Here is a 72,089-nt window from a genome sequence, read left to right on the forward strand (position 1 = left end):
GCACTTTGTATTTGCCATCTTCTTGGTGCTGTTTGAGTGCCATGACTGTACTGAACATCTATAATTAGGGAATTTTATTTTAATAAGATTTTATTTATTTATTAATGAAATACAGAGAGAGAGCGTGCACGAGAGAGAGGCAGAGATAGAGGCAGAGGGAGAAACAGGTTCCCTGTGGGGATCCCAATGCAGGACTCGATCCCAAGACCCTGGGATCACACCCTGAGCCAAAGGCAGATGCTCAACCATTGAGCCACCCAGGTGTCTTGGGAATTTTAAATAACCAGAAAATATTTCTGCTTCCAGCCAATATAGAGGAACAGGGATCAGATTTATCCCCCCACCTGAAACCAAATAGATCAGACAAAATAATTGAAACAGCAAAGGACAGGGATTCCCTAAGACATAGGAAACAAATGAAGTCAGGTCTGTGACTGCTCCAATTAACCACATGGAGAGAGTGTCGAGACTACAGCTCAGAAAAGAGGAACCCAAGCTATAACCGGCAGACTCCCTGAATTGGGGAGACAGAGATGTGAGTTTGGGGAGAGTGACACAGGACAGACTGTTTGAAACAGAACCCCAAAGATCTGCTGAGGCCCTCCTTGAGTATCAAGCTGCCCTTGCACACCTATGAGGAAACTACTCAGAATTGGGGAAAGGACCAACTGAAAGGACTATAGGAAAAAATGCCTCTCACACCCACAGGGATAGGCATAGGGCTGTTCCCAACAACCAGACTGGAAAACATTATCACTGATGGGGTATCAGTAGATTTTTCAGAAGGGATTTACCTCAGTGGTGGGGAAGAATTAGCCTTATGTTAAACAGAGATCTGATCTCAATTAACAAAAGCAAGACCTGAAAGGAGCATACTGTTTTAGTGTGACTTAACTTTATCCCAGAATAATGCTCAAGAATATTTAATATTTATAGAGATATCAAGTATCCAGCAGCCAAAAAGGGAAAATTTACAATGCCTGGCATCTAATCAAAGATTACCAGGTAGGTAAAGAAACAGGGAAAAACAACCATGAATAAGGAAAAAAAAAATCAGTGAATCAAAACCAACCCAGAGTTCACATAAATGTTAGAATAGTAGACAAGGACATTAAAATAAACTTTTAAGGGTTTTCATCTGTTAAGAAAGTCACATTAATTGGCCATATCAATCAGTGGTGCAGATGTGGAAAAACAGAAACTTTCATACACTGCTGGTGAGAATGTAAAATAGTATGTCCATTTTGAAAGAGTTTGTCAGTTTTTGAAAAAGCTGAACACACACTTCCTGTATCATCTAGCCATTCACATCTTCTATTAAAAGAAAGCATATGTCTCTACAAAGACTTGTATACAAATATGCTATATTCATAGCAACTTTATCTATACTTGCAAAAACCTCAAAACAATCCAGATATTCAACAATAGATGAAAGGATAAATAAGTTGTGGTATGTCCATATAATCGGCTACTACTCAGCAAAGAAGAGGAATAAACTATTATATGTATATATAATATTATATATAATAATAAACTATTATATATATAACAAAATGGATGAATCTCAGAATAGTTCTACTGATTGAAAGAAGTAAAATCAAGAAGAAAAGAGTACCTACTTGATGATTCCATGTAGTACATCATACTGTGTGATTTCATTTATTTAAAATTCTGGAAATTACAAACTAATCTATAATGACAGAAATCACATCAGTGGTAGTCTGGGGCAGGGAAAGGATTTTAATAGGGCCCAAGGAAACTTCTAGAGGTAACAAACTTGACTGTTGCTATGGTTTCATGGTTGTATAGATATATCAAAACATGAAGTTATGAATTTTAACTATGTGCATTTTATTATATGTCACGTATGCCTCTATAAAGCCATTAAAAAACTCTAAAACAAAACAAAACAAAACAAAAAAAAAACTCTAAAACAAAAGTAACAAGGCTTGCTTTGTTACTAAGCAAGCCTAAAAGGCTAAAACAAAATAAAGAAGGTGAAAAAATAGTAAGAAAATAATCATTCGGAAAAAAAATCAGTATTTTCAACTGTTTAGCTCTTTATAAATTCGTTCTTATTTTTCTACTTGCGAGTCTTGTCTGGCTCTTAGAAATTCCTTTTTGTTATGTTTTCCATTTATCAGAGTGCCTTAAATGACTGCCAGTGTGCCTGGCCCTCTAGAAAGGCCTCCAGATATGTGGCATTTGCCTTTTATTTATTTTTCTGTTTTTAGATTTCTCATTGATGCTAGGTCATACCTCCTCTCATTTTAGAAATTATCTAGACTTAGCCTAGATCTTTTTTTTTTTTAAAAACACAGACCTGTATTATTGCCAAAAAAGAAAAACCCCATCAGCAAAATATTTATATTATGAGCTTCTAGATTTTGAGGCACTTTCTAATGTTTGAGTATATCTATTATATTGGGTGTATTCAATATATACTCATTATTAAAGTCGTTGATCATATTAATTAGCAGATGGAGGTCAAGAACTCTAAATACATTCCCTTAGGGCAAGAAAGACCAATGGGAAAGCATGTAGAAATATAGATTGGTTTAAGAACGCCTTCAAGGTATGGAGGAAAATAAATATAACAAGTTTTTTTTTAAATATTAAGCCAATAAGAATAATATGAAGCAATGGTTCTCAAACCTGGCCACATATTAAAATAGCAAGGGAAGATTTTTAAAAATATCCATAGCTGAGCTCCAATTTATACTAATAAACTCAGAATCTTTGGGAGTAGGGTCTGTGCTGTAATCTTATAAATTTCCCCAGATAATTCTTGTACTACTAGGGTTTCAAGAACCTTGAGTATAGTTGTATAGATTATAGGCATTGGGCTGGAAAGACTGTTCTCTGCCATTTTCAACCTGAAGCACCATAGGTAAGGAATTATGAAAGTGGTGTCAACTTCGTACATTGGAGTCACTTACAGAGTTTTACAAACTACTGATAGCTAGGTCCCTCCCCCAGCGATTTTGCTTTCAGTGGTCTGAGTACAGGCTGGGCGTGGAGCTAGTAGAAGAAGCTACTCTGTTGATTGTAACGTGTAGCCCAAATGATGAGCCACTTCATGTGGGGCTGTGGGGATGTGGGGAAAGTAGCTTCTGTGCGTCTATGTAATGCTTTAGTGAAATAACGTATGTTAAGCACTTAGTGTTGCTGTTTGGTTTATAGTATGGTAGTCATTGTTTTTGTGTTTTCTGAAATACCTAAACTCTGGAAAAGTGAGATCCATACAAGAGAATGCTGCATGCATGAAAGTTTTGCCAAACTCTGGAAAAGTGGGATCTATCTTTTTAAAAAAGATTTTATTCATTTATTTGAGAGAGAGAGAGAGAGAAAGAGAGCATGAGCAGGGGGAGGGGCAGAGAGAGAGGGAGTAGCCAACTCCCTGCTGAGCAGGAAGCCTGATACTGGCTCCATCCCAGGATCCTGAAATCATGACCTGAGCTGGAGGCAGATGCTTAACCGACTGAGCTACCCAGGTGCCCCAGATCTATTTATCTATATACATTAAAAAAAAACTCTAAACCCATGAAGACTATACGAAGGGATGTTATTTTATATAGAATAGGGCTGAGGCATAATGAGGCTTTGCCAGTTTCAAAAGTAAATTTTATGCCCTTTGAAGAAGAAATTTATCTTATGAGAAATGTATTGGCTTGACATGGTATGAATGCAAGGGTTGAGGAAGATGGTGCTCTTGCTCAGCTTCAGGTGCTAGTCGAAATGGGTTAGTCAATGAAAAAAATCTGATTTTTTTTAAGTTGGGCTTCCTGTTGGTCAGTGATTTTATTTTGGCTGTTAAATACAATGTTTTCCTATTATGAGAGTAAAGTCACTAAGAACTAAAAGACAACCAAAACAGTGCCTCGTAAGTGCCCAAACTTGAACACATAAAGAAAAGGTATTCCCGAGACTCCTTGGGACTTCCTTGGGTTGGCTGCACTACAACACTGTCACAAAATAGCCATGTGTCATTAGTCACGGGCTATTGCTGCCTGTCATTATTTATGTACCTAGACCTTCACTACCACCGTGACAGTCCTGTTCCCTCAACGCCTCCTCCTCAGCCTCTCCAGTGGCCAAGGGGCTATCTTCTCAAGGTATTACTATAATATTGCAACTCTCCTAAGATCCTATGTTACCTTTCAGTCCCATCAAATACATTTTCCATGTTGGAGTGTCAAACTAGAGCTTCCCACTCACTCATTATTTGGTTGCCCTACTTCCCAGGACGGTTGAATCCAGCCTGATACACCTGCTTGTTGCCCTGTGTGTGAGCTCCCTCCTCTCATGCCTGTGAAGGCTCTTCATGTCTTTTGAGCCTCCAGTCTGTTCAGTCATGATGACAAGCATAGTGTTATCATCCCCACATGATGAATGAGAAACTGGAGGATTGAAAATACTAAATAGTTTGCCCAAGGGTACCTAGCCAGTAAGTGGTACCACTTTGGTTTATACCTGGATTTGATTCCAAAGCCCACAGTTTTCTGCTGTTGGTATATCATGCACCGTGACTTAATTTTTTTCTACTCCTATAAAGAATTTATTCTGTGTTACCCTAGTAAATCTCCCTGATTCTGGCCACCATAACAGGTATAGTTGAGATACCCTCCTTTATTCTAGCTTTCTATTTGCCCAAATATATTAGTTAGAACTTGTGGAAATGTCTTTATTTTTCAGGGGGTTGGAGGGTGACTTTTGTGTTATTATCATTCCTTTTTAAGTTTCATTTACTAGACTTCGTCCCAAGGAGAAGGATTGTGCTGTTGCTCTTCTTAGAGTTCCCTAAAGATTTCCTAACAAAAATATGTCTACTACCTTCAGAGCAGTGTGTTCTCAGTAAATATCAGACTCCTTCCAGAATCCAGTCAAATCAGTATAAGTGATCTATTATGGTTTCCATGAATGCGTGGTGTCAGAGTGATGAATGGTCTCTGCCTTCAGGGGGTTTATAATCTGTTGGTAACAAAAAACATGTTGAAAGTAACAGCAATGATAATTTCCCTTAAATTAATTCTTTATTAATTGAATTGTTAAAACTCAATAGGTGTGTGATTTACCTATTATACAAAATATACAGAAAACAGGGGCAGGTGCTTTATTTTCAATTTCTCCAGTGTGAAACCTGAGCTACAAAGTATATCAGTGACTTGCTTCCAGACTTCTGGTGGGAACAGGCTGACTCACTGCTTCTGGCAATCTGTACGGCGAGGCTGATACCTGTGTCCTCAGCCATGTCCCCGTTGTGAGTGAGATCCAGGGGGAAATCACGGAATTTTTATTTTTAGGAAATGTTAATTGAGGATTGATGGACTTCTTGAGAATTTTCCCAAGTTTGATAATTAGGAAAAAAAGAACACATTAATTAGGTAAAATTTATTTATTTATTTATTTATTTATTTATTTATTTATTTATTTATTTTTAAGATTTTATTTTTAAGTAATCTTTACATCCAGTATGGGGCTCAAATTCACAGTTAAGAGTCACGTGCTCTGGGATCCCTGGGTGGCTCAGCAGTTTAGCACCTGCCTTGGGCCCAGGGTGTGATCCTAGAGTCCCAGGATCGAGTCCTACATCGGGCTTCCTGAGTGGAGCTTGCTTCTCCCTCTGCCTGTGTCTCTGCCTCTCTCTCTCTCTCTCTCTCTCTCTCTCTGTGTCTCTCATGAATAAATAAATAAAATATTAAAAAAAGAGTCACATGCTCTATTAACAGAGCCAGCCAACAGAGCCAGCCAGGTGCCCCAAATTAGGTAAAATTTTCAAGGAACTGTAATACCCTGGGCTTATAGTTAGGCAAATGGGTTTTTCTTTGTTAATACCCCAGACCAGCCAGATGGACAAGTGTTTCAGGTTAGTTGTATAATAAGGCATCATAGAGCAGTTCAACAGGTACTTACTGGGGGCCTATGATGTGCTGGATACAGTGATGAACAAGACAGGCAAGATCTCTGATCTCATGAAGCTTGTATTCTAGTGGAGGGGAACAGGGAGAAGGTGGCAATAACCAAGTAAGCCATTAAGTAAAGATGTGATATAAATAAAATAAAATAAAATGATGTGCTAAAGGATGAATAGGGGCAAATGTAGATAGAGAGTCAGGGAAGTTCTCACTTAGAGATGATTTTTTAGCTAAATCTAAGGGGAGAAAGGGACCAGCCATATGAAGATTTCTAGGAAGACTATCCTAGTTATTCAGAACAGTGAGTGAGTGCAAAGGCCTTGTGATAGGAACAAACTTAGTGTGTAAAGAACAGAAAACCAGGGTGGCTGGAGCAGGGTGGGAGAGAGTATCTGAATAAAAGGGAAAGGACCCATCCATGGAGGGAGTGGGAGAATTTTGGCTTTTGCTCTGAGAGAAATAAAGAACAGGGTTTTGAGTAGAGGAGTGTTTTGTTTTGAAAGTAGCTACATCTTGAGAGGATCACTGTTTCCTCTGCTGAGGATAGAGTGTGGAGAGGAAAGAGTAGTAACAAGGGGAACATTTCTGTTCCCCTTCTGAATAACCTGAGCAAGAGAGGTAGATGTGACTATGTGGTAGCTCTGCTAAGAAGTGGTCAGACTCTGGATATGTTCAAGTGATAACTTGATGTGGGAGAAAGAAGTAAAAAAGGGTTCCAGGGTTTCTGGTCTGAACAATTAGAAGTTTGGGATTTGCCATTAACAGAGATAGGGAAGGAAGGTTGCAAGTGGAACAGTTTTTGGGGGAAGAGTGTGGGTTCAGTTTGGGATATGTGAAGGATGAAGTGTGCCAGTGGAGATGGCAAGTAAGCCATTAGATACACAAGTCTGGAGTAGGGGGAGAGGGCTGTCCTGGGAATATACGTTTGAGCATTGATAGCATATTGGTGATATTTCAAGCTATGGGACTGAGTGAATTCTCCAAGGGAGTGTTAGGTCCAGGAGAAGGGATAGGACAGATAAGGAGTGAATCTTCAGGGAGCTTGCTTTTCAGAATATGTTGAAAAAGATCGAACAAGACTTAAGAGTTTCTTTTTTAAAATTGTTTTTAAATTTTTATTTATTTATTTAATTTTATTTTATTTTTTGTATATTTTTATTGGAGTTCGATTTGCCAACATGTAGTAAAACACCCAGTGCTCATCCCGTCAAGTGCCCCCTCAGTGCCTGTCACCCAGTCACCCGATCCCCCCCGCCCATCTCCCCTTCCACTACCCCTTGTCCATTTCCCAGAGTTAGGAGTCTCTCATGTTCTGTCTTGTGGGTCCCTCCTTTCCTCTCGGCTGGTTTGATTTGCTTTCATCCATTTCCTCTTGAATCAATCTCTGGCTTATCATCAGCTGAATGATCATCATCATTCACTGATTCCTGCGACTCCATGAGTATTTAACACCAGGATAAAAATTGATCTTAAGTGACTGGGACCCATCTATGAACTTGGAAAAATCACCTAAACTGAATAAGGTATACATACCACATCTAATGGAGGCAGCACGTCTCTTCTCCTGTGTTTGCTCATGTAACATTTTGAATTAGCAAAATTTAGGAGTAAAGAAGATTCTATCCTAACATGTCTTCTTTGGCTTCAAAGTTGTTTTCTTGGTCTTTTAAGGCATAGAGTCCCTAAAGCCAATTTTTGTTTAGGATTGGAAGATGATAGCCACACCCATGGGGAATTTTTAAATTAAGAGTTTGAATATTTCTATGCATTAACAATTGTGCTTTTGGGGAGCCAATGAAAACATGAGTTATTTCTGTCTTAACTCTCAAATGATAGTGTAAGAACAAATACAAATTAAATTAAGGAGCTTACTTTCTCCTGCTGAAAAATGAGGGAAGAGGTACCCCTCCTCTTTTTCTCTGAGCATTTACTTTAGAAAATGTGTAATTGTACTTACTTTCGCCTCTCTTTCAAGTGTCTATAACACCTTTGGAAGACTAGATTGGCATTTTGTCAGCATTAGGACTTGGAAATGTCTTTCTCCAGGACCTGAGAACCCTCTTTAAAATGTAACCAGTAAGGGAGGTAGTGTCTTACTCTCCCAGTTTATGTGGGAGGGAAGGAGCTGGACTTCTGGTGGGTGTATCCCTCCACCTTGAAAAATTACCTCCTGCTCTCCAGGTATGAGAAGTTTATTTTTCCTCTTGGTGAAGCCAGTTAGCCAACATGGATGATCATCCCAATTACCAGGTAAAGTCAGAATCGTTTATGTGTGACAAATGGTACTATCAAGTACCACTGACTTGAGGACTAGCTATTGTTTATCTTGAGAGTATGTGTGCAATGGGTTGTATCTTCCCAGCTATAGGAAAGGATGAGATTTCTTTCTTTGCAATCTCTTAGCAGACTGCCTGTGATGCCCATCGCATTCTAATTGAATGCTTATTTAACAAGGAAATTGTTTTCTTTGTCTACTGCTTTTGTGGAGAGGATTTCTGGGTTGGGAGAATATTTTGTTTTTAATTATAATTCCCCAATATTAATTTCTAATGGGTAAACCAAATTACTGACCTGCTTTGGTTCTCTAAAATCTCCTTTCAAACATTCATGGCGGTTTGTTTCTGTTGGGTATGTTAAATGACCTCTTGGTCTTAAAAGTAGAGTTGACATTTGAAGATTAGACTCTTTCACTCTTAGAGATAATTCTAATCGCTGTATTCTTGATATAATTAATTTGGGGGTTTTAAAAAAACGGTGTGCCCACATCTAAAGATAATCACTAAGATTTAGAGCCCTATGAAAGTCTGGTTGGTGTAGGTATTAGTTTGCTAGGGCTGCCATAACAAAGTAGTAGGTGGTCTAGATAACAGAAATTCATTTTCTTAGAATTCTGGAGGCTAGAATTTCAAGATCAAGGTGTTGTTGGGGTCAGTTTCTTCTAAGGTCTCTCTCCTTGGCTTACAGATGGCCACCTTCTCCTTGTGATCTCATGTGGCCTTCCCTCTGTGCGTGTCTGTGTCCTAATCTCCTCTTCTTATAAGGACACCAGTCAAATTGGATTAGGGCTCATCCTAATTACCTGATTTTAACTCAGTTACTTCTTTAAAGACTTAATCTCCAAATATAGTCCCATTCTGAGGTACTAGGGTTAGAACTTCAACATATGAGCTTTAGGCAGACACAATTCAAACCATAACAGTATACATATTCAAGTTCCTACTCAAGTATGTGCACAGGTAGTTTGATCAAAGTGCCTGAGAGACCAGAGTGTGACTATTATTTAAAATAATTTTCATAGGATTATCATTCATCATTCTACTTGTCTTAGTCACTAGAACCAATATCTCCACATTTATAGTACATATATAATATTTACATAATTATATATATAATATATATATATATGGAATTAGAATTATATATATATTTCTCAGGGGAGAAAAATCTTTGTCTATATATTCTCTCCCTGAGAAAACAGGAACATTTTTAAATAGCCATTAGTTGTTTCAAAGGAGGGACAAAATGTTTTATGGAAAATGTACCCCAGGCCTGTTATGCAGCTTCAAATTGGTGCAGCACATTACCTCCTTAACATGGCAGAAAAAAACATCTTTATTGTCGGCCCCATCCTAAATCACATGCATGTCAAGTGAGCCCCCAATGGCACTTACGCCCGCTAATTAAAACAGTCCTCTCAATGTTCACTATTGTATGTATGGGGGAAGAGATAGCACATTTTTTGACCTCTTATACTTGCATTCATTAGGAAATCAGTGCTTCCCCCAAGTACATTCTGGCGACCCACAAATTGACTTGCCATCTAGCCCGACCCTTCAAGGAAGGAGGAGAAGAATGAAAAAATGCAAAAAGGTGGCCATATTTTCTCCTCAGACATTATATTTGTCTCCTTCTATTAGATTTATTTTTGGCACACAGAAGAGCACATCCATATGGGGAACATTTTAAAATTGCTTGTGAAGAGCAGGCATATTTCCAAGAGGAAATGTAACCTTGCCTTCATCTGGCGTATCAGATCAATGCGCTGTAAAAGATCATGTTCAGTTACCTCATTTTTTTGAATTAGAATTAATGGCTCATTAGTCTTGATCATATCAATATTATAACACCACTTACATTTGATAGAAAAGGGAAGAAAGCTGATGGAGTGCACTTACTCCCTTTCCCTCTTAGCGAATAGAATACACCGTGTGCCAGCCTCAGGGAAAAACCGGCAAGATGACTGCGGTGGCCCTTTTCAAACAGGCCCCATTTAGGGCAATCATGGAGGCTGTTGTAAGAGGCTCTTGAAAGAAGAGTTAAAAGGTTCTAAAGGTTTTGGTCACTTGGGACATAGAGTAGTGTTTTCTCTCACTTCAGGCAGCAGGCCAGAGTGCGGGAACCAGACACCCTCAGCATTTCTTTGGCCACATGTTGGACCATATGTTGGGAACTGAAAGAGCAGACATTAAGAATCTTCTCTTGAACATCCCTCCTTGTGAGGCATTCCATCTACAGAGGACCATATATTTCTTTCTTTTTTAAAATATATTTTCATTTTTAAAACATTTATTTCAATTCCATTAACATATAGTGTATTATTAGTTTCAGAAGTAGAGGTCAGTCATTTGTCAGTTGTATATACCTAGTGCTCATTGCTTCACCTGCCCTCGTTAATGCCCATCACCCAGTTACCCCATCTCCCAACCCACCTGCCCTCCAGCAATCCTCAATTTGTTTCCTGTGATCAAGAGTCTCTTACGGTTTGTCTGCCTCTCTCATTTTGTCTTGTTTTATTTTTTCCTCTCTTCCCCCTCTGAACCTCTGTTTTATTTCTTAAATTCTACATATATGTGAGATCATATGATAATTGTCTTTCTCTGATGGACTTATCTCACTTAGCATAATATTATCTAGTTCCATCCACGTCATTGCAAATGGCAAGATTTCTTCTTCTTCTTCTTCTTTTTTTTTTTTTTGATGGCTGGGTAGTAATCCATTTTATATATATTTGCCACATCTACATCTTCTTTATCCATTCATATATTGATAGACATCTGGTCTCTTTCCATAGTTTGGCTGTTGTGGACATTGCTGCTATAAACATTGGGATGCAGGTGCCCCTTTGGATCACTACATTTGTATCTTTGGGTAAATATTTCTGCAGGACTTAGAGAGAGAGGCAGGTTGACTCTTTTTTTTTCTTTAAGATTTTATTTATTCATTCATGAGAAACACAGAGAGAAAGGCAGAGACATAGGCAGAGGGAGAAGCAGGCTTCCGTGGGGAGCCTGATGCATGACTCGATCCCAGGACCCTGGGATCATGACCTGAGCCATAGGCAGATGCTCAGCCACTGAGCCACCCAGGAGCCCTGAGGTTGATTCTTTTGAAATAAAAATAAGAAATATTACAAGGCACAAGATGATACTATTGAAGATATGCATCTTTCCCAATCCCTGCATTTGCCAAAATAAACAGTAACTAAATGGGCTTTAAAATTAAAGCAAAGAAAAACAAAGCAAAATAAAACAAAAACTAGCTTTATGAGAGGAAATGCCAGACCAGGAGTCAAGGACTCTGGCTGTATTATTGACTGTCCCTAGCTAACTGTGTGGCTGTAAGTAGTGGGTGGTTTGTTTGTTTGTTTGTTTGCCTGCATGGCATCTATCTCCTTTGGAAATTGTGCTCCATCCCCATCCTTACATGGCTGGGCTATAAACCTTTGGTACATGAGACCTCCCAGGCCATAGTGATTGTCTCAAGAATGAATACGTGACCAATTCAGGGCAGTTAGGTTCTTCTCTGGGATTTTACTTCCCACTGTTGCTATAAATTGAAAGGATAATCCAAACTAATAGTTGCCAGTCTCTACCTTTGCCATATAAAGGACACTCGAGATAGGCAAGATGTGAGAAATGCTCAGAGAGAAGCAGAGCTGGGTGACACATATTTCAATTCCTCAACCTCGTTAGACCTGGAATTGGTCTTTCTTGAAATTCGTTTACGTGGCTAGGAAATTAATCCCCCTCGTTTCGGTTGGGACTTGGCTACTTGGAACCTGGTTATTAAACTTTGTGTATTTAGATTCACCTCTCTGAGCTTCCTTTTCCCATCTGTGAAAGACTCTAATCAATATAGTGGAGTCCTAGTTTTCATTCCATCTCTGAGCTGTGTATGACTCTATCTCTAAATCTCTCGATACAGGGACCCCTGGCTGGCTCAGACAGTAGAACATGCAACTCTTGATTACAGGATCATGAGTTGAAGCCCCGCATTGAGTGTGGAGCCTACTTAAAATAAAAAGAAAAGAAAATATTTTTAAAAAGTCAATCAATCAATCTCTTGACACATCTTACCTAATAATTTGTTGTGATATTTATCCTTCTAGACAGTTAAGTCTCTTAGAAATCTCCAAAATTTCTTTCCAAAATTTCTTCCAATTACTTGGAAGTTACGATGATCACATCTGGGGTTAAATTTATATTAACAACAAATGCAGTGTTTGATAAGAAAATTGGTAGTATAAATAGGATCACAGAGTTCAATTTAAAACCCTTTTAAGAATACAGACAGCTTTTAGAAGGGAAGGAGACATGATGAAAACCTATTCATTAAAGTCCATCTAAGTGTTAAATATAGCTATTGCATCTACTTGAAAGCAATAGAACAATATTTTTCCTAAAAACTTAATAATGAAGACTGGGCAATCCCACCAATGATTTCAATTCTCCACACCAATCAAAAAAATAGACAAAGTTCCATTATGCAGATATCCTTAACAAAATCTCCTGCCCCCACCTCCGTCGGTGGCAGGACTGCATGCTGGTAAAGAAACAGAGTTTAAGTGGAGAGAGGTTTGCCTTGAGAAAATGAATTCAAGAAATTGGGGGTGTTGATAAAGATTCACCAATATGATTTTTAAAAATGAAAGGGCAGTGCGCTGTGTTCATATTTCTTTCACTGTTCCCTGTTTCCAGATTTATTAACCTTCTATTAATAAATAGATCCAGAGGATTGAATTAAGAAGGGACTAATAAATGTTCTTTCCTCTCTTACCCCTTGAAGAAGCTCACCAAATGTTACTAAGCTAGTAGTAACCTACCTTTCTTTCTTTCTTTCTTTCTTTCTTTCTTTCTTTCTTTCTTTCTTTCTTTCTTTCTTTTTCTTTCTTTTCTTTCTTTCTTTTTCTTTCTTTTTTTTTGAATCTAGTGTAATGGAAACATCCTTTCGACAGTTCTGAAAATATGACTTCTCTGCAGAACAGGCACCAAAGTACTGTAAGTAGCACTTAGCATTCATGGCACTGGAAAACGATTAATTACCTCACTTAGCATTCTTTTATGATATTCAAGGTTTGATTATATAACAAGGCTACAAATCGCCAAAGTTGGGGAAATGAGGGCTTTGATGAACAGTAGAGTTTTAGAACTCACAGCTTTTGACTAAAACCCTTGTGGAGTTGCCTGGTGCTTCTCCTGGACTACCAGCTCTCTCTGGGGAGGGGCCTCTCCCTCCCCCCCTCCCTCCTCCCGGGTGCCCGCCTTCCTGCACAGCACGGGGACTCAGTGTTGTGTGCTGCCCTCAGAGTGGTTTCACTGAGGTTTTTGGGAAGAATGGGCCGCACTTCAGTTGCAGAGTCTCTAATGTATCATCAGAGCCAGAGGGAAAGAGATCATCTATTTTCTAAATGAGAAGTGACTTGGGAAATCCCTGGTGGGGGAGTTCATCTCTGACTATTTTGGAAAGTGTTTTCCAGAGCTCATTTCTAAGAGTAGATTGTGCGGTTTGAGAGCTGCTGCTGGAGGAATGGCAGACGCAGCCTCTGAGCAGCGAGTGGATGCTCAGGTGTCAGCCACTTGTGTGGCTCTGAGCAAGAGGACACTAAGTAAAGCAACGTGTTCCACTCCCACCCTCATATCTGGCAGACTTCCTCTGTATAGGCAGAGGATGACTTCAGCCAGCAAAGGCTTGCAAATTCCCTGTGGGGTATGTAGCCTGGTGTGGGCCAGTGGTTATCCAACTTCGGTGTGAATCACCTGGGAGCTTATTTAATTGCCAATTTCTAGCACACCCCCCTCCCTCCCCATCCCCAGAAATACTGATTCAGCAAATCCGGAGCAGAGTTAAAAATCTGATTCCCATTTTGAGGGGTTCACAAGTACCCTTGTATCGCTAACACCACTATTCCAAGTGCTATGGAAATAGTACAGATTCTTCACTGCTGGTCACCCCATCACAACAGGGGGATGAGAGTCCCCATGGCCCGAACGTGTAACACAGATAGATGATGGCAAAACCCCACAGAAGCCCAGACAGAATGATACGGCCCAGGGATTCACAGCCACAGGAGCTTTAGAGTATTTGGGCTAGACTGAGACATGAAGGGGTTTTACAAAGGATTTTAAGAGTGACTTGGGTTTTAAAGAAATTCAAATCTGATCCAGTTATTTCTTTCTTCTCTTTCTTTTCTTTCTTTCTTTCTTTCTTTCTTTCTTTCTTTCTTTCTTTCTCTCTTTCTTTATTTCATCTTTCTTTCTTTTTTTTTCCAGATGTGGTGAGTGGATCTAGAAAAGTTAAATGACTGGCCTGTATTCACTCAGCTAAGACTTTGGAGAGTCCACTCTGGATGGAATGGAAGTGGGTAGCAGACCAGGATCCTATAAAAATGCCATGAGGGGAACATGACTAAATATTAATGCTATGTTTAGATTTAAGTTGACAGAGCAGGGGATGAGACGTCAATAATTTTTGGTGATATGTAGAGAACATTCCATATGGACAGAGGTCTCTGCCAGGATTCTGACCTATACATCTTCATCACTGGCTTAGATGTATGTAGACAGTATTGTATTAGCTGAGAATTATTGAGGATGAATTATGTGCTTTGCTGTTTACATGAATTAACTCACTTAATCTCCTTTTTAAAAGTCTTACAAGGCAGGTAATATTATCCTTAATTTATAGATGGGACCTGAGACACAGAAGGATTAAGAAACTTGCCTGACTTTGCAGAACTAGTCATTAGTGAATGACTAGTGGATGCAAACCATGGCTGGCTCTTCCCTCACCCCCTTTATATCACTGCCATGTAGAGAAGCTCATAAATCTGCCCATGATGGTTCCACACTTGGCAGGGTGACAAATTTTTTATTTTTTTTAAAGATTTTGTTTATTTATTCATGAGAGACACAGAGAGATAGAGAGAGGCAGAGACACGGGCAGAGGGAGAAGCAGGCCCCATGCAGGGAGCCTGATAGGGGACTTGATCGCGGGCCTCCAGGATCATGCCCCGGGCTGAAGGCGGCGCTAAACCGCTGAGCCACCTGGGCTTCCCAAGGGTGACAAATTATTAGATGACAGGATTAGGATTTTGAAAAAGTCCTGCTGGAATGACTGAAACTAATGATGTAACTTAATAGGGATCAATGCAAAATTTCACATTTAAGTTAGAAATCAATTGCACACATATAAGGATGCTAGCAAGACCTGGCTTAACTACAGGTCACTTGAAAAAGACTTAGGGGCTTCAGTGGACTTTGCACTCATGTAAACAAATAATGTGAGTGGCTGCCAAAAAGCTAAGGCAATTTTAACTATAAGTCAAAACAAGGTATGTGAGTCCTACTGTGCCATATATATATTTAAGTGGGCTCCACATCTGGCATGGAGCCCAATATGGGACTTGAACTCACGACCCTGAGATCAAGACCTGAGCTGAGGTCAAGAGTCGAAAGCTTAACCAGCTGAGCCACCCAGGTGTCCCTAGATATATTTGATTATAATTAGAGTGACGTGGAAAATACATTAATTGTTTTTTTTTAAGTTTTTTTTTAAAAAGATTTTATTTATTCATGAGAGACATGGAGAGAGAGGCAGAGACGCAGGCAGAGGGAGAAGCAGGCTCCATGCATGGGACCCGAAGTGGGACTTGATCCCGGGACTCCAGGATCATGCCCTGAGCCGAAGGCAGATGCTCAACTGCTGAGCCACCTAGGTGTCCCAATTAATTGGTATTTTTTAAGGAAACAGAGACCATCAAATTGAGTCCCAAAGTGGAAGTCTTTTGTGTGGCAAAGTGGAAATTTGTGGGTTTGGGGAGCCCAGAATCTGTTCCCCCAAATATGCTCTCTTTTCTTTCTTCCTCTCTCTTGGTAATAGCAAGTGGTTTTCCTTTATGGTACTACCCACCCTCACCCCATTCTTTGTGGTCCTGGTGGAAATGTAAATCATTGAGTCTTTATGTTGCACACGTCTAAGTCCCAACCGGACCCTCTCTATCCTTTAGGGATTTTTATCTCGGATTGAGTGATACATTAGAGAAGGTGGTCGGAGCAGAATCATTCTGACATCAGCATCCACAGGAGACTGTGTGCTTCTCGCCAGGGTGTCCACACGCTGCCCTGGCTCCTGTGTTTTTTGAGGCTGACAGCTCAGTCTCCCTTTGTCCATTTGCGTAGATCATTTCATGATCGGTCAGCTCATTCATCAAATAACATTAACGTCCAGGGCACCAGGCCACAAACACTGATTTCTCCTTAGCTTTCCTTCTCTTCTCATCTTTCTTTTCCTCTTTCATATTTAAGGAAACATTAAGCTCCAAACTTGTGTGCAGGAGTGAATATGAACACAGTAAACAACTCAGCAGGTCTGGTAAAATGGAATTGTGTGTTCGAGCTGTTTCAGAATCAAGAGGTCCCATGTCTGGCACAGACGGGTGATGGATTCAAGGAGAAAAGTGTAACTCAGGTGCCAGCTAAGGAAAGAAATAAACAGTTATCAAGGCAGGCATAGGACTTTGGATGGAAAACAAAAACAAAACCAACAACCTTAACTGAGAAGAAAAAACCAAGAAAAAAAAATAAGGGATCCCTGGGTGGCGCAGCGGTTTGGCGCCTGCCTTTGGCCCAGGGCGCGATCCTGGAGACCCGGGATCGAATCCCACATCGGGCTCCCGGTGCATGGAGCCTGCTTCTCCCTCGGCCTGTGTCTCTGCCTCTCTCTCTCTCTCTCTCTGTGACTATCATAAATAAATAAAAATTGAAGAAAAAAAAAAGAAAAAAAAAAAGAAAAAAAATAAAACTACAAGAAGAGGAAGGGGAAAAGGATGATGCTTATGACAATTCACTGTGTGTGTATGTGTATGGGATGGTTTTTTTGTTTGTTTGTTTACCAAACAGGTTCATGGATTTTCCTTCTTGTTCTTTGTGACCTCTTTACGGAAAGTGTCATTACCCCTGGTTTCTGTGCAAGCCGCCAGAGGTCTGGAAATTGCGACTCACTCAAGGCCCAGAGCTACGTGAGTGACATGGCTAAATCCCAGTCATGTCCACTGACCTCCCGCCATCTCTTCCTCTTACGCCTTCCCTTCCCCATCTTCTTCTTCCCCATCAGTCCTTCTGGCTATAAATCTCTATTACAATTTAAAAAAAACAAACAAAAACAAAAACTCCCAGTTTCCTTTTTTGTCTTTGAGCCTGCACTGTGCCTCCCACTTTCGCATGGATTGCAAAGCTCACCTTTGACTCATGAGACAAACACCCTAAGCCAGGTTAGACTGTGCACATTGTTTTCCTCTCCTGCTCTTCCTTTTCAATCAATGTCTCTTGTACCTGGTTTGCTTATTTGTGTAGATTTACTGGATGAAAAACCTAGAGCATTCGTAAACTACAACCCTTCTCAGTTGCTAAGGGCTCTCTCAACCAACCCAAATGCAGGCGGCTATGTTCTGGCCAGGTCTAGGGTAGCTGGACAAGAAATCAAAATATGATATCATGTTCCCGTGAAGGCTGGAAGAGAGCAAATGTTCTTCAGTATCCATGAGAGATTATTCTGAAAGCAAAAGGCCCAAGAAAAGATACTGTGTTTTGAGTGGAGTTTGTTTTAAGTACCTGATTCCTGCTGTGAACAGTGATATGTGGTTGTTTTATAAATTAGCCACATTTGAATTCTAAATCACTATAGATGCAGCAGAGCCTTTGATATAAGACTAAGCTTATTTTTCAACAAACAAAATAATTGCTCAACATTGGTGAGTTGGTGGGGGGAGGGGAGGGGAGAGTCTGCTTTTTGAGGAACTATACCTGCTTCCCAAATAATATTCTAAATACTGACAGTACAAAATAATGGTATTGATAAGATGAATAAATCTGATCCTGGCTATTTTATGTCAAATTGGTAGAAGAAAAATTTTCATGCAAGTATGCAGAAAAGTAATAAACCTGTTTAAGGAACAAATTTAATGGTTCCTAAGCCTATATATTTCTAATAATTGTTTATACTTTTAATTTAATACTATTATTCCTAGCAGGAAGCTTGTTTTAAGTTGTATAGAGATAGGAATAAAACGAAGAATCAGAATTTTCCAAAAGGCAGTTTCTAAGGGATTTCCACGATGGTCAGCTACAATTCTGTCACATTCACTTGTCTCACAGATTTTTTTTTTTTTTGTAAATTAATTTTGAGTAGACCTTGATCACCCTTCTCTATTGTCCCTCAGGGATGTGGAAGGTGAAAAGGGAGGAGGGATAGGTCTTAGAGAATCTTTCTATAAATTGTGGGGTTTTTTTTTTGTTTGTTTGCTTGTTTGTTTTTACTAAAGGCATCTCCACCAAAATAATTTATGTGCATAAAATTTACATCTAACTTAAAGAGTTAAAATGTCAAGCCTTAACCTGATGGTATTTTCAAAAACCAAATGAGTGTTTGAAAGCAGTCCGTGGAGCATCTGTAGGAATGGTTACAAGGAAAGCGTTAAGAAGTCAAGGTGATCATTTCTGGCTGTTCTGTGGGTGCTGAGAAATTACCATGGGCTTGGCGAGCTGCACCATCACACCTTCCAGTTCCAATTCACTTTTCCCGGCTCTCAGACTAAAAGTCCAGAATTAAGCTTTACCAAGCAAGTTTGAAATCTGTTGGCAAGCCAATGTGGAAAGCTTCTGCTACCCTTGTTTAGGTACTGCCCTTTCTGGGGATATATAAAACCCTCGGTCTCTAGCGTTGCCAAGTCAGCACTTTCCAGGAGCACTTAGAAGCCAGGACATGCCCACCTCTCCATCAATGACAACCGAAGCCCTAACCTGGTAATGGCATAATGGGTAACAAGGTGGGGGCGTGAGAAAGGGTCTCGGGAAATACTTTTCCAGAGCAAGTCGATATGAATGTGAGGTTGTCTTCCAGAGTGAGCGGTAAAGCCCTGTCCCTGGGATTCTGCTATTAATCCTGCGGCCGCCCTCGCGTTCTGCACAGTGATCAAGCACCACCAGTGCATTAGGCTCCTGCAGGAGCCGACTTAGACAGAGTGTCTGCAGGACCAAGCACTCCAAAATGTTCCGCAGGAAACAGCCCTGCGCTGACAGAGAGAGCGGAATGGATGGTCTCCTCCTCAAGTCTCTGTTTCTATTATAAATTAGATGCCTACTTTAAAAATGAGCGAGGTATAAATAATTTAAAACAAATCAAAGGCCTTTATTATCACCGTCATACCCAGGCCTTTGTAGATAGCTCGGCTACCCAGTGCATTTACAGATGCCTGCTCTGCGTTGCTCTCCTCTGTTTCTCCCACAATGACATGGATACTAAGAAAAATAAAAGCAAAACAGACCAAAAAAAAGCAAACATCAGTATGGTATCCAGGCTACTGTCACTTGCAAGTCCTGGTCCCAAGGGAGGCAGAGTTGTTCCTCAGAGTCCACATCTGTGGTCCGATAACATGAGTCCATCTCCCTCTTCTCCCCAAAGGAACTATTGCTTGAAGACCAGAGTGAAAGATCCCAGGACAAAACTACCAGGGATCTGCTGGGAAGGGGAGGAGGGCGGGGGGTGGAAGTGAATGGGTGACGGGCACTGGGTATTCTGTATGTTAGTAAATTGAACACCAATAAATAAAAAAAAAAAAAATAAAAAAAAATAAAAGCAAATATTAATGGTCCATGCTGGTTACTGCTTCCAGCTCAGGGCGACTTCATCTTCCTCCCTCCCTCCCTCCCTCCCTCCCTCCCTCTATCCCTCCCTCCCTTCCTTCCTTCCTTCCTTCCTTCCTTCCTTCCTTCCTTCCTTCCTTCCTTCTTTCCTTCCTTCCTCTCCTTCTCTCTCTCTCTCCCTCCCTCCCTCCCTTTTTCTCTCTTTCAGTTGTTACCAAGGACTGATGACCATAACCTTGACTATCCCATTGTAGATCATATTTTGTTACTTACCCACTTAGCCATGTTTAACTTGTGTTTCTATGTGGCCAAGTTATCGAACCCCTTTGTAAATAGAATGCAAAGATAATCTTTCACAGGGAGAGGTGGAATCCAATGAAAAACTGGCAATGACTGGGGCAAAACGACTGTTTCTAATGTATTGAAATATGTTAGTTGTTTAAGTCAGAAAGTAAGAATGGAAAACTGGAAGTGAGAGTGTATGTGAGCCATGAGACCTTTGTAAAAGCTACTGCCCTGCAAGAAAAGAAAGAAATGAATTAAGGTGGCTAAATTTGAGAGCAGTGGCTCAGGAAAAATACCTTTAGTTCCCAAACCTGGCTGCACATGTCACTTGGTGCCCAGATTAAAAATGTAGGTTTCCTGTATTAGCACTGGGGGATTCTGCATTGGGAAATCTGGGGTGGGGTTCAAGAATAAGGTACCCTGGATACCATTGCTCAAAATGGAATAAAATGTTCCATTTGTAGTTCCCACTTATAGTTTAGCTACTTACCCAGAAATAATGTGAATCGGCCAAGACTGAGGCCTGTAGCTAGCAGGGTATCCGACTGTAATTCCGCTAGTGGTTAAAAGTTGAGATTCATGGCAGGTGTTGTGAATTGTGGTTATATTTTTATTTCTCAAAAAATTTTTTTAAAGAGTATGGAAAAAATGGCATTGTATTTTTTTTTTGTTAAAAAAAAGTTGACTTGGTAGCTGTATTACCAGAATAAGGATCTCCCCACAATCCCCTGACAGCCGCTTTCTCTAACATATGTGTCTGAAGAATCTTACCCTCTTAGACAAGATGAAATCTCAGCCAGAGTGGAAAACAGAATAGATAACATCCATTTAGCATAGTAGATGTCAAACTTTTAAGGATCTTTTTACATTCTCAATAATTAGTGAGGACCCCAAAGAGTTTCTTTTCCTTTTGGGTGGGTTATAGCTATTGATAATTACAATGTTACCAATTAAAGCCAAGAACTTTTATTTATTTTTTTAAAGATTTTATTTATTTATTCATGAGAGACAGAGAGAGACAGAGAGAGAGAGAGAGAGAGAGAGAGGCAAATACATAGGCAGAGGGAGAAGCAAGCTCCATGCAGGGAGTCCAATGTGGGACTTGATCCTGGGTCTCCAGGATCACGCCCGGGGCCAAAGGCAGGCGCTAAACCGCTGAGCCACCCAGGTGTCCCCAAAGCCAAGAACTTTTAAAATATTTTTAATTCATTTAAAAATAGCATGATCAACCCATAACATGTTAGTATAAATAATATTTTTGGGGGAGAAAAACAATTATACTTTCCAAAACAAAAATTTGTGAAGAGTAGTATTTTACATTTTTACAAATCTTTTAAAATATCTGGCTTTGTAAATGACAGTTGGATTTTCTTATCTGCCTCTGCATTCAGTGTGTTGCTGTATGTCCTTTTGGTTGTAGCATATAAAGAAAATACAGCTTGATAGGGATACATATTGGAAAAGAGAGGTCTTTTGTGAGCCCCAGGAATGTGTGTGTCTCAGGGACTTGGTCTCCCTGGGATGTACTTTGAGAACTTCTGTAGAATGATCTCAGCCTCCTTGCCCTGGTGGTGAGCTAGAGCTGTCAGCTTGAAGGCATTCAGCTGTGAGGTCTGTGGTGGCCGGTTCAAATCACAAGAGTCAGATCCAAGAACAAGGCATGAGTCCAGGACGGACTCATGCCAAGAGGAAATCATCAAGAATAAAGTGGTGTGGGTCCTGGAATGAGGTGTGATAGGGGATATTTATGGGGACTCCTCTGTGGAGAAGTCTGGGAGAGCTACTGCATATCCTCTCTGATGCTCTATAATCTGAGGGTAGCTCAGGCCCACTGGTTTAGGCACTAAAAAATCTGGTTAGTTTCTCTGAGGCATTCAGATTCCTCAATAAGCCTAACTTGATGTTTCTGAGGTATCTTTCTGAGGTATTCTGAGGCTGGAGCCTTTTATTCAGTTAAGTAGAGGATTGCCCATAAGATTTATCCAGCTTTCTCTCTAAGCGAATTTCCTCCCTCTTTTGCCTTTTTCAGAAAATTTGTAATCTCTTCTATCTTTGAGCGACTATTTCCCTGCTTCACTCCTCTCTGTAGATTAGCTAATTCTGTAATCCATGGAATAGGTCATAGGTTCAATTCTTTTTTTTTTTTTAAAGATTTTATTTATTTATTCACGAGAGAGAGAGAGAGACAGAGAGAGGCAGAGACACAGGCAGAGAGAGAAGCAGGCTCCATGCAGGGAGCTCGATATGGGACTCAATCCCGGGACTCCAGGATCACGGCCTGGGCCGAAGGCAGGCGCTAAACCGCTGAGCCACCCAGGGATCCCAGGTTCAATTCTTTTATAGGTTGTCTCTTTGTCAGGGACTCTGACTGTGGAATTGATCTAATCTCATCAATTCTGTGACCCTACTCCCTGGTTCCTGCTTCAGCTTCTTGAACCCAGTAATTAACATGGCCAGCTGGTTCAGCTGTGAAGTCTATTAAGGATGGACTTCTGTATGGCGTGAGGCTCCCAGAGCTTTTCTCAACTGAGTTTAAAATCCATTGGCCCATTTCAATATTTTAAGTTTATATTCCACATTAGTTACAAGGTTACAATTGTGGGTGTGCGGGTAAAGACACCTCCCCCAAGTGCCGGCTGGTTGTAAAGGAAATTTGCACATGGGGATCACCCTCTTATTTTGCCGTGAGCCCTGATATCAGAATGTCAGCCACATGGTAGAGCCACAGAAGTGGCCCTTTCACTCCACCTTTCCCTTTCTCTCTCCCTCTCTCTCCACTGATCCCATGCAGAAGGAGATCCTGGGGCCAACTCCAACCTCAGTGTCTGTTTCTAAATCCTTGCCTTCCCCAGCAAAGTCCCCTGTGGATTTTCAAAGACAGAGCAGATCTGGCCAAAGGAGGAGAGATTAAACCTCTGATAGCATTTTCCTCCTCCATCCTGTCCTCTCATCCATGTTCACTGATCATTTCAGCAGGAAAGGAAATGACTGTTTATTGAATGCTCCCTATGTACCAGCCACTTCTAGAAACATTATATATCTCAATAAATCCTTACAAAGCTTTACTTTTGTAGATGGGTATACGAAGATTGTACAAGGTCACCCCGCATTCATGCTTTCCTATCACTTTGTGCCATGCTACCTTCGTCCAGGAATGCCCTGAGTTGGCATTGGCTACATCTGAATCCTCTTCCTCATTTTCTCACTCCATGAAATGAAACTCATTCCTGAGTCCTATCAATTTTACCCTTTTTTAAAATATTTTTTAAAAGATTTTATTTATTCATTCATGAGACACACACACACACACAGAGAGAGAGAGAGAGAGAGAAAGGCAGAGACAGGCAGAGGGAGAAGCAGGCTCCATGCAGGGAGCCCGATGTGGGACTCGATCCTGGGGCTCCAGGATCACACCCTGGGCTGAAGGCAGTGCTAAACCACTAAGCCACAGGGGCTGCCCTCAATTTTATCCTTGTGAAAGTCCTCAGAGCTGTCTCTCTGTCCCATGATTCTGCTCCCAGGCTCTTCTGTGTCAGCTACCTTCTGGTGATGGCCTCCTCACTGGGTCCCCTCTCCTGGAACAGCAGACTCTGGGGTTAGTACCCAAGGGCATAGATGCTGCAGCCTGATTACTTGCATTCAAATCCTGCCACTATGATCTTAGGTTCCTGACTCTATAATCTTAGGCAGTCGATTTAACGTCTCTACGTCTTGGATTCTTTGCATGTAAAATAGCAGCAACAATAATACTCACCTCATAGGATTTTAGGGAGACTAAATGGGTTGATGCATGTAAAGTGTTTCAGACAGTGCCAGGCATGTGCTGAACGAATGTTTGCTGCCAGCTTGCTTTTCCTGCTGCAGAGCTCAGATCAACTTATTCCTCAGCAGCGCAATTCAAAGACTCCCCATTTCCCACCAAATACAGACCAAACTCTTGAGCTTGGCCTTCAGTGCTCTGTTGGATTCCTCCAATCTATTTTCTAAACCCCATTTCCATCAGATTGCCGCATACACCTCTAGCCAACCAGAACTGCTAGACATCTCTGTGTCTCATTCTTGCTTCCATATCTTTATTCTTCTTCACATTGGACTTTCTGTGTACTAGAATTCCATTCAGTTTTCCATACTCAAAACCCAGTGGCCTTGACGGGATGAGCACTGGGTGTTATTCTGTATGTTGGCAAATTGAACACCAATAAAAAATAAATTTATTATTAAAAAAACCAAAACCCAATGGCATCTCAAGAGGGCTTCCCTGATCTTCCCAACAAGAAGTAATCTACTTACCTTGTAAATCCCATAACAATACCTCTCTTTGGGCATTTGACCATGTTTCATTGTCAATCATAGTTATTTATGTCATCATCTACCCAATTAGAAGGTAAGCCTTTCCAGGGTAGGATTATCTTTGCATTTCCCAAAGTGTCTATATGGTGTCTTGCTCATAATGAGAAATCAATCAAAATTCTTCTTTGAATGACTGAGTTTTATCTAATAATAATAGCTGCCATTTATTGAGCTCTTCCTTGGTGCCAAGTACTGTGGGGAGGGTTTTATGTATATCATCTCATTAAATCTTCAGGCCTCTATGTGGTACTAATGATTATTCCTCCCCTTTTTCAGAGGAGGACATCGAGCCACAGATTGATTAAATAATTTGCCTCAGATCCCCATCTGATAAATGATGTAATGTGGACTTAATCCTAGTGCCGGTCGTGTCTCTGTCCATGTTCTCATCTACTGCATTAGAGCGCCTCTCTCGTGGTTGAAGGAAGGCTTTATGGAGCTTGGTCAATGCGCACGCGCACACATACTTTCTGGTACCTAATTGGCCATTGGGCCTGCTGCCATCTCAGCAGTGGCCTCCTGCACACCCATAGCTCTATCTTAGCTGAAGTGCACTTTCTCCTTTCCGGGGAGGGTGAGTTCTAAGAGCACTCACAGGGAGACCTCTCCTGCTGGCTCTGCTCCTAGGGAAAGGCACCGAGCTTCACGAGGTGGACTGGCTACAGTGAAGTCTCCAAAGGATGTGTCAGCATTTATGCTGGGCTGATTAAAACGCAGCCAACAAATCATTCCCTGCCTAATGTGCAATGCACTGTAGCTTATTTGATAGTATATTTATGCACACATCTTCAGAAACAATATTCTTGTAAATCTTGTATCAAACCCTTGGGGAGATATTGGTAGTAAGCAGGAAATCAGCAAACACATTGATCCTACATGCTCTGTGATGTTAGCAGTCATCATGAAATTGAATTTCATCTTAACATATTAAAATCAATATACAGTGTTCAGTTTAATTTAGAATGTAAATACCACCAAGGGTTTTCAAGACAGAGAAAATAATAGTTTCTAACTTGGATATGTATCATTACACAGGCCACTTTCCATTATTTAGAGTAAGTATGACCCCAGAAGAAAAAAATATCTAGCTCCGCCTGTTAGAGTAAATGGGGACTCAGGTTCTTAATTAATCAGAATCTGTAGCTAAGAAGGGGTTCTCATTTTAAACCGACATGGGAAATTTAGCTATTTTTCTCCATAGTTTTATTTTGAAAGAAAATTTTGCCTAAAATTACATTGTTTTTAATTCTCCAAACCACATGACAAAGAGCACTATTTTGTGCAAAACTGCAGTGGGAAACTACCGGCTTTTTGCAACATGTTACAAAACCAAACAAAACCCCACAAAATTCTCTTTGACATCATTAAGGGTGTGGGCCCAAGTGATACTCCTTATTTTGAGATATGGGGTAGGAATTTCAGAGGGTAAGGGCTTCCAAATGCCCTCAGAATCCTGTTTTGCTCTTTCTTTTTCTTTCTTTCTTTCTTTCTTTCTTTCTTTCTTTCTTTCTTTCTTTCTTTCTTCTTTCTTCTTCTTTCTTCTTTCTTTCTTTCTTTCTTTCTTTCTTTCTTCTTCTTCTTCTTTCTTTCTTTCTCTTTCTTTTTCTTTCTTTCTTTTAAGGATTTTATTTATTTACTTGAGAGAAAGAGTGTGCACATATGCAGAGGGAGCAGCAGGAGAGGGAGAAGCAGATTCCCTACTGAGCAGGGAACCCCATGCAGGGCTCCATCCCAGGACCCTGGGATTATGACCCTGAGCTGAAGGCAGATGCTTAACCAACTAAGCTACCTAGGCATCCTGTGCTTTCTCCTCCAATCCTTTCTATTTTCAGGGATAAAATAGAAAATAGTAATTCCTGTGGTTACTATTGTGCATGCTTATTGCATGTATATTGAAGAATGAGGATCTGCTGGGGCCGATGACATTCCCTTCTTGACATGTGTGGTCTTAGTATCTTCCTGGCCCTCTGATGGAGGCATCACATCGTTATTTCTATTTCACAGGTGGGAGTTGGCCATGTAGAGGAGTGAAATTGCTTGTCCAAAGTCACCCAACTTGTAAGTAAAAATCCAAATCTGAACTTGGGTTTGTGGGATGCCAGAACTGGGCCTCTTTTCCGGAATTGGCCTGGAGGAGCCCTGGCCTCTGGAGAGATTACACAGTCTTCAAGTCACCTTCAAGCCTCTCTGCCAGAGAGACTTGGAAAGGAAGCAGGAGAGAAGGCTGTCCTCTGACCTCAGGGTGAGCCTGTGTGTGTGTTTGTGTGTGTGTGTGTGTTTCCCAGAGCACAGGGGGAAGGGAGAGAGGAAACACAGGGCCATTGGCAGCAGCAATTTCATGGCCTAACACAGCCTTTCATTTCCGTTGTTGCTGCGGATGCTCATGGACATGGTAGCTCCTGTAGCGCTCTTGTAAATATACCTGAGAGGCTGAATAGGAAGTCTGCAGTCAGTTGGGTCAGCCTCCAAAGTGCACGGGCCCCATGAGCACATTCATCTTTTCTTTCCTGGGGACTGGCACATGCAATGCCCAAAGGGTAGGGAATCGTCCAGTCCCAGATGCTTATTGCCCAGGCTACCTAAGCACTCTGATTGATTGACAAATAAGTAAATAAATAAATAAATAAATAAATAAATAAATAAATAAAGCAAGGAAGCCAGCCCCTTAGTGGTATTTAAGTAGTCCCACTTTTACCCTTAAAAGAATATGTATTACCCACTGGTTTCTAGATTTCTTGTGGTGATTGAGTAGGGCCGTACTTGTAGGAGCCACTTCTCAGGTTAGGATCACAGGGATGTTGTGAGGTAATGTCTGGAAAGCACTTTGAGCTCCTTTGAGAAAGGTGCTACGTCAATACCGTGTATTATTATTTATTGTCAGCCTGAGAGAAAAGCACAGGCAGGAGATGCCTTTTGTCTCCTTCCCTGGATACAGCAGTGCTGTGGCTGAGGTGGTTTTCAGTTGGCGGAATGTTCCAGCACCTGCAGCCTTTGACTGAAAAGATGCAGGCTGCATCCAGGATACCTCTAGGGACAGGGGATCGGTTTAGTGCCACAGATGAAGAGGGACCGACGCTGCCCTTGTGCAAACCAATCGCACTCTCACTTAACGAGCAGAAGCTGCGCTCTCCTTACACCGGGAATTGAATTTTGTGGGGGAGGACTGAGAGGGGATGGATTTTGTGTATCTGCCAATAATGAGGCGCTCTTTAAAAAAAAAAAAATCAAAGTGCTCAATGAAGTCGTGTGTGAGCTGGGGTCCTGTCACTTCCTGGCCAATGCTGTTTGTAAACTGTAGGCACATCCCAGATTGACCATGCAGAGCTCCAGTCGTCCCTCAGTGCCCTAAAATAAGACTCATCCATCTTGGCTGCTGCAAAATTCAAGTCATCTTCTAAGTCCCAGTTCAGATGCCATGATTTCCTCTTTAAGCTTTTCCAAACAGCTGTTATTGTTGAACTCTGAGGCCTCTCCTACCCCCAAAATTCGTATGTCGAAGTTCTAAGCCCCAGGATCTCAGAATGTGACTGTAGTTGGAGATAAGGTCTTTAATGAGATAATTAAAGTTAAATCAGGTCATTAGGGTGAGCCCTAATTCAATTTGACTGGTATTCTTATAAGAAGAGGAGATTAGGACACAGACGTGCACAGAGGGAAGGCCATGTGAGGCCAAAGGGAGAAGGTGCCCATCTACAAGCCAAGGAGAGAGATCTTAGCAGAAACTAACCCTACCAACACCTTGAGCTTGGACTTCTGGCCTCCAGAAGTTTGTGGTACTTTGTTATAGCAGCCCTTGCAAACTAATACAATACCCCAAAAGTAGTAAAGAAAAAGATTATACTTTTATACAATATTGCTACTCAAAATGGAATCCACAGGCTAAGGGCATTGGTATTATCTTTCCAGGTAAGTATCACAGAATCTTAAGCCATATCCAGACCTTTGGAATCAAAATTTGCCTTTTAATAAAATATCCAAATGGTCTGTATGCATGTTAAAGTGTAAGAAGAGCTATCATTGAATGATTCAGTTTGGCTTTGAAACTGCCCCAAAGCTTGGTGTTTAAATGAGCAACAATTTATTATTTCTCATGAGTCTTATGGGTTGTCTAGGTCATTGCTCTACTGCTTCCACCTGCTACATTTGTACAGCCTTTGCTAAGCAACCTTATCTCCTGACAGTTTATAATATTATTTTTGGTTTACATTGTTTATGCTATATGGTTGGTTACCTTATATTTATGACCAGCACTACTATTTTTCCACTTATGGTGGGAATATAAAATTTCATTTTTAGGTTAATGAATTTTTTAAAAGAAGTTAACACAAAGAAAATTAAGTAAATGTTATAGGCTGTATGAGGTTCTAGCAAAAATCATGAAGTTAGATGTGTTCAAGTTTGAGAAAACACTCTCTTATTTCAAACTTTGCAAATTTTCCAAGGAGTCAAAGGGTTACCTACTCTTCTCCATATATGTAGGAGTGTTCGAGAGGGTGGTAGGGATGTGGAAAAACATCGGGTCATTAAGATAATTAAGATATTTCTTCTTTCTTAGACCCAGGATTGGGAGCTTAGAGTGAAGGTGAGAAGTACCTCCCTACTTCCCTTCTTACTATGTTTCTTTTCACCCAGGATTATTATGGTAATATCAGCACCTGACATTTATGTGGAATGTTATGGTTTGAAAAGCTCTCACGCGTGCTTGATGTCATTTGATCTGTAAAGCATTTGATCTGTATGGCATTTTATCCTATATAGAAAGTGAGCAGAGTGATCGCTTATCTTTGAAGGAGAGGAAAGCCTGGTTATTGTTGAGATTGCTCTCCCAGTAGGCACAGGCTTCTCCTATATGCATAGTTTTCTATAAAGCTGACCCTGTTTGTTGGAAGCCAACTGTGCTTTTGGTCTTCTGGGAATCACTGAATGAAATAGAGTCAACATTAACTGCACGTTTTTCAGGGAAGGGCAGGACCATTGGATTGAACCGTGTGGTGGAAAGTGGTTGGCCTCAAATCCAGGGCCACATCTTGGCCACATCAGAGTTCTTTGCTGTCCTGCCTCAAGGTCTCCATACAGGCATTTAATACTTGGCAATGTTGGCATGAAGTTGTGCGCCCCCTACAGTCATCCCATCCTTCCAGCCGTAATTTAAATCCTAATTTCTTTCTCAGGTCACTGGAGATGGAATTCCTCTGTCCTTTTCTACAGTTTCACAGAAACTTTCAGGTTTTTCCATTGTATCTTTTGTCGTATGCAACTTAGTCTTGGAGTTGTTTGTGTTTGTGTCCATTTCAGTGCTAAAAGGGCAGACAGGAAGTTTTACCCATGCGTCTATCTACCACGGTCCCTGGTACCTACTCTGCATGTGGCAGGTACTGATGGAGGCTTTGTGTATTTGAGAATAAAACATACAGGAAAAAATATTAACAAAAGGGAAAAAAATTTAAGCCTGTTTTTTTTTTTTGCTTCAATATCCTCTTGAAACTTATATTTTGTATATAAAATTGTGTGGCCAGTTCACCTTTCTCCCCCACTCCCATTTTCTATCATCCTTTGTAGATGTGAAAGTTCAGGGCCATTAGAGGAGCTGTTGCTGAATCATGTACTGCTATATTATGGGACTTTGAGAAGATTTTTATTCTTACTTTTAAAAAGTGCGTGATCCCCACTCCTCTACTAAATGTTGAAAATTACAGGCATACGATTGTGAAATAGTCTTACTTTTATTAAGGAGTTATGTGTATACTAATTAATAGTTATTCAGACACTATTGTGTGTTAAACATAATCCAGATAATATCACTTGAGTGAGATTTTAACAAGTGGAACTAATACCATACATAGCAATTTAATAATTTACATGAAAAGTATAATTGGTTTAGCATTCAAAATAAAGGCTATTTAAGCAGGCATATATTGTGCCAGTTGCTTTTAAAGTTTTTATGTAACCTATAATTAAAAAGATTAATGTGAGATATCTTTCAGTGACTCTACAGAATCAGAGCTTGACCTCCCATGGACCCTTGATTATCATCTCAAACACTGAGTGTTGCACTGGCTCTTCGCATCCAGGTACTGAATTTTACTAAGAGAAAGTGTAAGCATTATTTAAAAGCTAAGCAGTGTTTCTGACCATGTGCTAAACCCTAGAAATATCTTGTTTATTTGTGTGATTACTCCTCTTAGCTGTGAAAATTTGGAAGTGCAGGTATAGAAACAACGTCTGCATGACTTCCTGTCTTTGTTCCATATGTTGACTTTTAAAACCCACCCATGTTCATGAGCATGTTGGTAATGAGCAGAAAGCAGTCCCTAATATGACCTTTCTCTGCTTCCCATGAATATGCCCACAGAGAGCACAGTATCTTTTAGAAAAACACAGGCTCTTGGAAGCTTCCAAAATGTATCCTGGGGGCCTAAAATGCACAGACATGAAGAGCAACAGAAGAAAATACCTGTTGATTGACTTCAAACAACAAGGGAAAGATGGGTCAAGGTGCATATATTTTAGTCAAAATTTAAAATGTATTAAAAGAATGAAGACGAAAAATTTGAAGGGCTTGAATACTCTGAAAATGAAAGCTAACGCTCAACCATATGGCAGAGTCCAGGAGGGAGGGGGTCTTGCCATCTGGGGTCTGAGGACACTGGTCTGAAGAACCCAACTATAGCTCGCATGTACACTTGGGACCTGAACAGCATGACTGGCTGGTCTGCAGGATGAAGGACAATGTTGACTCTTTTTCTCAACCCGGCTCTCAGGTGAAGAAGTAAGAGCAGATAACTGGGCAGCTATCATCTACTGGTTAGGACATGTCTTCCCTGTTGGCCAACATAGAAGCAGCTTCTCTTTTGGCATATACTATTCCTTCTAGTGTCCAGTACATCTGGAGTCGAATTATGGATTAATGTATCCTAGAATCCTGAAGATCAAGTATATCTATACACATGGTATGTATGTATGTATGCCCTTCGTAAAAGTTTAGAGAATTTGGAAACTATGATTTATAAGGCTTTCAGCCCAAATTCTTTCACTGTAATATAATAAGCAATAAATTTTATTAAAAAAATTTAAACAGATGTTCGGGCCCTCAAAAGCTAAGAAAATTGCTTTCCTAATAATTTGGTTAATATAGAAATCAAGAATGAAGTTGTAGAGTACTTCAAGCATGCAAACATGAGAATATTATTATTATATATCAATGTGTGGTGTATTTAAAGGAAAATATTAGTTATTAGAAGTGAGACAATGTGAATCATTTTAATCACTGAACTCAACAGTTAAAAGAAGAAAAAGAAAAGCTGACAGGAAAGTAAAAAAGATGAAAATAATAAAGCTGAAGTCAGGAATTAGTAGATTAGAAGACAAAAATGCATGATTAGAAAGTGAATCTAAGAACTGGTTTATTTTTTTTTAATTCAAAAAACTGGATAACAGTAAAGCTAATTAATAATTAAAGAGATAAAATACAAATATATGAAATTAGAGCTAAAAAGTGATAATAACTGCTTGCATGAGCATACTATGTACAATTTTATAGTAACAATTTGAGTCTAAATGAGATGTATGATTATTTGGGGAAAAATCATACATGGTCAAACCTGACTCCATAGAAAACCTGCATGAATGATGAAAATATTAAAAATGGGGATCCCTGGATGGCTCAGCGGTTAAGCATCTGCCTTTGGCCCAGGGCGTGATCCTGGAGACCCAGGATCGAGTCCCACATAGGGCTCCCTGCATGGAGCCTGCTTCTCCCTCTGCCTGTGTCTCTTCCTCTCTCTCTCTCTCTCTCTCTCTCTCTGTCTCTCATGAATAAATAAAATCTTTAAAAAAATTAACACTTTTTTGTCATGGAAAAATTTTCCCAAGATGATTGAATGGCCCATAGTAAAAAAGATCTACAAAATTTATTGAGGGAGAAAAAAGTACAGAGCGAAAGTAATATGCATTTGGGCAGACATCAGCATGACTTCTGTGATGCTGGAAGCACATGTGGAGATAGGTCCTTGGACAGCTGGGATTCCTGAGTGATGGTGATAAACAGAGCCCCCTACTGACCCATTGGACATACAACTTGAGTGAGAAATAGAAATAGAATTTAGGGTTTGCTAAACCGTTGTTATTTTGAGGTTGTTGTTTACTACCAGTCTATCTTTACAGATACTACGCTAATATAAAAACCTACTCAATAATATAGAATGAATAACTTGAAAACAGACCCATTATTTAAAAGAGTATCGTATATGATAAAAAGGCATTGCAGGTAAGTGGGGGAAAGCATGAAGATTAGTTAAATGAAAAAACAGAAATTTCAGTTTTCACTTTATATTGTAGAACAAAATCAATTTCACATGGATTAGAGAGTTATGTGTAAACACTCAAGCCATAAAAATAAAGAAAAAATAATAATGGTGATGACTGAAACTCCTAACAGGGCTGTATACTTTTGAGGGGCTTAAAACAACTTTGGAGCTGGAAGAAAAGTTATCTCCAAAGAAAGCCCCATACAATTTAAATTCATAAATGTTGAATTAAATAGTAAGAAATCATAACCTAGTCAATTGTCATTCAACTCATCTCATATGTAATTATATGAGTTTAAATCACAAGAATAAAGTCACATAAATAATTTAATCCTAGCAAAACTCATATTTTAGCTTATAAGATCTTATAATCAATATTGAATTTAACTTCTAGAATTCTAAGGCATTATTGGCCAGAGTTGGAAGCATGGGTTCTTGACTTGGCTCTTCTGCTTATTGCAATGCGAGCTTGTAAAGCCATATAACCTCTAGGGGCTAGTTTCTTTTTCTGTAAATAAAGGTATTGGACCAGAAGGTCTTTACAATTGTTAAATGCTGTGATAGTATAGGTATCCCTGTGAATTGTGTAACTATTCACAGTAATCAAAATGCTAACATAATATTGTTATAAGGGGATATTAAATAGTACACAAACAGACTGGTTTAAGGCAAAGTAAATATTTATAAAAGCATAAATTAAACAAGTTAGTATTATTTTTCTCTTGAGATTTGAAAATATGATGCCTATACATATTTAGATAAGGTCCAAAAGAAGTATATCAGTTTTTTATGAAGTATAATTCCAGAATTCCATGGTCATAAATTCACCCAAATGAAGTGGTGACCTATTTTTGATGAGTGAAGTTTTGCAAATCCTCCTGTAATCAAGCCAACCCACTAAGTAAAAGAATAATATATCATGAAAAATATTTAGGTCATTTATTTTGATGTGTGAGGTTTGATTTTAATTATTTATACAATTTCATAGTGCAGTAGTGTCTTGTGGTATTTTTCTAAAAAATAATGAAGATGTCTAAATACGGGCTCTCACTAGAGCTTTTTGCTGTTAAATTTTTACAGTAACATTTATTTAGTGAAACATCGAACATAAGGATAAATTACATTCAAATCAGTGAGGTTCTGAAAAACCAAATGTGCTTTTAACTTGCAAAACAGAAGAAAGGGATGTATTTAAGGGTAGAATCAAGTAACCAAGTACCATGATTTATACCTTTGCTTATCTGAGCACTGCTTCTTCTCAAGGCCATTAGTGAATCTTTGGACTCCGGATGAAATCCTAGGTTTTTCTACCACATTCAAGGGTGAGAATAGTTGTGTCAAAGACAATGAACTATCAGATGAGGTAAAAGTCTGTTCACTAATGGGGGCATGAGTGTCAGCAAGCATGTATGAGCAGCTCTCCTGTGTCTGTCGCTGTACTAGGCTTCAGAAATGTAAAAGTGAACAAAACACACAGTTCCTGCTCTTAGGGAGCCCAGAGTCTAGTGTAGAGACGAGTATATGCATTAGCTAAGCAAATAACACTATGTTCTCTGATATATAAACAACCAACGCTCGGTGACTTAACACTATATAAATTTACTTCTTAATGGGGAGCGGGCTTCTCACTGTCACTCCATTATAGGCTTCTCCAACGTGTGCTTGCTTTCTCCGAAGGCTGTGAGGTCCTCTGCTGGACCCTTGCATCAGATCACCAGAGAAGTTTACAGATCAGGACAAGGAGTGACATATATCACCTCTGCCCCACATTCCATTCCCCAAAATTTAGTCACAAAGTCATATTGAACTGCCAGGGAAGCTGGGGAATGTGGGGCGGCGTTGTGCCTAGGAGATGACTGAAATACATTCTAGTGTCATAGCATAAAAAGAAAAAGGACTTTAATCAGTGCAGAGTTACTAGAATAAAGGTAGAACACAGTGTGTGGTTGAGGCCAAAGGAAGGAGGGTTGACCTGAGCTGGGATAAGCTGACATGGGATAAGATATTCCATTTATGAAAAAAAAAGAAATTCCATTTATGGCAAATATTAAGCTCTGATTGCAATTATTAGTTCAAATCCTTATAGGATAAAAAGAACTAAAATCTTTCCTAAATTATGTTAAATGAAGCCTCAGCTACTTTATAATACAGAACTGTAGTGGCTTTTTAAAAAAGATTTTTTTATTTACTTGAGAGGGAGACAGAAAGAGAGAGAGAGAGAGAGAGAGCACATCCACAAGCAGTGGCAGGGAGGAGGGAAGCAGAATCCCTGCTAAGCGTGGAGCCTGACGCAGGCAGGGTTCAATCCTAGGGCCCTGAGATCATGACCTGAACCGAAGTCAGATGCCTAACCAACTGAGCCACCCAGGCGCCCCACTATAGTGACTTTTTTAATTGACATTTTTATTGAGATAATTGTTGATTCACATGCTGTCATAAGAAATGATATAAAGCGAGACACCTGGGTGGCTCAGCAGTTGAGCGTCTGCCTTTGACTCAGGTCATGCTTCCGGGGTCCTGGGACAGAGTCCCTCATCAGGTTCCCTGCAGGGAGCCTGCTTCTCCCTCTGCCTATGTCTCTGCCTCTCTTTCTACGTCTCTCATGAATAAATAGATAAAATCTCTGAAAAAGAAAGAATACAGAGCGATCCTAGTACACAATAGCCAGCTTCACTTAATGGCACTATTTTGAAATAACTATAGTGACTAGTTATAGTTATAGTCACTATAGTTATAGTGACGAATAGACCATTGACAATAATATAATCTACACAACCTACCGACTATATTCAGATTTTCCCAATTTTATTTGTACTCACTTATGTGTATGGGTGTTATTTATTGCTAACCATTTTCATGCCATGTGTAGGTTAATGTATCCTCCACCACCACCAAGTACAGAACAAACCTATCACCATAAGGACTCCCTTCATCTCCCTTTTGTCCCCTCCTCTATTACTAATCTCTGGTAACCACTACTCCTAACTCCATTTCTAAAATTTTGTCATTTCAAACATCTTATACAAATAGAATCAAACAGTGTAGAGCCTTTGGGGATTGGCTTTTTTCCCCATTTGGCATAATTTCCTGCAGAGTCACCTAAGTTGTTATTAATAGCTCCTTCCTTTGGGTCTCCTGGGTGGCTCAGCGGTTGAGCACCTGCCTTCTGCTCAGGGCGTGATCCTGGAGTCCTGGGATCGAGTCTCCCACATTGGGCTCCCTGCATGGAGCCTGCTTCTCCCTCTGCCTGTGTCTCTGCCTCTCTCTCTGTGTCTCTCATGAATGAATAAATAAAATATTTTAAAAAAGTAATAGTTCCTTCCTTTTATTGCTGAGTCCTATTCCACCATTTGGATATACCATAGTTTGTTTAACCACTGGCCAAGTGAAGGACATGGACTAATTCTCATTTTGGGCTATTGCAAGTAAAGTTGCTACAAACATATATATGCATATATTATATTATATACATATTTAAATTTTGTGCAAAAGCATTGGTTTCCATTTCTCTGGGATAAATGGCCAACAGTGCAATTTCCTAGGTTGTATGGAAGTGGTATGTTTAATTTTATAAGAAATTACTAAATTGTTTTCTAGCGTGGCTGTAGTATTTTACATTCTCACCAGCAGTGTAGGAAAGATCCAATTTCTCCACATCCTAACTAGCATTTAGTGTTGTCATTATTTTTCATTTTAGTTATTTTGACAGTTGTGGTTTTAATTTGTGTTTCCTTGATGGCTAATCATGTTGGATATCTCCCCCTGTGCTTATTTATAAACTCTATATCAGAACCATAGTGTTTTCATTTGAAACAGACTTTGGAAATTTTCTATTTCTTACAAAAACTTCTTTGTACATTTATTTTTTTTTAATTCAGGAAAATTCCTATTGATTCTTCTTACACTCCATCTAAATGCCCTATTTTCTTTAAAACCCTCTTTAACTCTGAAGCCTGAGCTAATTAAACCCTTTCTGATTTGCAAAGGCAAAGTGAATCACTTTCTTCCCTGGGTTTTAGTTTGTTTCTCCTTCTGTTTTACCGTAATCAAGGGGTGTTTTCATTAAGGTACTTACTTGCCAGTGCTTTCTACTAAACTGTTCCCTGAGGGAAGGGACTGCCTTACATTTTTTGCCTCCCCAGAACTTTGTAGGGTATCTGATGCATTTAGATACTTAAACCTTTTCAGTAAGTTTGGGTACTTCGCTTTGTTCTGCCTCTTTCCCAAAAGGACTTAAATGTCTAGTTTTTGGTAGACACTGCTGGGCACATTTACAAATGTTATCTCATTTAGACATCCCCATCAGTCTGGAAAATGATCTTTAACTGTATTTTGCAGAGAACGAAGCAGAAACTCAGCGAATGAAGGAATTTGAAAATTATGATCCTGGTAAGCCCCCCATTGAGGCCTGCTTGTGGATCTTCTTGTTGCTGCATCATACTTGCCCAGAGGGGGCGCAGCTGAGTTGTATTCCTTCCCCGGCACCATGTTGGTGGTGCAACTGCTCCCATCCCACTCATTGAAGACTAGAATTTGTGCATCTTTTTGACTGTCTGTGCTTCCCTGACCCATGCCCAATTCAGAATGGGCAATAATCATTGCTACACTTCCTTTCCTGCCTCACTCTTTCCTGAATATCGCCTTCTGCACCAGCTCTGAAGCTTAAAATTTCTATTAACCTCACCTAACAATTGCCCATTCCCCAGGAGTCTTCATTCTTTATAGCGACCCCTGTGCCTTGGCCTTTAGGTGCACCCTCCATACTTCACCTCTGTTTTTCCTGCATCCCTCCATTTTGAGGTAACCCATTTCTCAAAAGAATTAGATTCCATCTAGCTGAACATTTTTGAGGTCCTATAATCTCAAAAGTGATGTAATAGGATGTATGAAGAATACAAAAATGGAGAAATCAAGATTTGTGCCGTGGTTTGGTAAATGACAGAAATCTATTCATATAGACTTAAGCAAAAAAGAAAAAAAATTATGTAATGGAAAATCTAGAAGTTGAACTTGCTACAGGACTAGCTGCATCCAGGTTCTCAGCCAGTGTTGTCAGGAACTTGCCTATCTCTGTCTTGTTCTTTGCATCTTTTGGTTCTGCTTCCTTCTGGGTTGGCTTTATGTTTAGCCAGCTCCTTGGTTCTATGAATTTTCTATTATTGGGAAATCATCCCAGAGAAAAGAGAACATCTATTTCCCAATAGCTCCAGCAAAATCCTTGCTGGCCTGACTTGGTTCTCATCCCCAAACTAGTTACTGTGGCCAGGGAGGTGGAACATTCTAATTAGATCAAGCCTAGTATACACCTGGACCCAGGGGAAAGACTTGCTTAATGACTTAGATTGAGAAAGGGAGTGGTTCCCCCAGAGGGAAGAGATACAGATTTGCAGAGCAGCCCAAACTAATAGCTAATGTCCAATGCAGAAAATATGACATGAGTAGTTCATGAGTAGTTTTGCATGAGTAGTTCATGCAAACCCCCCCCTGAGATCTAGACAAGGGCCATGAACAGTAGTAAGAATAGAGAAAAGACTCTGACCTTCACTTGGGAGCTAAGTACTATTATGGTGTCCATTTTACAGATGTGCAAACTGAAGCTTAAATAAAATAAATAATTTATTTATAATCCTATAGCCAATCTAGGACCAAACCATGCCTATGTGACTCTAAAACCCATGCTCTTAACCACTAGGCTACCAGGAAACCTGAGGAAGGGGAATGTGAGGGGAAACTGACTTACTCCAGCTCACTCCAGCTGCCTGAATGAGAAGAGAATGAAGAGGAAATTTATGTGCTCTCTCTGTTACCCAACTCGATCCTCAACAAGACTGAGGGAAGATGGAGAAGAAAGGAGTTCAGAAAGAAAGGAATTCAAAAAGGACCTAAACCGGGCTCCTCAGTCTTGGCCTCATTGACTTATGAGGCCAGATACTTCTTTATTTTGGGTGGGCTGTCCTTCACATTGCAAGATTTTTAGCAACATCCCTGACCTTTGCCCATTAGATGTACGTAGCACCTCCATCCTGTTGTGACAACCAAAACAGGATCGAAATGGACATCTTTAGAAGCTTTTTCTTAGATAATTCTAAATGCTCCCTTAATCTGAAGCAGAATTGCCATATATCACACGCTAATTCCTTGCCTGGGCACATGCTAACCCCTTGCCTCTCTTATCCCTACCTCAGTAGGAGCCTACCTGGTTATCTTGGAATGCTGCCCTCCTCTGTCCTAATGGAGCCCTATCCCCTCTGTGAGGCTCCAGTATTTTAGACATGCTTACTCTCTCCCAGAGGTGATTCCAACAGCACACCCCTTCTCTCCACTCTGAACAGTGTAGATTGAATCTCTTCACTTATTGCAAATCTGGAAATTCTGTGATCTCTGGGAAGATTTTTGGGAAAGAAATCCATGGCAATTGGAATCTTGAAATTTCTTATTTCTAAATGACAGCTGTATGGAGAAGGAAGACCACAGAGATGGTAGGTCAAAGATAAAGCAGGGTAATTCATAATTGGTTATTTCAATTGATCTTTGTCATTTAGATCACCTACATTGCATTAGAGGCCATACCCAGTAAGAGGGGAAATGCTACTTCCATCGTTTACAAGTATTGTGACCCACAGACACTCAGCTTCCCTCAGCCTTGGTTTATCTACAACATGGAACAGGTCCGATGAACATATCTCTAAGGCTGTGGTTTTACACAGCAGTAGTGCTGAGCTATCACAAATCTGGCTCACATCATCAAGAAAAGCTAAATATTTAATATACACCATTTCAGATTAAGGGAGCATTTAGAATTGTCTAAGAAACAGCTTCTAAAGATGTCCATCAAAAAAAGAGAGAAAAAGATTAAAGTAAAACATCTCAGTATGCTTCTAAAAAAATTTATTCCAGTAGAATATTATCTTACTTATGTGGGTTCTAGGTAGTTCACTGACCTTTCCAAATTCTAAAATATTCTAAACTTGTAAGTTCAGGTATTATCTCTTACCTAAGGAATTATTGCGGAAAAGCCATCTCTCTCTCTCTCTCTCTCTTTTTTTTTTTTTTCGTTTATATTTGGAGGATGTTGTTTTAACTCTTACCTGGGCTTCTGAATCTCCACCTAGAAAAAGGACTCTTAAACTCAGATGTAAAGCAGAAGAAAGTGACTTTCTGAAATAGAAAAGGGGACAAGAAAATGGTAAAATATATGCACTTTTCTCCTTATGTCTAATTGATAACATAAATATCACATTCTTCTAAGTTATTCCCTAAGTGTTATTCTCTGTTGCTCTGCTAAAATAAAATTTAAATTTTGAAATTATTTCCAGTATCAAGAAATAGACTAAGACAGTAGAGTGAAATTTACTAACCTGTTTTTGTCGAGTGGCAAAGCAGCTCAACCCATGTAGACCACGTGGTTCCAGCCTTCTAGTGCCCCTTGGCTATTTCTCACCTGGGACTGTTACAACTTCACCCCTCAAGTGTCCTTTCTTAATTCCTTATAAACAAAAGGTCATGCCTTTGCTCTCTCCCCTTTCTTTTTATTCTGGTAAGACACTATTTTCCAATTAGACTACATTTATTTGGCATCATCAGAAAGCAAGTTCTGACTGATCAGGGAATTTCTAGAACACCATAAGTGTTCAAACTTCTAAGAAATGAACTATTGATGAAAATCTTTGCAAAAATATGTCACACATTTCTATACCCTAGTTAACAACGAATTGACCAAATTTGAATTTTCCTTACAAAGCAATCAGGTGGAAATGCAGAGTAATGTCCCAGATGTTGGGTTTTATAGGCTCAATTTACTTTTATTTATTATTTCAACAATGATTTATTGAGCACCCATTATTTTCCATACACCCTTTGGTGTCTTTAGATTGAATTCCTCCTGACTGCCACAATACTGAAGGGACACAAAATGTCTCGTATATAAAAAGCAACGAATACATGTTTTCCCCTTCATTAAACATTTTTTTAAAAAATTCATTTTCAGGAAGTGAGAGAGAAAAATTTAAAAATGCAGCCAAAATGTACAAAAATTTTGATGTATTTATATGATCTATATCTGAGCCATTTTATCTGGTTTTCTCAGATCTAATAACTTTCACCTTCCCATGCCTACTCCAACACAGATGTACAACAGAGGACATGAAAATGTATTGGAGACTGGTAGAATAATCATAGCAAAGAGCAAGAATGTCACTCTAATGAGACATCAGGAGCAATACCCTGCTTTTTCAAGAATAGACTACATTTGATTAAGTTTAGACATAGACAAAACTTTTGGCTCATGTTTGACACTTGAGTTCTGTGGGGAAGCAACTAGCAGAGGTTACAGAAAATGATAGCAAGGTGAGTGGCTAGTATGACTGGCAAAGAGGTGGTGCAGCACTAGAGCCCACCGGTACACTATAGCAAGAATCGACTGAAGTAGAACCACCAATTCCAGTGATAATGTCTTGATTTCAATGGGAACTTTGAGAAATTACAAAGAGCAACTGAAAAAAATCTTCAGGCGTCTTATAAAATCAAATTAGAAAATAATTGGCCCTTGAACACTTGATATGGCAAAGGCGCTGTGTGTACCAAAGACCAAATGAAAACAGCAATCCAACAGACAAAATAACTCAGGTGATTGGGATAAAGTGTGGTTAAAAGGTAAGGCTGGGAGAGGTAAAGAGGAGAAAGGAGCCAGAATAAAAGGATCTGCAAATGTTTTTACAGAAGAATGGTCTAAGCAGAGGAATGACACGGTAAGATTTACATTTTGAAAAGATGATGGGCAGGGGTGTGAAAACAGAGAGAGTGAGCCTAGAAGCAGCAAGAAGGATATTTAAAAACAACAAAACTAAGGCAATGGGATCTGATGGCTTGAAGGAAGTAGTGACTTTGAGAATGGAAAGAGAAATGGACAGGTTGTGGAAACATTTGGGAGGTCAAAGCATTACAACCTGGAGGTTGGTTGTCAGGGGAGAATTTGAGAGATGTGTCAAGAACTCTAGCTTGATGTTTCTCTTTAGGCAAGTAGTAAATATCGATAGGCTTTGAAATACTTTAATGCAAGCCAAACAGCATCATATATATTTGTCTTTCAGATTTTACTGCTCTTTTGAAACTGTACAGAAAGTACTTATAGTCCCAGCTTCTGTCTCTGAAATTCAGGTGGATCTGTATTTACTTGGTCTATTGGACTTGCAATGTCTACTTCCTACCCGGAACTTTAAAAGCAGACCTGAAATGTCTATAAATCTGTGGAGCATATGAAAATTGACATCTCAGCTTAAATTTAAATGCCATCCAGTAGTGTTTTAAGTAGCAGTTGGTCTATATGGTGCTGCTATATTGAAGAGTTGTTTTAGGGACTTAAAATTCCTAAAATCTGTTGTCTTTAGTTGAGAAATAGGTCGCTGGTGGCTAGAACCTATATAATTGAATTCACAGAGAAATTATTTGATGAAATTAATAAAGAAACTTAATGTTCTCTAGGCAATTGTATGCTGCCAATGTGCTAAATCTTTGTCCGTTAACTTATTAAATTATTGTTTTATGAATCTTCTGGAGGACTATATCCAAATTGAATGTTTTGCCAATATTAATCCCCTACTGGTGGTTCTAACAAAGAGTTCTCTTTCAGGGACAGGTCTTTTTCCTTGGGGAAGTAAATAGAGTCAGTGATTTACTGATAAAGCCACCCAGTATATACATCATCTCTGTCCCATATATCAATGTCACGGGCAACAGCTTGCCTTACTAAGTGATTCTGCAGTGTCTTCTCAAAGACTGTTTTGTTTAGTAATCAGATCGAAGTGCCAACATGCATACTTTTTAGCATCGTATGAGTTGTTTTCATCTTTAATAGCACAATTAGTTCAGAGACATTTTTGTGGAATGGTTTCCACTGCTGAAATATTATCCTACCATATTGGTCTACTTAAAAAAAAATGTTAGTCCATTTATCACTTGTGTGCACTTGAGGATGAATTATTTGCGACACACTTTGTGTTTAAAACTGCAGTGCTATTCTTATCAATTAGGAGAATTTTCATATTTGTAGCTCTTCCTAACTGACCAGGTTTTAATTCAATGTTAATTATCTAAATGGTTTGACAGACGAGGCTGCCTTTCTGTTTCATGCTATTAAGTGGCATTAAACATTCCCTCCAACCCTTGAACATGGATTGTGAAACTAATGAGTGATGTCTTTGTGAAAATTTACATGGGGGTGAATAGAAACCCATAAAGGAAAAGGGACCCTTTGATGATGACTGACAGATAATGACAGAGCTCTCTCTCCGTCTTGGTCTAAAAAAGGAGGTTTTTCCTGAGTGGGGAGTTCAGTTTAACATCTTTGTAGGTTGATCCTGGAAAGGACTTTAGGAAGACAATTGGAAGGACACAGAATTTTTTTTAATAAAACATTAAGACGAAGAAAAGTTTTTTTAAATGATATTTAAAAAACAAGTTATTGATTTTCTTATTGTACTTGTGATGCAGGCATTTTAGTGAGTTCCATTTCAAACTGTTTCTCTGTAGAAGCGTGTTATGCTATGTACATAATCTTTGGTAAGGAATTCTACTTGCAGCGTATTTTTCTTCAAAGGCTTTGCATTTCTGCATAAAAAGCTTATTAATTATTTGTAGCTGCTTGTCATCGTGTTCTGATAATAGAAGGCTGGTCAAGGATAATAATTACCACTTCACCTTTTTGGATCATATATATCCACTATTCCTAGTGCAATATTACCCAAAGCATCTCTCCTCTCCCTGTACACAGGACCAAAAGTGCAGGCACATCATTTATTGATAAGACAAAAAGAATGTAATGAAATTATCAATGTTCTTGAATTAATTATGAACATGATTAAGAAAGCTAAAATCTCAGGAGCCAGGATCTCATTACCCATTCAGTCTTAGGGATTGCTTTCATTCAGCTAGGCAAAAAGGCTTTGAGCAGCCCTACAATTGCCTTTCTCTCATTTATTTGTGCTAGAATTAAGGTTTATTTGTTTTCTGTTTTCTTCTTCTTCAGATTGTTTCTCTGTCTTTACCCGTTTAACAAACTGTCTCCTCCTGTATCTCAGAAGGATGCACCTATAGGGCCTACATCTTTGTCTGCGGTCTGCACATCTTCTTTTGAGTGCATTTCTCTCAACTCATGTTGTTGGAGCTCCTAAATATCTCTCAAGGTAAGTCGGAGAATGTAGCCAAAAAGTTCTTTCAGATTTATGTCTGCAGCTATACAACAGTCCTGTCTGAATCCCATTCAGCGAGGAGTCTTAATGACATCATTATTACGCTGTCTGTCCTGGGCTAGATTTGACTTGGAGCCTGCACTATATTATTACTTATCTTCCTTTCTCTGTGAACATACTACGAATAATACTTATTGAAGGTGGGGGAGAGGATTCAAAACTAAGAGGGAGATACATTTTTTTTTAATTCAAATCAAATTTCCAAGAGGAGCATACCCAAGAAGCAAAAAAAGTAAAATCCAGTTCCAATCTGTATTTGGTGTACAGATAACCGAATTGCTCTGGAATTCCTGCCCTCTCACCCTTGCTATTATAACGGAGTTGAGAAGGACAACTGAAGTATAATACTTGATTTAGATTTCTATAAAATTTTCCAAGTGTTCCCTTTTTAAAGGCCTTCTAAATTTCCAGGATTGTCATTTCCAATGTAGAGGAATATTGAATGGTGTCTGATAAAAATGTCTTGAAATTGTCCTAATGGCAACTGTTTTTTTTTTTGTTTGTTTGTTTTTTATTGTAAAATTGACCAAAGGTGATTTGGCAGCAAACTTTTCTGAAATGTGTTAATACATCATTTATAAACAAGGTCATTGGTAAAGGTAAAGTGCTGCCAGCTTGCATTCTAAAGGCACAGAGTGCTTACAAAGATCACACAGTTGCATGTTTCTCTGGTTTCAATATATTAATATAGGGCTCCTATTCCTGCATAAGAAAATGAAGTATTACAAAGATAAGACATGGAGAACTATAGCTTTAGGCCACTGAATAAATATGGTATATGTAATACTAAATCCATTGATCCTGGTTTTCTTTAAAGGGATGGTTTGATAAGATTGCTAAAACATCCCGGAATCTGAATTCATAAAATCATGGAAAAGCCGAAGCATGTTGAAGGGATGAGTTTGATTCTAGCACACAAATGATTAAAAAGCCCATCCCTTAAATCTTCGGAACAACCTTGACATTTGAAAATTTGTTAGAAAATGTGGTTAAATAACACAAAGGAGGAAGGCCACTTGCCTGTTTCTATAAACCTGCAGCGTGTGGTTATGATATTTAGATAATTATGAATGTTACATAGAAAATGTTTGGTTCATATTAACTAAATATCGAAGGTATTGAAAGTATATTGCTGGAGTATTAGATGGTTCGTAAACATTGTATCTTTTACTCTGAGGGTGCATTAAAGATTTTGCTCCTTGTATGTTTTGTGTTGCTTTTTTGAGTTGTTAGTTTGATAAGAAAATGATTATTGGTACTTACTAAAATCACGGTTGCTAGGCATCATTCTGCTTAGTTCTTGTGTGAAGTACATTCATTGATATAGGTGATTTAATTTGAAAGGGTAAAAATGCAAAAAGACAAAATCTTGTCTTCAAACATCAAACAAAAATAGCAGTAAAGATAATTTTCTCACTTTATGAACCCAGAGTGCCAGGGAAAAATAGCATGTTTCTTAAGTAGAAGCTCCTCGTACTTCATCTCATTCTGAGAAAATAGAAATATCTCTGAATTTCTTTTGATATTTCTTTCATATCTTATCAAAAAGGAAAAAATGAATCATAAAATATCCTGCATGCCGTTTCTACATGAAAGGATGGAACAGAAGTCCCATGTGGCTCTCTCAAGGGGAAGCCTATTATTGTGGTTCTCTAGGTGGTGGTCTGCACTTCAGCAATTGGACACGATCAGGTGAACGAGTCTGGAAGCTGAAATAGACACAAATAGCAGAAGAGAAGGAAATGCATCTCTAGCAGCAAAGTTGGTAAAGGGCATTTTGCTTTTCAGCTTGCTGGTATCTGAGTAGTATACATTTTTAAACAATAAAATAGCAGAAAAATGAAATCAGTTCCGTAGCCGGCCAGATGCCGTTAATTAAGGGAAACTTTAATCAACTTTAAAAAAGTTACACTACTGAAAAATGTCTAAATGTTGATCTGAGAAAAATCAAAAACCATGCTTTTGCTTTACAAAGTAACTGTCAGAAGCATTGTGGTCTACTTGTTTTCATTAACTTCTATTGCAATAAAATGAAATGCCAAATCCGTGTGTTATTACTAACTTCACCAAGTTCAGAGAGTTTGGAAACTAATGATTGAATAATAGTGAAGAAGTTCAAGTATTTATCTAATTTTTTTGACGGCAACATTGTGTAGGGGAGAAAAGAAAGGTGATATACAAAACTGTGCGTAGCTGCATAGTACCAAATTTTGTTTCTCTGTATGTATCTGACTTTGACACTTTACACCCCTGATACTGAATGAAAAGGTGAATGTATTCAAATCTAATTGATATGGAAATAAAACATCAACCAAAAGTCAACATAACTAATCTTAAATATTTAATACATGACTACTGTTTTTGTTCATAGCTGGAATTAGCTCTGAAATCCAGAAAGTGCTAAAATCTCATATGTATGTGGAATTATATGTATTCACAAAGATGTCTGTTTAAAAGCAGCAAGGTATACTAGAAAAAGCATTAGCAGGTGTTAGGAGATTTCAATTCTGTCAATATCTAGTTGTGACCTTGGTAAGTCATTGAATCTCTCAAAGCCTCCATTTTCTCTCTGTAAAATTAGTGGGATAAATTGACAAATTTAAGGCCCCTCTCACACACTGAAATCTATTATTTTACATCTGTGTGTGTGTGTGTGTATATATATATATGAATATATATATATTAATATATATATTCATTCAGTGTACACGGAAACCTGAAGTCTATTCTTAGCATTTATTTTTCCCAGTGTTAGGATAGTCAAGAGCACTTTTCATTTAAAACATGAAAATCTGATATCGTGTGTCCATCTGACATCCCTGCTAACTTAATTCCTGAAATGCAGGGCTTAATTTGCTCTTAAACATTCTTCTATTCACATTTATGCTGATCTGTGCCTATAAACAGTGGGACTTGCTTCCCAGCAAATACGTCTTTCACAAAATTCCCCAAGTGTAGAAGGGGAGTTGTTTTATCTTCACATTGCTCACAGCAAGTTGTTGGGTCTTAGCAAATTGCTAATAGGCTCATTAAGCTCCTGCTATGTATATCTACCAAGTGAACACAGAATTGATCATTGCAACTAAAATTGGATTTCAATTTCTGGTCAGGAGGCTCAATTCTATAATCTTTCAGGGCAGCCAGATTTTTAAAAGCTGCTTAGTTTCAGGGGCAAAAAAAGTGGCGTTTTGCCGTCTCTGCCTTCCCGGGGAGTTTGAAGACAGTCAGTATCTGGAGGAGTTTGAGGGTCGTCTGCGGAGGGGGTCAGGTCTGCTCTGAATGGGTTAAGAACTACCTGCTTGAGATTGATTTAAATCAGTAATGGATCATCTCATAAAGCTGCTGTTACTAGATATTACCCTGCTATCTCGGTCCTCTGATGGCACTGATAAGAAGTGCTTACCGCAGAGGAGGCTCCTGGAGGACAGATACAGTTTCCTGTACCTCAGGGAGTAAAAAGCCATACTGCTGGATCAGTGACTTTTCCTAACAGCAAGTAAATTCAGGCCTTATCAAGTTACAGCACAAACTGCACTCATGTTTTATTATTCTCATTAGAGATTTAAGGACTAATTCCAGTTCTTAGCGCTTAGCAGTTTAATGTTTTCCATAGATAAGAATTAAGATTCTTCTGGGGGATTTTTTTATTTGCTAAAGCTTGCAAAATATAATGCGGTGATGCACTTACTGTGATGTAATGCGGTAGATTTTCTAAATGTCCTGAATGTTTTTAAGGCATACATTTTAAAAATTTAAATCTAATGACCGAATTTTTCCAAGTTGGACACGTACCCATTCCACTGAAACGTGCCTATCTTTGGGAACCCAAACCTGCTGTCCTTGTGGAAATAAGACAAAGGAGGACTGGACTTAATGCCTCCAGAGCTTGTTTATTTTCTGTTTATTTTCTGTTTATTTTCTGTTTATTATGGCTGTTTATTTTCTCAAAGTAAATTCACATAATCAAGATTAGGTGTGGTATCTGATTCAAAAGAAAACCTTGAACAAGACCTGTTTTGTTAAGTAAACTTGGCTTAAAAGTGTTTCCTTGAAGGGAAGCTAACTTTCCTTCTCAAACAGGTGGAGAAAAGCCGTGATGGTCATGTTCACTGCATATCTGTTTTCAAAGAGATTACGAAGCTGACTTTAAAAATAAAAATCCAATCTTCCTTTCTGCTCGGGTACTAACATCAGATCAATATTATAGTGACTTTTCGGTGATGAGAATCTGTTGTTGCCCAAAGTTAGTCTCCCTGACATTCTTGAAGGGGAAAAAAAATCATTTCTGAATAAGAAAGTTTAATCTAAGTTACAATGTGATAATATTATTACTGCAATTGAAGCCCAATGATTAACGTCCTACTCTTTGATCATGTTTACTGAAATTAGTTTTTTCGTACGACAACTCTAGTATGAAAAACTTTCTTTTACCCCTTGTTTTTCCTTGGTTTCTCCTCAGATTTTTCATTACATGGGGCTTGTGGCTGTATGGTACTTTCAGGGGCAGCCGAATTTCAATAGTGTCAGTCACGGAGACTACGGCTGTCAAGTTTCAGGGGTTGTTTAGAAGAAAATGTGTTACATACAAATGAAAGTTGTTGTTGGTAAAAAGCACATTCGTTGGCTGACAGTTTGATATCCATTCTTGCAAAAATGTTTTCCTGAGGTGAAATAGTTCTAGCAGAGTGGTCTACTTTGCGGCTGTTGGGGAATCCTGAGTGTGTCTAACTAGGTAGGATTCATAGTATAATAATAAAAATAACAGCTCTCATTTCTCGTGTGCTAGACACTGTGATAGATGTTTAAATGAATTACCTTCTCTAGCAGTTGTTTTCAGGGAAATTCTCCCTGTGTGAAGTTTACCTTTTTCATTCTTTAAGACAGAGGAACCTGTTCTAGTTAATGTTTTGCTTATTCCTGGCTTTGCAGGCTTTGTGCCTGTGTATGCCCCAGATTGTTTTTCCCTTTTAGCCAGTGATACTCGATCTGCCAGAAAAATTTAACATGCTTGTTCCAGTTACATTACTGGGTGCAATCCTCCCTTATACAGGAAATAAATTTATTATGAAGAACTCCCAGTAGAAGCCTTGGAAAACTTACACAGAGCTGTGCTGTGTCCAAAATGCTGTTCAGTAGGTTTTCCAAAGCGCCCAGGTAACAGCTGGCGCAGGCCATGTGCCAGCTCTGACAGCCCATATGCTCTCTTTAGTGCAGTAATTATCTCAACACAAAACTCTGATAGCCTAGTCTACTGGGTCCAGTTTCCCTAGGTTAAATTGACTCAGTGGCTTTGTTAGTAAGTTCCTTTGGCACAGTAAGAACTTCATCAAGAGTTTAAGTATTGGGATAGGCCTCAAAGACCAATATGACTGCTACTTTCAAGACAGGTGGCTTATTAACCCTGAGAGATTCTAGGTGGCAGTTCGTTAGGCTGTCACCCTGCAGCAGCAGTCTGGTTAAAGGGCTGTCATTGTTTGTACCAGATACCCCGCTTGGGGACGATGGTTAACTCATCTGTTTTGGTGATAGGCTAAGGGTTTCATTTTTGTATTTCAGTTCTGAAACAGGCACAAGGATTTCTCCTGTATTTCAGTGGTCGGGTTGGGAACAGAAGGGTTGGAATGCAGAATCATGGGATAGGAGAAGAGATGAAGTGTGCTGGATCAAAATGGGTATAGATTTTCTTAGAGCATCACAGAGTAGACTTTCCTCTCTTTTTATCTTCCTGTGTCCTCAGAGATGTTAACAGTTCCTCTGTGTGTGTAAAATTCACATGTTGGAGGCTTGGAATCCATATTTGTAAGTGATTGATTTCCTTCCTCTCCTTCCTTCCTTCCTTCCTTCCTTCCTTCCTTCCTTCCTTCCTTCCTTCCTTCCCTCTCTCCCTCCCTCCTCTGTCTCCTTACCTACCTTCCTTTCCTTCCTTTCTTCCTTCCTTCTCTCCTTCCATGTCTCCTTCCTTCCTTTCCTCTTTCTTTACTTCTGAGAAACATGAACAACCAAGGGACCAGTTGTGATAAAACTATAGATTCAGCTCTGCAGTTATAGTATGGACAAAACTTCCCATAAATTGAGCAACTATGATCTTGGAAAATGTTTCCTGGTATGGATTCATATGGATTCAGCCACCAGTGTTTGAAACTAAATGAAGGTGACATTGTATTAGCATTTCAGCTTCTTTCCTGTCTTCTGTTCTTAGCACAGACCTTAAATGATGACTCTGCTTGTCATGACATGCTTTATGTGAGGCACAAATTTAAACTTCACTTCTGGTCTACTCAAATGATACCATATGCTCATAATGTTAGCAAGAAGGTTGAGCTACTAGATCTGTTGGCCAAGATCAACCTTACCTACGCTGTGCTGAGTTTGCGGGAACAACACAAATGTCTACTTTCCCAATGGACCCTTTATGGGGGATGGCCTCTGATGCCGCTCAGAAGAGGGATTGCTTTATGCCCATTTGAATCACTAAGTGACAGAAAGTAATTAGATTATCTCAATTATTCCTGAATCTAAAGAAGGGTTCAAACAAGAGGGGTTGTCTCCTTTGTCAGCACACATTTAATTTCTTGTGTTGAAATGGAAATGTGAGGTAGAGAAGAATGCACCAAAGTGAATGAAATGTAAGGTCTAAGAGCAACTGGGTCACACCTTATAATTCTAGGTAATCCCATAATGCCCATAAATTTCTGATCATCTGGTTTCTTTCATTCTTTATCCAGTATAGGCTGCTCTGGTTCTGGCCAGACCTTGCCTGTCTTACTCATTTCTGTAACTTCAGAGGGCAGAGCAGTGTCTGGCAAGTAAATATTTGCTAAACGAATAAATAAGTGGATTGAAGTAGGCTCTTTTATTTATGGAAATGATTCCAGCTGTAAGTGGCAGTATACAGTCTGGGGTGGGTAGTGGCCCTACCCAACTCAGGGACAATGTGGTCCCAAGTGTGGAGCCATCCAGTTGGGTGGGAAGGTCAAACTCTCTTGGAGACAATTTCTGGTTTAAAGGATTCTAGGGAAGCTCTGAGTGCTCAAAGCCCTTTCCAAGTGACCAAGGTCCAGGGGCAGGAACACGACCAGGGTTGATTTATTTCAAGCTGGACTCTAGTTGAAATTGGTTCACTACTAATGTAATGTCATTACATTACTGTATTTTCAATTTAGTAAAGCAAATTATAACCCCAAAGAGCTTCTATAGAAAGCTAGATCAGCTAGTTTATAAAAACCCAAACACGAACCTTTGTTATTTAGTTTTCAACTACAGGTAGTTATACTTCTAAAGTCATTATTTATATGTTGTCAGGAGTACTCACCAAATTTATTGACTTGTACATTATTCTTTGCAAATAAGTTCTGGCTGCTCTCTGCATATTATAATTAAAACGACAGGGACTTTAATCATTTATGAAATTTTAAACTACATACTGAATATAAATGTATCATTCAATGTGATAGAATGAATTAAATTCATCACTGTCAAATAACTGTATAAAAGATGAAATATCTCTCATCCCACATCATTAGCTTATAAAAAAAAGAACCAGATTTGCAAGCATTGTAATAATACTTTTATGGTCTTTTAAGGACGCTTTGAAAACTAAGACATATGGCATATACAAGGAAATTACTTGTGACCAAAAAGTTTATCTGGACAAGTTCTAATTTTATCTGGACAAGTTCTATTTGAATTTGGTGGTGAAGGGTAACTTTTGCCAAGATAGAATCAAATAGTTAGAAACTCTTCTATAAAGACAAAAAGCATATTTTATTACCATGGTGTAAATATGTGGATGTAGATAAAATAGAACTTTGGTAAACCTTTTCATTTATTCAAAAATCCTTGAGGTAGGTTGAAAGGGTGAATTGGGATAGGAATTGTAATTGAAATATTTATCTGGAGCAGGTAAGTAGCTGGCATTTTGTCAGTTCTCAACCAACCTTTCATGTGTATCCAGAAACAATGTCAGCACCTGTATCTCTAAGGAAAATAAAACAGATTTGTCAGGCAATGATTCTGATAATTATTTTCATTTTCTAGTTTGCAGTAATCTTTACTATTTTTTTGCTAATAGACACTTGTTTAATACTATAGGATTCAACTCAAAATAGACTTTACTGGATAATCTTATATCAGAGCTCTTTCTAAAATGTGGAAGTCTCTGTTATTTACTGATTTATTTTGGAACAATATGGGCTGTGGACTTTTTAATCCGTCTCCAATCTAACTGAGTCTTCTCAAGTTTTAAGTATTTTGCCCATGTTTCTTGATTTCCATTATTTCTTGGGCAAGACATTTGTTAATTCATTGGTTGATTTATTCATTCATTTAATAAACCTTCATTAAGTTTGGTAAGGGGTGGAGGGCAGGATAAAAAGGGGCTTGAAAAAAATGGGGGCTTGGTGTGGGGACAAGATTAAGAATCTGCGCCCTTCCTCTTGAGGAATATCTATCTGTCTAATGGAAGGTACATGAGTCTTGATAAAACCTGAAATGGACAATGCTTTCATAAACTTATGGAATTAATTCATTAATTAATTTTGGGAAACAAAGTATAAACTAAGTAAGACACTTAAACCTATCTTTCTACTTCTCCATTGTTTAATCCAGCTCCCAGTTAGACAACTTCATGCAGTATTTCCAACCAAATGTAAAGAAACATGACATGGTTAGAAGGATAAATAAACTTTTTGTGGTGTGCCCAGGATATGCAATGTATTTTTATATAAGTTAAAATAGGAAAAAATCTCAAGCCCAGGCAAGAAATGGTACTGTGGAAACCAAATCTATAAGTTTTCCCAATGATCAGTGTTATCTTCAGTGATATTTTATCTTGTCAAGAATTTTAGATGGGATATTTTGAGAGTCTAGTTAAATGGTGTTCAGCTCCTTCTATTTCCTGAACTATTTGAGTTCTTGTCCCCTAACACTCAAAACTCGGAACATCAATGTAATTTAGAATTTCACATATTGTGATATTAATGACAAGATACCCTATTGACCTGTGGTCACTTAAAAACTATTCTTGATAAGTAAGACTTTTGAGGGGAGGGGGGCAAAGGGAGGAAATGCGTATAAGACTTGGGAATGTATAGTAAAAACATACTGCTGTGGATTAACATGCCCTACCCTGACAGAGCCTCTTAAGAGCGGACTAGAAACCAATGCAGCCTGGCTTTTATTTTATGACATTAACTTCAGCTCTATTTTAATCAGCTAGTTTGAATAACAACAAGACTATGAAAATGTGGTAATTGAAAATAGACACACAAACCAGAGAGCAGAACCAATAATGCAAAGAAATATTTTGGATGAAAAAATGTATTATGAAAGGTATTTTTGTTGTTAGTGCGCACTATTTTCCCAACACATGGGTTCCTATCTGTGAAATGCATTCCACGCGCATCTTGCCTGCCTTTAAAAATGGCATTACTACCTCCTTTGTACTCTTTCTTGCTCATACATTTTTGCCTGTGTTTGTTTTCACGAATCGGTGTTTCCTCGCCAGCCTGCTTTAGAAACTTCTACTAGACAAGTTTTAATACTTAGTCTGATCATTAAGAACCTGATATGAAAATTATCAGCCTGTTTAAAAGCAAGGAGCCTTGCTGAAATGCTTTGCCAAGGTTTCTAGCAGCCTCGAGCCGTGTTATAGACCTGTAACTGTGTACGGTAGTAGTTGGGAAGAAGTAACAAAGCCTGGCTCAAGATAGAAAGATGCTGGCAATTTAAGCATCTCTTTCTAATGGCTTTATGATAGGACCCTTTATACTGAGAAATTTTTATTAGGTTTGAAATATAATTTTTACAAAGTTGCCACAGAGTCCGACTAAAGTGCATTTGCTAAACCCTTTATATTCTTTCCCCCCCTGCTTCTCAGTATTGTTTCAGAATACAAGGTGAAACTGTATTCCTTGGTGTGCAGTTTAAAGTCAAGAGCAGCAATATTTAGCACATGCTTGGGCAACCTTGTTTGAAATCCATGCCGCCCCTCTCTGGTGCTCTGATGTGCCTTTAGGGGATGCTTGCCTGTTTGTAGTTTGTTTTCTTTTGTTTAAGGTTTCAGCTACTGCATTGACTAATGATTATATAGCAGTAAACTCTCGTCCCTGCTAAATTCAGTAGTGATGCCTCAAAAGCATTTTTCCCTTGTGTGACATAAAACAATAAAAGAACTAGACAAACCCCTTTTGAGAAAGAATAATCCTTTGTTTAAAGAAAAGAAAAGGCATCTCCTTGACGCCAGAGGGTGGAGAATTTAAATCAAAGGCTGAGCTAATTGATAGAAAATAAAACAAGTGCTAATTCTGAAAAATTTTTGAAGTTAGTTATTATTTGTCAAAACGGTTGCTAACGTACCATTTTTATTTGTGCATACCTTCTTTCTAATACTGATTACGCAATATTTATTTATCACGTTATTACTTAATAGACACCTCTGCTCTTCAGTCTAAACTCTAAATAATAAATCTCTTTCTTCAGAATGCTGTTACCAGCATAATTTATCAATAGAATTTTGGTCAGACAGTTGTATTTTCACTATCTCTTTGAAGATAGTGAAATGTAACCATTTTCCCTCGCATTTGCTCTTTAAAAGCAAAGTAAAGTAAAGCAGTTCGTTAAAAAATATAATTTATCAGCTACAAATATGACTAAAAATTAAAGCAACCAGTAGATTTGCATAATGCATATTATTAGCCTTTAGATTTACCAAGGCCAAGTCCAAAGAATTTGAACATGCCATTTAATTGTTCTCCCTGCAATTTTTTTAATGAGACTTTGTGGCCATGATTCTGAGTGATAAATTCTTGATTTGCCTCCAGTTGTCACTGGCCAAACCTTAGGGAATGGAAGATTGGTTACGGTTGCAAAAGACTTATTATTTTTAACTAGAGAATTTTTAATGTTCTTAACCCAATTAAGCAGAGAGTGAAGAATCTATCAATATTGTTGTCAGTTGATTAGAGAAAAAAAATCTTCCAAATTTTAATGCAGCCGGAGACACTGTTCAGTTTCTGCCTTTAACTTAGAGGAGGATAAGATTCTATTAAATTAGTAGTTGACCCGGTGCCTAAATGTCACAGCGCTAACATAAGAAAATTACCCTTTTAATTGAAATAAAGATTTCGATCAATGAATAGGGTTTCAGCCCTCAATTTTTAATAGCATTTGTTTTTAATCACCCAGATCCTTGGAGCACAAGAAGCAAACTGTAGAATGATTTGCAGATGCTGGGTTCTGTGGTGAAATTAATATGTGTATGCATAATTTTAACCTCGAATTTCAAAGCTCCAAGGAAAAAAAAGTTTTCTTGTTAAGTTTAAGTAATGAATCTAAGAGACTACATTCAGGCCACAACATAGTCCAAGTTGGCCCCAAACACAGGTGCTCCCAGTTTGAACATCATGCCTGGCTTTTCTGCAGAGAAACGAAATGAAAGAGCAACTTCAAACACAGGTGCAAAAGCCTGCATCTGTGAGGGACAGCCCGAAACCATGGCTTTCTCCTGACTTGTTTTCGGCTTGTAAACCTCATCCTCTATGGAGCACCTGTGTCAGAACCAATCAGAGATGTGTATAAATGTTATCAACACCTACACATCATTACTTATTCATCAACATCAGCACCAAATATTGATGCAAACATGCAAGAGTGGTTTTTTTCCTTTCCTATGGAGCTGCTCTTTCCTGAAGCTTGTGTCCATTTGCCCTATGGCTGATAGGAAGAAGTAAAATACAGAGATGAAAATCTGGAATATTTCGGGCTTTGCACTCTGAATTTGGGTTGGTATCACTTTTTATACTTTCATTCTTTCGGTGGGAAAAACGGAGTGCACACAAAAGGTTCAAACACATCGATTGTCTAACGGCCTGATCGCAATAATTTTCATACTTTGTGGACTACTTTTATGCAGGCACTTCCTCCCTGGTCGTCTGGGGCCTTCTCACTGTTTGATTAGCACTCAAAGAACCTACATTTGAAGCTGTAGAAGATTTTGTTTTTCAATAGCAGTAGCAAGCAGCAGAAGCAGCAGGATCTGGCTTCCTGGCAAACTCCACAGGCATTTGGGTTAGTGGCTTTGTATTTGCCTCTGGGTCTTTCCTGCACAGGGCCGGGGAGGGGCTATTGAGCTGTTAGAGGCTTTGGAAACCATTTCTTCTTTGACAATTTAAATTTATGTGGTTTTTAATTGTCTGTAAACAAAGACTTTTAAATCTAGCACTAAATCTCCATCGAGGTCAGCTGGCATCCAGAGGGATGGTTGCTGATTTAGTTGGGAGTCTGCTTTTCTTTTCCTAAAAAACCCCTCTCAATCAGTTTATTGTCCTCCAATAGAGATACACAAAACACACAAATCACTTAGCCCCTCCCCCCCACTTTGAATGAATAGATAAAAATCCATCTGTTTTTTATCTGCCTGTTTTGAGGGGCCAAATTTGTGTCCTTTGTAAAAAATGGCCTCAGCCAGGCAATTTCCTAGCAAGCAGCTAGGAAGATTGACCAACACTTTGGTTTTTAGTCAGTGATGGTTATAGCTGAGAAACTTGCAGCCTAGTTTCGGTTCTAAACGGTTATTAGAGATCATTAATGTTGTGAATAATTAGGAGCTGCAGATGTAGTACAATAAATATGTATTGGTTATCATGGTTCACAGAGTATTGATTATGTAGACATTATAGAATAAAAGAACCATAAAAAAGTGGGGAAAACGGTGGAGTGCAAATGTTTGGTTTTCTCTACGTGGATGGTCATACAAGTGACAATAGTTTTTCAAAAATATAATGTACAGTCCATGCAGACAAATGTCTGACTGTAGGTCCCTGGCTTCTGGGAGCTGCAGAAAAACTGGGCCAGGTTTCCTGTGTGCGGCCCACTAGGCCCTGGCCTGGGCGGCTCCCCTGCCTGCCTCAACCCTGCACACTCCCTGTCACAGTGCTCCCATTTCTCTGAACAGCTAGTTCTGTCTAGCGGCAAGTGAGAAAAAAATCAACCATTACAAATGAGGAGAGACATAGAGCACTTAGGAAAAAAGAAACGTGAAACCCACCGAGCAACTGTGTTCAAATAAAAGCTGTCACTGCTGAGCGAACCGAAGATTCAAACTCTGGCACAGGATTCCTGTTTTTTAAGTGGCTCTGGCTCAGCGCTTGCAAGGAATAGAGAAGAGCTTTCAAATAGTCCTTTCTTTGTCTCCTGTGAGTCCTCAGTGCCTGCTCTGAGAAAGAACCATAAAACCAAAAAGAACACTTCTGCTTGCTTTCTATAAATGTATCTGGATATGTGAGTTGTTATCTCATATGGAGAGGTGATTTTTTTTTCCTTCCGACTCTATTTCTAATTTTCAGTAATGCCAGATAGTAAAAAGGAAACTGCCTGTACAGAAGAGACTGGTTTGATTCCTGACTTCGCTGGTTCAGTGTCCTTGAACAAATTACTTAATTCTTCTGGTCACGTCTTGGCTCACCTGTAAAATGGGAATAATAATAGCTACCATGCAGGGTTGAAGTATGAGCTAAAATAAGATAATTTAGAACATAATCTCTTACAGTACGTGGCACCTATTAACATCAAAAACATTCCAGACCAAGAAATAACATGAGCACAAAACAATAAATGACAAGCAAAACGACAACAGAAACAAACAAAAGAGAGAGAGAAAGTGAAAGAAAAGCCCTAGTTAATAGGAGGAATATTCAGAGTGAATCTCCGAAATATAAAACAATGAGAATTAAGTTAGAACTTTAAAAAGTAATGGATGAAGATAGAAACTGCTTGCTATGCGGCCACTGGTTTAAGTGCAGTGAACAGTTTGGTGCTTGAAAAAGAGTTCATTCTGGAGAGTGGATGTTTGAAGTGGAACAGAGATTGTCCTCTGGATGCCAGGAAGAAAAAGTTGGAAGCGTGAAAATTGTGATCAACAGAAGCTGAGAAGCCGAGCAGTGCCAGGTTACCACCACCGGGCAGTGGGCAGTGGCCCCTACCAGCAGGGCTCCAGCACGCTTTGGGAAGGAGACTGTAGTGGGAGAAGAGCCACAGCCCCCTCATACGTTCTTCTTACCCATGTTAGTCTGGCCCACATGGTGCTTCTGTAGCTCCATCCGTGGGCGCACATTCAAGCCAGGTAAGCCACCCATGCAGTTGGCCTTGAGGATACATGGGCTTTATTTAGTTGAACTGTTTTGGAATGAAGTCACTCTTGTTGGAAGTTCAAGGCAATTCAGGATGAAAATGTTGGGGAAGCCAGATTCCAACTTCCTTACCCTAGGGTCTCAATGCAAATTTATTTATTCATTCATTCATTTGTTCACTCATTCAGCTTCTGTTGAGCATCTACTGAGTGCCAGACACTGTGCTAAGATTTGAGAATGAAACCAAACTACAGAGATATGTTGTCTGGCCTCCAAGGGATATAATTTCTTGCAATGGTGTTCCCTAACCCTACCAGCATCCCTTCACCGTTGTCTCGGGATCCTATGGCTCTTCAAAGGTCCTATGGCTTCCCTATTGATCAGTATGTATCCAGCATACAATGGTGAAGGGATGCTGGTAGTGATCCTGGAGTCCCTGGATCGAGTCCCACATCAGGCTCCCTGCATGAAGCCTGCTTCTCCCTCTGCCTTTGTCTCTGCCTTTCTCTCTCTGTGTCTCTCATGAATAAATAAATAAAATCTTTTAAAAAATGGTATCAAAAAAAATGGTATCAAACAGTAAATAACAAAAATGAAATAAATTAGCAGATGGATTAATGGACAAATGGAACATGAAGCATATTTAGACTCTTGATCACTCTCTGATTGCAATCTTCCTTTCTGGTTTCATCTTATTCTAATCTGCTGGACTAGAATATTAATTCATGATTACTGATAAATAATAGCTGTTATTTAGCTAATTATATATTATGTACATAATTGTTATAAAATCTGCTATTAGTTATTATTAATAAATATCTAGTCACCTCAGAGAGGTGTTTCTATTTTTCGACCAAAATCTCTCCATTTCTCTCACCTGCAGCCCCTGGAAACCACCATTCTACTTTGTGCTTCTATGAATTTAATTTTTTATAGCCTATATTTAAGTGAAAACGTATAGTATTTGTATTTCTCTGTCTGATTTATTTCACTGAACACAATGCCCTCAAGGTCCATCTATTTTGCTTTAAATGGTGGGCGTTGTTTCATTTTTATGGTTGAATAATATTCCTCTTTGTGTATGTATGTGTGCATTTCATTCTCTTGCATGAGAATTTTTCATTTTCTGTGCATCACTTATTGAAGAGACTATCCCTTCCACATTGAATATTCTTGACTCCCTTGTCAAATATTATTTGATGGTATATGTGAGGGCTCTTGATTTCATTTTATTACTGTCTGTTTTTATGCCAATATCATACCGTTTTTTTAAAAAAGATTTTATTTATTTATTTGACAGAGAAAGAACATGAGAGAGAGGGAGAACATGAGCAGAGGGGAGGGGCAGAGGTAGAGGGAGAAGCAGAATCCTCACTGAGCAGGAGGCCCAATGCAGGACTTGATTCCAGAACACCTGATTTGAAGGCAGATGCTTAACCTATTGAGCTACCTAAGCACCTAGTATCAGACTGTTTTAATTGCTATAGTTTTGTAATATAGTTTGAGATCAGGAAGTGTGATGCCTCTAACTTTGTTCTTTTCTCTCACGATTGCTTTGGTTATTCAAGGACTTTTGTGATTCCCTTATGGTTGTTTTTACTATTTCTGTGAAAAATGCCATTGGAATTTTGATAGGGATTACATAGAATCTATAGTATGAACATTCTAACAATATTAATTCTTCTGATCTATTGAACATGGATATCTTTCCATTTCCTTGTATCTTCTTTAATCAATTTCATCAATGTCTTTTAATTTTCAGGGCACAAAACTTTCACCTCTTTATTAAACTCCTATCTATTTTATTATTTTGATGCTATTGTAAATGGGATTATTTTCTTTATTTTTTTTTTACAGATAGTTTGTTGCTAGGTAGAGAAATGCAACTGATTTTTGTATGCTGTTACTGATTCTATTTATTAGTTCTAATAGTTTTTTGGTGGAATCTTTAGGATTTTCTCTTTTTGTAAGCTTTTATTTAAATTCCAATTAGTTAACATATAGTGTAACATTAGTTTCAGGTGTACAATATACTGATTCAACACTTCCATACATCACCCAGTGCTCATCACAGCTAATGTCCTCTTTAATCTTATACCTATTTAACCCATCCTTCTACCTACTTTCCCTTTGGTAACCATCAGTTTGTTCTCTACAGTTAAAGAGTCTATTTCCTGGTTTGCCCCTCTGTCTTTTTTCCCCTTTGCTTGTTTGTTTCTTAAATCCCACATATGAGTAAAATTCTATGCTATTTGTCTTTCTCAGACTGACTTATTTTGCTTAACATTATGCTCTCTAGCTCTATCCACAGCACTGCAAATGGCAAGATTTCATTCTTTTTTATGGTTGAGTAATATTCCATTCCATATCACCTCTTCTTTACACATTCCTCTGGCCAGGGACACTTGGGCTGCTTCTATAATTTAGCTATTGTAGATAATGCTGATATAAACACCAGGGTACATTTGTCTCTTTGAATTAGTATTTTTATATTCTTTGGGTAAATACCTAGTAGTACAATTGATTGGTCAGAGGACAGTTTAAACGTCTTGAGGAACCTCCATACTGTTTTCCCGAGTGGCTGCACCAGTTTACATCCTCACCAGCAGTGCAAGAGGTATTCCCTTTCTCCACATCTTCCCATTCTCTTGTCTTGTTGATTTTAGCCATTCTGACAAGTGTGAGATGATATCTCATTATAGTTTTGATTTGCATTTTTCTGATGATCAGTGATATTGAATATGTTTTCATGTGTCTGTTGGCCATCTATATGTCTTCTTTGGAAAAATGTCCATTTGTGTCTTCTGCCCATTTTTTAATTGGATTAATAGTTTTTTGGGTATTGAGTTTCATAAGTTTTTTTTATACATGTTGTATACTAACCTTTTTATTGGATACATCATTTGTAAATATCTTCTCCCTTTCCATAGGTTGTCTTTTAGTTTTGTGGGTTGTTTCCTTTGCTGCGCAGAAGCTTTTAATTTTGATGTAGTCTCAATAGTTTATTTTTGCTTTTGTTTCCTTGCCTCAGGAGATATATCTAGAAAGAGGTTGCTATGGCTGATGTCCAAGAGGTTACTGCTTGTGTTCTCTTCTATGATTTTTATGGTTTCAAGTCTCACATTTAGGTCTTTAATCCATCTTGACATTTTTTTTTTTTGGTGTAAAAAAGTAGTCAATTTTCATTCTTTTGCATGCTGCTATCCAGTTTTCCCAACATAATAAAGGCCATATATGAAAAACCCAGTTAATATCATTCCAAATGGGAGAGAACTGAGAGCTTTTCCTCTATGGTCAGGAGAAAGACAAGGATGTCCACTCTCACCACTTTTATTTAGCATAATACTGGAAGTCTTTTTTTTAAGATTTTATTTATTTATTCATGAGACACACACACACACACAGAGAGAGAGAGAGAGAGAGAGAGAGCGGCAGAGACACAGGCAGAGGGAGAAGCAGGCTCCATGCAGGGAGCCCAATGGGAGACCCAATCCCAGGTCTCCAGGATCACGCCCTGGGCTGAAGGTGGCGCTAAACTGCTGGGCCACCGGGGCTGCCCTAATACTGGAAGTCTTCACCACAGAAATCAGACAACAAAAAGAAATAAAGACATCCAGATCGGTAAGGAAAAAGTAAAACTTTCACTTTTTGCTGATGATGTGATACTATATTTAGAAAACCTAAAAGATTCTACCAAAAAAACCCTGCTAGAACTGATAAATGAATTCAGTAAAGCTGCAGGATACAAAATCAATGCACAGAAATCTTTTGTATTTCTACACTCCAATAATGAAATAGCAGAAAGAGAAGATATGGAATCAATCCATTTACAATTACACCAAAAACAATAAGATACCTAGGAATAAACCTAACCAAAGAGGTGAAAAAGTTGTATTCTGAAAACTATAGAAAACTTATGAAAGAAATTGAAGGTGATACAAAGAAATGGAAAGACATTCCATGCTCATGGATTAGAAGAACAAATATGATAAAATGTCTATATGACCCAAAACAATCTACACATGTAATGCATTCCCTATCAAAATACCACCAGTATTTTTCACAGTTAGAACAAACAATCTTAAAATTTGTATGGGACCACAAAACACCCTGAATAGCCTAAGCAACCTTGAAAAAGAAAAACAAAGCTGGAGGCATTTTGTCTTTTAAGTTATGTTACAAAGCTGTGGTAATCAAAACATAATGGCGCTGGCACAAAAATAGACACATAGATCAGTGGAACAGAATAGAAAACCCAGAAATGAACCCACAACTATATGGTCAACTAATTTTTGACAAAGCAGGAAAGAATATCCAATGGGAAAAAGAATGTCTCTTCAGTACTTAATGTTAAGATTTTCTGTATTAAGAATATATGATGTATTAACAGAGATCATTTTCCTTCTCATTTCTGATATGGATACTTGTCACTTCTTCTTCTTGCCTGACTATTCTGGCTAGGATTTCCAGCACTATGTTGTGGCCCAGGAATTTTCTATGATTCTTTAACCACTTCCAAGCTCTGAATTATCAATCATGTGATACTAGGGCTTAAAGTAAACAAATGATCAAATGATCAGTTATCAGGGCTTCCTACCTGCTTAACTCTATGGTGCCACATACAGACAAATCAATATGTTAATTGCACAAGGTAGACTCTTAATGAATTAAACAAGATGCAGTATTTAAAAAATTGTGACTTGGGGAAAAATTGTGACATGGGTGGGGGAAAGCATGGACATATTTTTATTTTTTTGATACAATTTTTATTTCTTGTGCCAAGGGATTTTCTAAATAATTTTTCATGTCTTAGGGAGAGATAAAGTTGTTCATAACTTGTTCCAACAGAGCTAAGACTTCCAGGAAGAGAATTTTTCACAATAGCACCTGCTAAAATGTTGGTCAAGAAGGGTTAGGAAAGTTCTACTAGACTTAGATTTGGGGGAGATATAATGCCGGCAGAGGCCGATATGGGTAAAATATCACAGCAGGCATACAGATACATTTCCTTTGAAGTAGCAGCTTCTTCCATATTGTGGTTGGATACTGTATGAAACTTGGTGTTTCCTGAGGTTTCTTCCAACTCTGAGTTCTCTTCAGACTCAACAAGTTGGCCTTGAACGTCTTACCCTCTACCTTGGACTAAATTAACACATATATGGAATTGGAGTGGACTTCTTGTTTTAAAGATTACTTATTTATTCATGAGAGACACAAAGAGAGGCAACAACATAGACAGAAGGAAAAGAAGGTTTCCTGTGGGGAGCCTGATGTGGAACTCAATCCTGGGACCCTGGGATCATGACCTGAGCCAAGGGCAGACGCTCAACTACTGAGCCACCCAGGTGCCCCTGGAGTTGACTTTTAATGCTTCATTCTAGCTCTACCTTTATTTCAACTCCAGACACATTAATCCAACTGCCTACTGGAAATTACCATTTAGATGTCTCACATTTTCCTAAAACCTAAGATGTCTGAAATAGAATTCATCATCTTCCCATTAACTGCAACTTCTTCCATTTTTCCTATAACAAAAATGACATGCCCCAATTGCCTAACCTGAAACCCTGACTCCTCATTGTCTCTTCTTCTCTACTTGCCATTAATCACCATGTCTGCTTAAATCAGCTACCTAAATATATCTCCTCTCTGTCACCTCTTTTCCCCTTCCCTACCTCGTGCCCTGCCTTTGTCATCTCTGGACTAGGATACTGGAAGATTCTCCTAATTACATCTCCTCTTCTAGTCTTGTTTCCCTCTAATTCATCTTCTTCCTTCCCAAAAAAGTGGTTTTTCTGAAATGCAAATATACCAGCACATGGACAGCTTAAAACTCCTCAAAGGTCCACATTGCCTCATGTTCAAAATTCTTAGCTTAGCAAATCTCTCTGACTACCCTCTTTCTGCATCTCCTGTTGTACCCAGACAGAATGATTTGTTTGTGGTTCCCAGGATACATTGATAGTTCTCAGTTTTGTGCTTTTGTTCCCAATCTTCTTTTCTAGAAGGGAGGCTTCTTATTCCTTTCTTTTTATCCATACCCCCACCAAAGAAAATCTACTTATCCTTCAAGATTTTCCAGACTCAGCTCAAGGCTTCTCATCCCTATTAAACCTTTTTTGAACCACTTAACTGTCAGGGTAGAATTGACTATAGGCTCATTTGGGTTTCTACTGTACTTAATAGAATATGAAGTACTTTTAATTTTTTATTTCACTCACTTTTTAATCTATCTATACCTCTTTATGAACAGTTTTTTTTTCTTTCCTCAACACTTAGTGCCAATTTCTGGCGTATAGCATGCTAAATATATTTGGATTGTTTGCTTGATGTGTACCCTTGAAGAGTTTTTTCTTATTACCAAGAGTAAGAAAACTGATATAAGGTTCTTATATTTTGTTTTCTTTTCCTTATCATAAAACTTCCCTCTGCCTGTATTACTAAATGTTAGTGATGGAATTAACACTTTAGATGGAATAATTATCTTGCTTTATGTTGTTTCCTATCTTCAACATTTCTAAGCCACCGTAAGTTTTATTAACATTTTGTTATAGAGCTAACACCTTAAGAATGTTAGAATTGAAATAGATTTCTACAAACACGTTTAAAGAGCCATTTACCGGGTTTTGCTATCATCATTGTTAAAATATCTTCTTTCTTCTATTAAGGCACCATTGCCTCTTGCTAATTACAGCAAGTATGTAGAGAGAGTCAGCCTCTTATCACTTCTGATTTGGTGGTTTGGTATGGTTCCTATGGACATTATTGTCAGAAACTGATCTGGGATGTAGATTTGGTAGATTTGATCAGTTGTTTCAAGGGAAACTTATTTACTCCTTACTTTGGAAGTTTCATTCAGAATGTATTGAGAGCTTAGCCTCTTCCAGTCACTGGATAGAGAGTAAGCATGACGGCTTACCTGAAGGAATTTATACTAGAGATGGAAGATGGGCTGGTTGCCTAGAGAGCTGTAACATGAAGATAGGATAAAGGCCAAGAGAAATGTACAAAGTGTTGTTGGGTCATAGAAGGGAGAAGTAGTTCTAGTAAGGTGACCCAGGGAAAGCGTCATGAAAGAAGAGACTTTTAAGCTTGGTTTTGAAAATTGAGCAAGATTTCAACAGGTGAAGTTTGGGAATGACATTGAACACTAAATGGCATGGGTGATGGGTTGAGGTGGAAAAAGCGTGTGGTGTGTGAAAAAAAGAAGTGGAGGGATGGGTACTTCCAGAGGATGTTGAAAACTGGAAAGATAAATTACAGTCCTAGGGAAAGAAGCCCTTCTTTCCTTCCTAGGCCTTACCAACAATCAAGACTCACACGAGACTTTTGAACAGAGATGAACTTTTTTTTTTTTGGCTATTATCTACCCACAGTAACATATTATATTCCCCTTATCTTTTATACTCTGCATTTGCAAAGAAACTGCCATGATATCACTTGTTTGGAGACGAGACGTTCTTCTCTAACCACTTTGAAATCACGTTTTTGTTTTTTTTTCCCTTACTCAGTCTTTTGGCACAGTGTTTTGCTATTTGAACTTCAGCCACACTTTTTTTTTTTTTTTTTTTGTTCTTTTGGGGGCACTGCTGTTAGAAACTAACTGATGTGGAGTATAAGATATTACTTAATTACATCCACTGCCATAAAAGGTTCTTATCAAAACCTTCTAGCTCACTACCTGTTATTTGATTTGAATATTATAATCTACACCTAATATCTGTTGTGTTATATTAATGATGCATACTGAGAAATATTCTCTTGGGAATGTCATACTACTCCTTTTGTTCATTACTCTTTTTAAGATAAAAAAATTTCAGATTTCACCCACTCTTTTGAGGGTGGGGTACATGCCCTGTTGGACATATGTTGTGACTCTTCTCCCAGTTATGGCTTGCTGTTTCATTCATCTTAAAGGAATATTTAGAAACAGTTTTATTCAAATATAGTTTATATACCATAAGTCCACCTATTTTAAGTATCCTATTCAATACATTTTAGCATGTTTACAGATCTTGCAACCATCACTGCAATATAATTTTAGAATATCACTACTGTACTAAAAAAGAAAATTTGTACTTAATTACAATCATTCCCCATTCCCACCCTCAGCCCTAGACTGAGTTTGTCTTTTTATATTTGCCTTTTTTTGGGATATTTTATATAAATGCAGTTACACAACTTGTATCCTTTTGTGTCTGGCTTCTTTTGCTTAGCATGTTTTTGAGGTTCATCCATGTTGTAGGATGCATCGGTGCTTTCCTCTTATTGCCAATAGGATTCCATTGCATGGATATACCACATTCTGTTTATCCATTCACCAGTTGATGGACGTTTGAGTCATTTCCACTTTTTGCCTGGTGTGAATAATACTGCTATAAACAAGACCGTATAAGTTTTTGTGTGGACATGTTTTCATTTCTTTTTGATAGATGACTAGGCTCTAGTTTCTCTGCATCCGTATCCACAATTATTATTGTCTACTCTTTTTGATTATACCCATTTTAGTAAGTGAGATGGTATCTCATTACAGTTTTGATTTGCATTTTCCTGAGGACTAATGATGTGGAGCATCTTTTTATGTGCCATTGGCCATTTTATTTGTTCTATGGGTAAATGTCTATTTACATCTATTGCCCATTTTTTAATTGAGTTCTTCTTATTATTGAGTTGTAACAGTTTTAATTTAAATACAAGTCTATCAAATATATGACTTACAAACATTTTCTCCCATTCGGTGAAAAATTTTTTTGTCTTTTCATTTTCTTGATGGTGTCTTGTGAAGCACAAAATTTTTAAATTTTGACAACATCTATTTTATCATTTTTACTTTTATCTCAGTGCTTTTAGTGTTCACTCACTTTTTTTGAGATATGAATCAGGTTAACTTATGGAAACTCTAGAATATTTATGATTACATAATAACTCGAGGCCTTTATCACTTTACTTGCACGAGAGTTGGGTCTGCTCCCTCTGGAAGCATTGATTTGCTGCTGCAGATTTCCTTAAATTACAGCGGTGAATTAAAATTACTTTCAGCTCTGAGGATGCTCTGCCTCCACAAACTTTTCCTTTTCCTTTTCACTATCCTGAAGTAATAACAAATCTGTTCTGAGAGTTTCAGAGTGCGTCATCTGCCCAGCTGACAGGGGGTCCTAGCACCGTAATAATCACTCACAGTACATTTAAAGATAGCCCGTGTGCCTGCTGTTGTTGGAAATGGACTATCCAAGCCTGGTCTCCCAGACTTTGTCCAGGCAGCAGAATTAAGCTGTGAAAGGGCCTGGACTAGCAGCCGGAAGACCTGGGTTGTAGTCCTGAACCTACATCTTACTTGTTTTCTGACTTTGATAAAATTAATCTTACTGACATGTAATTTTTTCGTTTAGATATTGAAGTTTTGGATATCTAATGTCTCTTTTTTACAGCAGTGGCTCTCAGTGGTGGTGGTGGTGGTGAGGATGGTGGTTCCTGCAAATCCCCCACTGCCCTGGGCTAATTGCAAAACATTTTTGCTAATAATAACTGAGGGAGCACCACTGTATGCATTGAGTAGAGGCAAGGATGCACCTAAACACCCTACAATGCCAACTCCTACAACAAAGAATTATCTAGCCCCAAATAGCAACAGTGCTTGAGAAGTCCCACTTTAGACCATAGTTTTTATGAGTATTTTGAAAGAAAATTCCCGGGATCCCTGGGTGGCTCAGCAGTTTAGCGCCTGCCCAGGGCGCGATCCTGGAGTCCCATGATCGAGTCCCGCGTTGGGCTCCAGGCATGGAGCCTGCTTCTCCCTCTGCCTGTGTCTCTGCCTCTCTCTCCTCTCTCTATGACTATCATGAATTAAAGAAAAAAAATCTTTAAAGGAAAATTCCCCAGTCTTGTTTTATCCAAGTATTTCTTTTTTTCCACAGTGCGGCTCCAAAGTGGAGCCTCTCTGTCCACTCTGATTCATAATTATTGTCTTTTCATTTTCAGAATTGCTGTGCTACTTATTACATCACAAATAAGCATAGCATATATAAATAATTTCTTTTTAAGGAGTCGAAAAAATATATTTATAAGCCAATCAATTAAAATATTTTATTTATAAGATTTTCACTTTTTGTCATTAAAGTAATTCTGGGCATTATGAACATTTTTAATCACAGCTGTTCTCTTCCAGGTACCTGCAGCCTCCACTAACTCACAGTTCACAGTAATGTGAAGACTACAAATGTGGCCAGTGTATATATCAGGGGCATTTAAGAATCTTTCCCAGGCCCAGTCCATTTTACACTTTCCACGGGGGCTCAATCCAGCAAGGAAAGATGTGGTTTCACTCAGGGGAGTAGAGACCCCACTCATGCTCATTTAGGGACAATCTGCCAGCCAAGGAAATGAAGGCAGGGCCTGTGTGGAGATTTTGTAGCAAGACACTCAGGGGATTTGTTTTAGAAACTAAATTTCCTTGCACTTTCCCTCTGCAAGTTGCTCTATTTTTAATATCTCCCTATTTCTCCACTATATCATGTAGATTATGAGTTATTATCTTTGCCAAAAAGAAACACAATAGAGAGCATGTCTTTGGAATCATTCATGGAAACATGAAACAGCACCAGATGCAGGACTGACCCCTTGAGGATGACTCCTCATTATGCCCCCAAGGCTGACATTTAACCATTGATGACTTCTGAGTAGGGCCCTCTGACCAATAGCACATCAATCAATAGTGTGCTCCTAAGCCCACATTCCCAGAATCACTTCTTCTCTTTAGAGCTCACCCCATTTATTCTCATTAGTTGTTTCACTCAGATAGTATAGCTAAAATGCAAAGGCAACTGCAAGAAACTTATAGAGAAGAGACTGGATTGCATGGTAGACATCAGTTGTTTCACAAACATGAAAATACAGCGATTTCTCATTTTAGTTTCCCGTTAACAGGTTAGTATAAGAATCTCTGTCCTCCTTTTGTGGAATGTGTTTTCCTAATTGTCTTCACTGAGCCTTAATTTGACCATATGGACTCTGTGTGCATGTATGTGTGTGTGTGTATGCATGTGCACGCTGAGGGGTTAATCTGCTCAATTAGCATTGGATTTTACATGATATTCTCTCTGTGGAATATCCACTACTCCATTGCATAATTTTACCAAATAAATCCAACTTGTAGACTTTTATTTTATTCATTTATTCAATTGTTATTTGATAAAAGATTTTTAGGAATCAAATAGATATTTTTATTAATAAATTTTAATTTTTAGAAGAGTTTAAAGATTTACAGAAGAATCGAACAGAAAGTACAGAGTTGCTGTATACCTCATGCCCCTCCTATTCCCCCAGCTTTCCTATTATTAACAACTGGCATGAGTGTGGCACATTTTTTATAATTGTTGATGAGGTATTGATATAGTATTATTAACTAAAGTCCATAGTTTAGGTCAGTTTTCATTCTTTGTATTGTACAGTTCTGTGAATTTTGCCAAATGCACAATATTATGCATCCACCATTATAGTATCAGAATATTTTCACTGCCCTAAAAATTCTCTATGTTCTGTTTTTCAATACCTTCCCTCACTGATCTCTTCACTGTCTCCATAAATTTGCCTTTTCTAGGTTGTCATATAATTAGATTCATACAGTATGTAGCCTTTTCAGATTGGCTTATTCCACTTAACGATATGCATTTAAGGTTCCTCTTTATCTTTTGACCTCATAGCTCATTATTCCTCCTCTTCCTCTTCCTTCTTTCTCTCCTCCTTTCCTATCTTCTTCTTCTTCTTCTCTCTCTCTCTCTCTCTCTCTCTCTTTTTGATATAATATTTCATTATGTAGATGTACCACAGTGAGTTGGTCTATTCACCTATTTAAGAACATGTGAATTGGGATGCCTGGGTGTCTCAGTGGTTGAGTGTCTGCTTTTGGCTCAGGGCATGATCCCGGAGTTCTGGGATCAAGTCCCTCATTGGGCTCCCCACAGCAAGCCTGCTTCTCCCTCTGGCTATGTCTCTCTCTGCCTCTCTCTGTGTGTGTCTCTCATGAATAAATAAATAAAATCTTTTAAAAAAACCATGTGAATTGCTCCCAATATTTGCAAATATAAATGAAGCTACTATAAACATTCTTTCATGGATTTTGTGTGGTCACAAGTTTTCAACTAACTTGGGCAAGTATCTAGTAATACAAGTGCTGTATCATAAGATAAGAATGTGTTGGGATCCCTGGGTGGCACAGCGGGTTAGCGCCTGCCTTTGGCCCAGGGCGCGATCCTGGAGACCCGGGATCGAATCCCACATCGGGCTCTCAGTGCATGGAGCCTGCTTCTCTCTCTCTGCCCCTCTCTCTCTCTCTCTCTGTGACTATCATAAATAAATTAAAAAAAGAAAAAAAAGATAAGAATGTGTTAAGCTTTGTAAAAAAAAAAAAAATGCCAAACTGTCTTTCAAAGTGGTTCTACACTTTGGCCTTCCCACCAGCAATGAATAAGACTTTCTCATGTTCCACATCCTCCCCAACATTAGGTAATATAAGTGTTTTGGATTTTAGCCATTCTAATAGGTATATACAGATATCCCATTGTTATTTTAATTTGCAATTCTCTAATGACATTGAACATCTTTTCATATGTCTATTTGTCATCTGTCTGCTTTGGTGAGGTATCTGTTCACATCTTCACCCACTTTTTAATTGGGTTGTTTTCTTCTTAGAAATTCTTTGTATATTTTGGATTCAAGTTGTCTATCTGGCTTTTTTTTTCAAATATTTTTCTCCCTCTGGCTTGTCTTTTCATTCTGACAGTGTCTTTTACAGAGCAGGAGTTTTTAATTTTAATGAAGTACAACTTATCCATATTTTTCTTTCATGGATTGTGCTTTGATGTATCTAAAAACTTGCTGACCCAAGGTCACCTAGAGTTTATCCTATGTTCTCTTCTAGAAGTTTTATAGTTTGCATTTTTGTAGTTAGGTCTATGAACAACTTTGAGTTAATTTTGTGAAAGGTTTATGTAAGGTCATTATTTTGATCCTTCCTTCCTCCCTCCCTCTCTTTCTTTCTTTCTTTCTTTCTTTCTTTCTTTCTTTCTTTCTTTCTTTCTTTCTTCTTTCCTTTCTTTTTCTTTTTTCTTTCTTTCTTTCTTTCTTTCTTTCTTTCTTTCTTTCTTTCTTTCTTTCTTTCTTCCTTCCTTCCTTCCTTCCTTCCTTCCTTCCTTCCTTCCTTCCTTCCTTCTTTCTTCTTTCTTTCTTTCTTTCTTTCTTTCTCTCTTTCTTCTTTCTCTTTCTTTCACATGTGGGCATCCAATTGTTCCAGCACCATTTGTTGAAAATACTATCATTTCTTCATTGGTTTGTCTTTGCTTCTTAGTCAAAAATTAGGTGATTATATTTGTGTGGGTCTATTTTTGGGCTCTTTATTTGGATCCATTGATCTATATTGGTCTATTCTTTTACCAATGCTACACTTTCTTGATTTCTACAGCTTTATGGTAAGCCTCAAAGTAGGGTAGTCTCAGTCCTTTGATTTTGTTCTTCTGCTTCACTACAATGTTGAGTGTTCTGGGTCTTTTGCTTCTCCAAGTAAACTTTAGAATCAGTTTGTCAATACTCATAAAATAACTTGCTACAATTTTGATTTGGATTGCTTTTAACCTATAGGTCAAGTTGAGAAGAACTGACATCTTAACAATGTTGAGTCTTCCTGTCGATGAACATGGAATATCTTTCTATTTATTTAAATTGTCTTTGATTTCATTTACTTGACTAGTAATTTTTCTCATATAGTTCTGGTACATATTTTGTTAGCGTTATATCCAAGTATTTCATTTATCTGGTGCTAATGTAAAGAGTGTTGTGTTTTTAATTTCAAAATTCAATTTTTTATTATTAGCATATAGGAAAGCAATTAAATTTGTATATTAACAAATATAAAACTTGCAACTTTGCAGCCTTGCACTTAGTTTCAGGA

At 38.6% G+C, this 72,089-nt stretch overlaps 2 long non-coding RNA genes across 2 annotated transcripts; one reads left to right on the forward strand and one right to left on the reverse strand.

Annotated features, from left to right (window-relative positions):
- The first annotated feature begins 30,169 nt into the window (after positions 1-30,169).
- Positions 30,170-39,971, forward strand: LOC112656078 (uncharacterized). The gene is made up of 4 exons (XR_003134086.3): positions 30,170-30,540; positions 31,231-31,419; positions 37,114-37,164; positions 38,468-39,971. It is a non-coding gene; the product is annotated as an uncharacterized LOC112656078 (long non-coding RNA).
- Positions 38,064-51,998, reverse strand: LOC112656077 (uncharacterized). Its single transcript, XR_003134085.3, has 4 exons — positions 51,959-51,998; positions 45,285-45,730; positions 39,864-39,933; positions 38,064-39,225 (listed from the first exon to the last, which is right to left on the reverse strand). It is a non-coding gene; the product is annotated as an uncharacterized LOC112656077 (long non-coding RNA).
- Between the last annotated feature and the right edge of the window lie 20,091 nt (positions 51,999-72,089).

The sequence above is a fragment of the Canis lupus genome, chromosome 22 (assembly GCF_003254725.2).
Source record: "Canis lupus dingo isolate Sandy chromosome 22, ASM325472v2, whole genome shotgun sequence".
NCBI lineage: Eukaryota > Metazoa > Chordata > Mammalia > Carnivora > Canidae > Canis > Canis lupus.